The sequence below is a fragment of the Callorhinchus milii genome, unplaced genomic scaffold (assembly GCF_018977255.1).
Source record: "Callorhinchus milii isolate IMCB2004 unplaced genomic scaffold, IMCB_Cmil_1.0 Scaffold5, whole genome shotgun sequence".
NCBI classification, from domain to species: Eukaryota; Metazoa; Chordata; class Chondrichthyes; order Chimaeriformes; family Callorhinchidae; genus Callorhinchus; species Callorhinchus milii.
The window spans coordinates 63,480,294-63,552,382 of record NW_024704746.1 but is presented as its reverse complement, the minus strand read 5'-3'; the positions used below and the strand labels follow the sequence as shown (position 1 = coordinate 63,552,382).

The following is a 72,089-nucleotide window of genomic DNA, read 5'->3' as shown; positions in this document are numbered from 1 at the left end:
CACTCAGGAGCCCAGGGTGGTTACTTTTGATTGAAAACAGGGTCATGACACCTGAAAAACAACCATAGACATCAATAAAACAAACGCAGGAAAGCCTGGGTCTATCATACAGTGAATCCAGAGAGACCTTGGAATACAGTACAGAACTAGCAATTCCATTCAAAGTGGTCATAATGATATTGGCGGTGGGGGGGGGGGGGGGGGGGGGCGGCTATATTCCACTTCCTTTCAAATTTAATGTGGCAAAATACTCCCCCACTCCTCCCATTCATTCAGTCACTCCATACTTCAGAGACTGTGGCTAAGGCACATTAGTTCAGACGGGGTCTAAAACATGATTTTTCCAAACTGGATTTATTGCATTAATTAATTGCAACTGCAGGTTTGCAAATACAGGGATGAAAAATTTGTGACAGATAAATTGAAAACCTGAAGCTGGAAGAGTCTGAGCAAAATCGCTCAGGGTTTAATATTAATAAGGGTTTAATATGCAATATTACTCAAGTGTGTGATATTGAAGCTTACAACAATATTCTAAGTATACAATACATATCACTGCATGTGATACCGATAGATACAGTGCCTAATTCTCTATCTTATTCCAACAACAACAAATTGCATTTATATAGCGCCTTTCACGTCTGGACTACGACCCAAGACTCAAGCAATGATGTGTTTCCACCCAAGCTGCGAGTTGGGATCAGAGAGGGGTGGAGGGTAATGGGAGTGGTGGAGGAATGAAGATGACCGAAGGCACAGTCGAAAAGGTCATGAGATGGGCCTTAAGGGAGACAAGGGGACAAGCGGAAGGTCTCCGGGATGGAGTTCAAGAGGGTGGGGTTCAAAAAGAGTGAAGGTCCGAGCATCGATAGTGGAGCGGGCTGGGCAGGGGACGTAGAGCAGGCCAGTGCCTGCCGAGCAGAGGAAGCGGACAGTTTAGTGATGCCAGCACATGAAGTGCATATATCTGTGGCTGTGACAGCAACACATTCAGTGCATTCGTCTCAGTCTGTTACTGACTTGCGCTGTGCTTTGTATGGAGTAGATGTCAATGTTCCCATACCTCTGATAAGGAAATAGCCACCAACCACCAGCACCAATCCAATGGGAGCTAGGACAAATCCCGCTCGGAAGTGATAATTTTTATACCCAACAAAGCATATCCCACTCACAGAGTCTCCATCCACCTAGAGAACAAAACCAAGAGGGGAAAGCATTAACAATAATCTTTGCATTTGATATAGCGCCTTATCACATCGTTGAGACGTCTCAAAGAGCTTCACTGTAAAGTGAATTGATTCTATATTTTGTGGGAGAAACGTGGCAGCCAATGGCATACAGCAGTGTCCCACAAACAGTCGTGATCAAATTATTATTTTTTTTGCAGGAAAAGCGATCCGCCAATCGACCAACAACCGGATTGCTACTTTACGGCTAGGCAAACAGGTGTGGGGAACAAGGAAACTTGCCTAAGGTCTCGCCTTGTCCGGGAATCGAAATCAGATCCTCTTGCTTGCGAGGCGAGTGCTCTAACCAATACGCTACAGAGCTCCATTTAAGATGGCTAGAGAATCTAGGAGCTTTCATTTGTTAACCACAATCCCTGATCTGACAGTACCCTCCCAGCCTGAACCACCCCAAATGTGCACAGTTGATATGGACCACCCCAGAATCTACAGGTTACCTGAGCCAAAGCCAGGATGGTGACGGTGAGAATGAATGGGATGGACCAGGTGACCAAGTGGAAGTAGGACGTTTTTCCAGACAGGGGTTGGTAGGTGGTGCCGAGAGCCTTGAATGACATGTGCCAAGCGTAGGTCAGCATCACAAACCAGATCACCCCAGACATCAGCGAGTAGTAGACGATGACAAATATTATCACGCAGGAGAGAGTTTCATTGGACCTGTTGGAGAGAGCAGAGTGACAGTGTAATGCCAACTTGGTGGCATTTGGGGATGCAGACACAGCACATGTAAGCTGGGAACCTGCAGATACTAGTTACCCCACTGACTTATACTACATTTATGTCTCCCTTGACGAGCAGGAAGATCGGGGCGGTGGGTGATATTATTTCACAGATGCTCAGGTATCTGATCCAAGTTACTACTGCTCAAGTGTAAACCTGGCTATAACTGATGATGAGCAATAATAAATACATTTATTGTATATATATATAATCCTTGCATTTGATTTAGCGCCTGATATCTTCGAGGCATCTCAAAGCGCTTCACAGGATATACTGTAAAGTGTAGTGACTGTGTGTTTTGTGGGTGAAACACGGCAATTCAACCAATGGGAGGGGAGGGGGAATGTATCTAGCACAGCTGAGCCTGATCATGTCTTCTACTTTAAAAGTGAATTTAAAAAGGAGACAGATACTCGAGAAATAAGGATATTAAGGCATATGCTGACAAAACAGGGAAATAAGATTAAAAGATAATAATAAGCAATAATCCTTGCATTTGATATAGCGCCTTATTATGTCGTTGAGACATCTCAAAGTGCTTTACAGGATATACTGTAAAGTGGATTGACTGAGCATTTTATGGGTGAAATACGGCAGCCAATTTGCATACAGCAAGGTCACACAAACAGCCATGGAGTGAGTGAGTGAGTGACCAATTTTGGGGAAGGATTGTTGGCAAGGACACTGGGAGAAACTGCCTACTCTTTCGAAATAGTGGCACGGGATCTTTAACGTCCACATGAACAAGCAGACGGGAGCTCAGTCTAACATCTCATCCGAAGGACGGCATCTCCAACAACGCCACACCCACACAGCGCTGCATTGGAGTGTCAGCTTAGACGATATGATTCCAAGTCCCGACGTGGGGCTTGAACCCACAACCTTCTGACTCAAAGGCGAGAGCGCTACCACTGAACCAGCTTGCCACTGTCTAACAAAACAGCAGTTTTTTTCAAATCAACAAAACAATGCAAGCTTACGTTGGCTCCCCGAGTCGCATTGTCCCGTCCGCTTTGCACACAATCTCCTTCCTTGCCCCGTCCATGAACTGCGCGAGCCAGCCAATGCTTCCAATGAAGAAACAGGCGTTAACGTAGAACAAGATGACGGCTGGGTAGCGGTTAGAATTCTTCCAGTCAGCGACAAACGTGGCCTAAAAATCAACCGGGTACAGAAACACACAAATGGGGAAATCAATTATAAACTGTAGAAATCTGGGCCAAGAGCAGGAAGCTACATACAACAAGAGTATCAGATTCGTGAATATTTAATTGCCACCTGGTAACCAACTATGCATTTTGTTTATCTACAAGAACTGCGCTCCAACATGCCTGGAATGAGATCCCGTTGATCCCATCAGGAACGACTTCCTGATCAGCGGGCAGCACATCCAGTTACTAACAGGATTCAATGTTTACAAAATTCTGTTGCAAGAACTGCAATGTTGGACCCCAAAGTGCATCACAATGCAATGCAACCAGGACATGCAAAAGCACATGGTACAATATATATGAGAAGGCAGTGCCAAGTAACACAATGCAATCCAACAATACAAAAAATCAGTGCAGCCATCCAACCCAGTGGCCTCCAGCGTGCTTTGTATATAAGTCTAGGAAGGACAGAAGTACTGCTAAAAAAATTATACTCTCAGTTTTAACTGACGGAAATTCAGTGCAATTTTGCCCACAAAATATACAGTCAATTCACTTTACAGTATATTCAGGGAAGCGCTTTTGGTTAAGGTTAATGATAATAATCCTTGCATTTGATATAGTCCCTTAGCTAACAGTGTGATAAGGCACTATATAAAATTCAAGGATTGTTATCAATATTATTATTTCGGGATACTTTTATGCTTTGAGAAAAGCAAGAACATCATTGAGCTCTCCCACGTCAGGCAAATACAGAGGAAAACTCTCTTTAAACACTTAACTCCTAGTTTCAGTAAAGCATCCTCTGTGGCAGCAATGTGACTTAGTAATGTAGAGGTACAAATGGATAATGGCTAATGTAGGATGTAATGTGCTAATTATCACTGGTGATAATTATCATATCACATAACATTTTCCGTGTCTGGCACTGAGAATGCCCCAATCCCTTCCCGCTGTCTGCATTACAACAGAGGGACTCAAGACAACAGCCTCTAGACTTAGCAGTTTGCATTGCATTGCAGTGCTGGTTCAACGGTTATTGGATAGCGAGAAAAAATAAGCTAGGGTTAAGTCAGTATTTCACTAAGCAGGATTCCAAGGCTGAGAACGACAACAACACATTACATTTGTATATCGCCTTTCATGTTGGGAGGACGTCCGAAGATGGTGGACCCAAGCTGGGGGTTGGGATAAGAAGGGGTGGAGGGCAGGGACGATAGGGGTTGGAGGATGACCGAAGGCGTGATCGAAAAGGAAGGTCTGGAGATACACCTTGAAGGAGGCAAGGGAAGGGTGCGAGACAAAGGGACTGTGAAATGGAGTTCCAAAGGGTGGGGGCCGAGAGGCTGAAGGCTTGACTGCCGATGCTGGGGTGGGCCGGACGAGGGACATAAAGTAGACTGGAGCCCGTTGAGGGGAGGAAGCAGACAGGTCTATGTGGGGTTAGCAGGTCACAGAGGTGGGGAGGAGCAAGACCATGGAGAGACATCAAGGTCCCTGAAAGCAAACTACAGATTGGCAAGTCCAATGGTCACCATAAGCCATTTCATGGTGTGTATGGCTCAGCTAACACACTGAGCTATCAGAAGAGACAAGCAAGAAGGACTAGTGGATAGTTTTATCTCTCCGCTTCCCACAAGAAGTTACCAGAGTTCTGAATGTCTCAAAATGTAGAATTGTGCAGAAATTGGATAAATTCTTAAATTCAATCCTAATTTTTTTTTTACGAACTGCAGAAAAACAGTTTCCAACTGAAGAGTTGGAATCCCAAATCCACAATTCTGCATGATTTTATATTTGAAAGCAGTGGTCTTAAGCCTGAGACAATGAGAAATTTCAGGGACCTTGATGTCTCGCTAAGGCTGCTTCTAGCAATATCTCTCTATCCACTGGGGCCGGTTTCTGATTTGTCCCAGTCAGTGCAGAAGTGGGACTAGTTGGCCGCTCTTTCAAAGAGCCGGGACAAACATGCTGGTCCGAAGGGCCATCTTCTATGATTGAATCGGACGAACACTCACCAGTGTGAAGAAGGTACAGAATATAGTGATGGAGCCAAAGATGGCGATGTAGACGTGCATGGCGTCGTGTTCGTCGTCAGTGAAGAGCGGATTCTGACACTGGATCCCGCAGCCCTCCACGTCCTCGTACCAGCTCTTCGGATTCTCCGTTCTCACCAGAGGTGACTCGCAACGACCAGAGCTGTTGAACTTGATATTCTGGACTTCGTTCTGAAGGGGAAGACAGAGAATTTGGAAATATTCGTTAGTTCCTTTTGGAGGTTTGTATCTCCCCCCCACCACCCCCCCCCCCCCCCCCCAACACCCACAAGCTCAAGATACCACAACAGCAACTACAACAACAATTTACATTTGTATTGAGCCTTTCGCATCGGGAGGATGTCCCAAGTTCCTGGACAGTCAGGGATTTGACACGAGCAGAGGTTTGGGATCAGAGACGTGGAAGGCAGAGAGTGTAGGGGTAGGAGAGTGACCGAAGGCGCGGTTGAAGAGGAGGGTCTTGAGACGCGTCTTGAAGGAGGCGAGGGAAGGAGCGAAGTGAAAGGACTGTGGGATGGAGTTCCAATATACTGTAAAGTGATTTGATTGTATACTTGTGGGCGAAACGTGGCAGCCAATTGCGCGCAGCAGTATCCAACAAACAATCGTGGATTGAAGTGACCAATTTTTTATTGTTGTCTTTTTTTCTTGAGGGATTATTAAGGAAACTTGCCCAAGGTTTCGCCCGGCCGGGAATCAAACCCAGGTCTCTCGCTTGCAAGGCGAGTGCTCTAGCCACTGAGCTAGACGACTCCTACACAACATGGATTATAACAATATAACATGGATGTCTGATCCCAATGATGACTCTCTAAAACAAAATTCTCGATCTCATGACAGGCCAATAAGCTTAGGAGAGCCACCATCGTTCAGGTGAGACGTTAAACCAAGGTCCTATTTCTGTCTATTCAGATGGACATTAAAGATCCCATGGCACTGTAGAGTCAATACTCTTTTGCCAATGCACTGGAGAGCCAAGTTTCCGTGGTCAATGAATTGGAGAGCCACGTCATTGAAGTAGTGGGTTACGCTGTTAATTCCCTGCACAAGTTTTATGATTGATCAGTAATGAAAGGGCCACATTTCACGTCTGCTTCCTGACGTGGTTAAAACATGCCTGAAAACTACCAACACAATCTATTACATTGATTTATATTCCTTGCTGATATTTTCCCACTTTCACCCACTTACCAAGCATCCTTCAGGAAAGCGATCAGCCGTACATTTCAGGAAGTCTGGCCACCCTCTCTCTCTCTGCACGATGGCACAGGGTCTGCGGGTGATCTGACACAGCACCTGACCGGGCAGGTCCACTTTGCCATTTTCACACTTTGGCATATAGATGGCACACAGCAGCGGCTGAATGACATTCCAGCAGCCGGGAGCATTCCTCAGCCCTGGAAGAAAGCAGCAAGATTGAGTCCAGCATGAATGACACCATCCAAAGTAACACTTCACAGCAAGACAAAAGCAGCACTGGCACCCTTGCTTTCGACTTCAAGATCCTCACACTCGTCTTTAAATCCCTTCGAGCCCTGGCACCTCCCTACCTCTCCGACCTGCTTACTCCTCGATCCACTACTCGTTGCCTCCGCTCGACTGGCTCTAGCCACCCTGCTTGTCCCTCGTGCCCTCTGCTCCACCATCGGTGGCCGCGCTTTCAGCCACTACGACCCGAAACTCTGGAACATTCTCCCTCAATTCCTCTGCCCTGCCCCCTCCTTCCCCACCTTCAGGTCGTCTGAAGACCTTCCTCTTTGACCGTGTTTATGATTACCTCCCCCCAGCTCGTGTCGTGCTCTGCCACTGTCAAGCGCTCTGGGACGCTACCCTGTGTGGGGCGCTATAGAAATGCAGGTTGTTGTTGCTGCTTACCTAGTGCATTAGTAGCAAAATACAGAAAAGTAATTTTTCAGTGTCGCATCAAAGCACATCTTGTGTAATACTCATAATTCACCACCTTAAACCTGTTCTATCAGACTCAACAGGAGATATGCTTCTTCCATCAATTGTAATGAGTGTTTTACAGCTCAAAACATTGTAGACTTGTAATTTTTTGCAGTCAATTAAATGTTACCATATTTGTACAGACGACGGCAAGTATAAATTTCTCTTGCAAATGTTTAGATTTTTCAGAAAAGAGAAGGGAGTTTCTCTCGGTGTCCTGGCCAACGTTTCCGCAGATACAATTGGTCACCCTCCATCACCCCAGTCCTTACATGGCTCCACAGGCTACATGTCGCAGAATTTCTAAATTCTGATACTCCAAAATTACTTCAAGCCCTGGCACCTCTTTACCACACTGACCTCCTCACGCCATACTCCTCTACCTGCCCTTTTGCTTAGCTAGCTCAGGCTTTCCGCACGTCCCTAGACTCCTCCATCTCACCATCGGCGGCTATGCTTTCAGCCACCATGACCAACCCCTCTGCAACACCCTGCCCTAATCCCTCCACCTCCTCTTTGCCTGTCTTCAGATCACATTCGAAGACTTTCCTCTGTGACCGTACCTACAATCACCGCCCTTTCTCCCCGGCTCAACTTCAAACCCCGCCATTGTTAAGCACCTGACGTGGTTAAATATAATCACGACATGTTAACCACTCTTGTTATAAACGCAAGTTATCGTTGCTGTCACTCACTTCATTTGGGTCATTGCTGCTACGTTTAACTACAATTTGCAGTAAAATCCTCGTGAAGCCCTTTGAGTATTGTGGAGGGAGAATTCTCTCGAGGGAGACCTTGACAGGCCACTGGGTCTTTCTTCACTCCTTCCTGTCTCTGCAAATCTATATGAATATGCAAGTCCAAGTTCCCTACCGAACTATAGCAGACTATAGTACAATGCACCCTCCACTCTCCTCACTATCCCACCACGTGACTGAAATCAAGAATGACCTTTGTGGACAAACATAAGTCTAGTTGTACCTCTCCATAGCGTATCCATTTTGTTTTGATCAGCCGGGTGTCTGACGCATGCGGAAACCCATCACCGTGCTTAAGAGGATCGAAACCAAGCTGAGGTTTCCATGCATCCCACCTACACATGGAAATTCCAGATAGGTTGTTGGAATGCGCACTCTCTCCCTGGAGGGGTGCATCCTGCTGACCTAATTCCGGAGAGTAATAGGTGGAGGTTGGCAAGAGTCAAGGCTTGGCTCCTTAGCACAGAGGGGAAGTGTGCTAGCTAGGAAAGATTTGAGTCAAGCATATTGGCCATTGGCAAACTAGTGGATCCGATGTGAAAGGCACTATACAACTGTAATTTTGTATTGTATTATTATTGTCAAGCAATGAAAGACCAGGAGTTGGTCCCACTCACTGCCAACAGGAGTGCAGCAAACCATTCCAATTCCCATCAATGAGAGTAAATCTTCTAGTATAAGACTGGCTTTTTAGCACAAAGCCCACAGAAATGGAATTGGAATTAAATGATCTGCCATAATCTAATAAAATGGCAAAACAGAGAACAATAATAATCCTTGCATTTGGTGTAGCGCCTTTTCAAGTCGGAAGGACATCTCAAAGCATTTCTCAGGATTTGTGAAACTGAGTGACTGTTTTTGTAGGCAAACATGGCAGCACAATTGCGCACAGCAAAGTCCCACAAACAGCCATGAAACAAATGAACAATTTTATTTGGGGGATTGTTAGCCAGGACACCAAGAGAACTCTCTTCTCTGTTCGAACGTCCACCTGAACAAGCAGACAGGACCTCCGTTTAACATCTCGTCCGAATCTGCACAAAAGTGACTAGTATTGTCACAGCCCCAACACAGGGGTCAACTTGAATGACTTCAAAATGCCCGAATCCAATATTTCCTTTTCCATTGCTGTTTCCTTTTCGGTTGCACAGAGAAGCCACGTGATCTGGTTTACTTTACTTGTTCACAATGCCAATGCTCTCGCCTCACATTGGGATCAATTTAACTGTCCATTCCATGATGTGATAAGGTGCTCTATCCAATGTAAGGATCATTCATTTATATATCTTTCCTATAAGCCTCTTTTACCTAATTTTTACTAACAATGGGCTGTTCAATAAGCATTCTGAGACCTGCTCCATATGAAGGACACTATATAAATGCAAGTTGTTGTTGTTCAACAGAAACTTGAAACTTATGCTGCATTCGCTAATCAAGCTGATTTCTTTTTCTTTTTCTTTTGTTGGTCAGCCGGGTGTCTGACACATATGGAAACCCATCAAGCATGCTTAAGAGTATCTAAGTCAAACTAAGAATATCTTTCTTAAGATTCATAATGACCGATGACCACAGGGGTTATATTCGATCCAACTCATATCCTCTAATTCTGAATGAGGGAATAAAATTAATTTGATGCAATTTTACGTTCAAAGCCTCGCTCCTGACTCCCACTGTGACCTGCTAACTCCATATAGGCTTGTCTTCTCCCTTCGCTCAGCAGGCTCCGGCCTGCTCCATATCCCCCGCCTCGGCCCACCCCACCATCGGCAGTTGGGCCTTTCGTCTCTCTGCCTTTGGAACTCCATCCCACAGTCCCTTCGCCTCACTCCCCCACTTGCCTCTTTCAAGGCTCGTCTCAAGACCCTCCTCTTCAACCGTGTCTTCAGTCACCCACCTACCCCTACCTTCCGCAAATCCTGATCCCAACTTCCAACTCAGGTCCAAATCCCTGACTGTCCAGCGCCTTGGGACGTCCTCCCAACGTGAAAGGCGCTATACAAATGTAATTTGTTGTTGTTCCATTTCCTTTGCAGATTATTGCTATAAAAATGCATCCACATTCCAACTAGGACTGTTACATCTCGCTGCCCTTTGCCAGCTAACTTGGGAATCCATTGACTGTGCCAAGGCTTTAGTTTAGCTCCTCAACAACCCGAGATCTCATCAAAACTGGGCCATTTTCACTCACCCCAACGAAGCAAACCATTTCAGCTCTCTCCACCCGATAAAGATCATTGATTTAAACCGCTTTTCGGGGAGAGAGAGAAATAAAGAAAACTTATTGCAATCTGCCTTGGCTGTTTGACCCAATTTTTTTTGGTGTGTGTTAGTTAGTTAGTTAGTCAGTTAGTTAGTTAGTTAGTTAGTTAGGTAGTTAGTTAGTTAGGTAGTTAGTTAGGTAGTTAGGTAGTTAGTTAGTTAGGTAGTTAGTTAGGTAGTTATTTTCTTAAAAAATGCATTCACCTTTTCTTTTTTTAAGGGAAAAAAACCCCACACAGTAAAGTGCCTACTTAAACCCAACAAACCAACCCAACCCCCCCACACCCCTAAAAAAAATAACATTTAGATTTAGATTGAAGCAAATCTATTGAGAAATATAGTTAGCAAAAAACGGGCTGGGTGACATATATATATATATATACCTGACATATATATGGACAATATATTGTGGAGTCCTGTAGCTCAGTGGTTAGAGCACTCGCTTTGCAAGTGAGAGACCTGAGTTCAATTCCAGGCAGAGGGCGAAACCTTGGGCAAGTTTCCTTACTCCACACAGAGCCTAATAATAATCCCTCCAAAAAACAAAAACAATAATAAATTGGTCATTTTCAATCCACGACTATTTGTGGGACATTGCTGTGCGCAATTGGCTGCCGCGTTCGCCCACAAAATATACAGTCAATTCACTTTACGGTATATTCCGTGAAGCGCCTTGGAACGTCTCGAAGACGTGAAAAGCGCTATAACAAATGCAAGGGTTATTGTTATTGTTATATATATATCTATATTATATACATTACCTGACCACAGCACGAGTTTATTGTGAGCCTCCTCTTGTGTGCTGGAGTCCTCAGCCAGGCTGATGGAGGTGTGGGTGTAAGGCAGGGCAGAGCCCAGACATGTGTTGTATTTCAAAGGCTGGCATTCCGATGCTCTCTTGCATGGATCAGACGCGTCGCTCTGGTTGCTCTCAGCCTCTCCACACTGCGCCATGAATTCCCACAGCGAGAACAGGCAGACGGCTGCTCTAACAAAGGAATTTCTTGGAGTAGTAGACATCTTGAAATCTCAGGGACCTGTTTCTCCTCCCCCCCCACCACCCCCACTCTTCACCCACTCTTTCTCTCTCTCTCTCTCTATCTCTCTCTCAACGTCCCCAACCACCCAGCCCCTACCCCCCTTTCCACAGGCAATTCCCACCCCCCCACTACCCCAAGTCAAAAAGTTAAAAAGGCTCAACAACAACTCCCTCTCTCCCTCTCTCTTTCTCTTCTCCCTCACTCTCTCTTTCCCCTTTCTCTTTTCTCCCCTTTTCCCCCTGCTGCTGCTGCTGCCTTTTCTTCTTTTTTCTCTTTCTCTTCTCCTCCTTCTTCTCCTCCTTCTCCTTCTCCTCCTCCTGCTGCTGCCCCACTCTCTGACTCCAACGCAGAGGAAATCTTAGTGGCCAAACTTCCCGAAACTTCATCCGACGGTCCGCCCGGGGTTTGGTGGGTGAGAAGCGATGGGTCAGTGTCCGAAGTTGCGACAAATTCCATCTCGAGTCAATGTCACTGCATCTTCAGGCTCTGCATCCACTCTCCCACCCTCTCCCCAACTTGAACTCACCAGCAACATACACACATATATATATCTCTCTCTCTCTCTCTCTCTATATATATATATATATCTTTCTCTATATATATCTATTTATATATTTCGCAATCTCTTGTTTTTCCTTTAAAACATCCTGAATAATCAAATGCAAGGATTATAATACACCTATATTTCCTTCTCTCTCTCTCCCAACCTCCTCCCGCCACCCCCCCACCTCCTCCCCCCAAAAAATGCAATATGTATTTTTCCTCCTCTCTCTCTCTCTCTCTCTCACTCACTCTCACACTCTCTCTCTTTCTCAGCCACCACGCCAACGTACTCCCACTCCTTTCTCCCTATATACACACACACACACTCCACAAGAGAGAGGGAGAGAAAAAGCAAGAGAAACTGACAGATAAAGAATGTAATTCGAAACCAAGTCGAGATTTTTTCCCCCCCTCCACTCCTCCTCCTTCTCTCTCTCTCTCTCTTTTTTCTGGCTCACTCCCTTCTTGGAACTGTTCGCACGGTTGTGTTGACCACCAACTCCAGTCCGCAATAAGTTTGTTGCACTTTCACAAGTTAATGCAAACTTTTAGGGCACTATTATATTTCCCCCCCCCCCCACCACCACCGCCACCTCAACCACCCCCTTTTCCAACCCTCCAGTGCCTGGTCAACATTGGTTGCCTTTGTTCGTGGGATGTACTTGGTGAGAGAGAAAGAGAGAGAGAGAAGCAGATCGAAACCCCTCCCCCCCTCCTCAGCCAACTAACTCACACTCCAAAATAACACAGGCAAACCCATAGCCAGTGAGTGTGTGTTTGTGAGTGTGTGTGCCCCCCTTTCAGGCCTCTGCATACATTTAGGAGGCAACCCCCCCCCCCCCCCCCCACTCCCACCGCCCCAGCACATATCACACACACACACACACCCAACAAAAACTTTTATAAACAGGTGATGAACTTTTCCTCGCGCAAATATCCAGCTCTCCGTAAAGTAAGATCTTTGACTTTCGTGCAAGAAATCGCTCAGATTAAATCATGTGTTGTTTAAACCCTCCCACTTTGCACACACACACACACACAAAATGTAGGGCATCTCAGCTGCAAAATACTCCTATCTGGAATGTCTACAGCCACTTAGAGTAATACAATATAAATTTATATATGTATATATATATATATTTGATCAACCGGGTGTCTTGACACATGCGGAAACCCATCAATATGCTTAAGAGTAATCACCTAATTCTGGAGAGTACTAGGCACAGGTCGGCAAGAGCCAAGGCTTGGAGATTACGTTGATATCGAACGTTTCACGTCAGGAGGATGTGCCGAGGTGCTTAACAATAATGGCTCGGCACCTGAGCTGGTGGGGGTGGGAGCAGAGTGGGTGGTGAGGAAGAAAATGACCAAAAACTTATCAAAGAGGAAGGGGTTATGAAGGACCTTGAACGGGTGAGGGAAGAGGGTGAGTTGGAGGGACTCCGGGATGGAGGCTCGGGGATTGGAGGCAGATGGTCTGAAAGCCTGTCTGCTGATGGTGAGGTGGGGAACAAAAATAAGTGTACATCTCACTTGTGAATGATAAGAATTTTCTTCCATTAGCAGGATAAATTAGGCTGCTGGCTCAGTATATCCTGTGAAGTGCTTTGAGTTACCTCAACGACATTATGAATCGTTATATCAAATGCAAGGATTATTATAATTATTGCATCCACCAGGATTGTTCTCAAGCCGCTATTTATTCAGTTCTCCTTCTAACGCGGTGATGGAAACTAAGCATCTGTTTATATTGTCGAGCAGGTCTCTCTCCATTCATTGCCCCAGAGTTACCATGGGATTAAATCTCACATTACCCAATTTTCAATAGTTCATAATCTGCAACTGTAAAGGTTTAGAGAAGTATCCGGTCACAAGCGAAATGTAGGGACTGAACTGTTTCAAAAATAGATTTCTGCAATAAGAAAGGGAGTGTTTTTTGGGGAAAGAAAAAGCTGTCCTGTTCCGCAAAGTGTTTAAAAAACAGAACCATTAGAAGGCAAGTCGGTGAGCGGGATTAGATGAGGTTATAATAATAATTATGATAATAATCCTTGCATTTTAATATAGTGCCTCATCACGTTGTCGAGACGTCTCAAAGTGCTTCACTGTCCTCGTGTAGAAAAAGAAACCAAAAGTAGACTTAATGGGCTGAATGATCCGTTTTTTTTGCTGTAACAGTCTCCCGTTCTATGGAGGAACTGATTTATGCTGAGGATCTTGGTGCCATTCTTCAGTTGTGAGGTGAGACAGTTGGCAGGTAAATTGACTGCAGAGGACATTTCAAGTGCTCTGGGTCGCTACCCTGCTTGAGGAGCGCTATATAAATGCAAGTAGTTGGTGTTGTCATCACAGGTGAGCAACACCCAGGAAAGGTGGGTGGCGGAGATCACTAATTAACAATCAGGAACGCAAGCTAATTTTTCCCCTTCCTAGGTCACTGCCCGCCACTTCTCACCCAAGCTGAGGTCAGCTAACACAGCACAGAACATGGACTGAGCCTGGGGCCATCCTGGTCCGTGTGGGTCAGTATCACTGCATATGGTGCAAAGCTTTATATTTTCACAGCAAAGAAAATTGTAGCCCAAACCGAAGACTCGCACATTAAAACCTAATAATGCTTGCATTTGGACGTTTTCCCAATGTGAAAGGTGGTTTACAATGTAATTTTGTTGTTGTTATTGCATTTGACATAACACCTTATCACGTCTTCAAGACGTCTCAAAGCGCTTCACAGAATATACTGCAAAGTGAATTGACTGTATATTTTGTGGGCGAAAAGCGGCAGCCAATTGCACACAGCAGCGTCCCACAAACAGCCGTGGATTGAAGTGACCAAATTATTTTTATTTATTTTGAAGGGATTGTTAACCTCCAGTAAAGCGATCCACCAATCGACTAATAATCGGGTTCCTACTTACTGCGAGGTACACAGAGGCGTGTGGAGTAACAAAACTTGCACGATCGAAGAGGAAGGTTTTCAAACCGGACTTGAAGGAGGCAAGAGAGGGGCTGAGGCAGAGGGATTGCGAGTTCCTGAGTGTGGGGGCAGAGATACTGAATGCCCAATTGCCAATGGTAGGCCGGGAAGTGCAGGGGACTTGAAAGTAGATGGGGGCCTCCGAGAGGAGGGAGCGGACAGGCTGATATGGGGTTATGAGGTCGGAGAGGTGGGGGGAGCAAGATCATGGAGGGCCTTGAAGGTAAGAACGAGGGTTTTGTTCTCGATTCTCTGAGGAATGGGGAGCCAGTGAGGCCGGGCAAGAACAGGGGTGAGAGGTTCCCAGAGCCTGGTGCGGGAGAGGACACGAGCTGCAGTGTTCTGAATAATCTGCGGCTTGTGGAGGGAAGAGTTGGGAAGTCCAGTGAGCAGGCAGTTGGCGTAGTCAAGCCGGGACATGATGAAAGCGTGGATCGGGGTCTCGGTGGCTTGCGGTGAGAGGCAGTGGCGGAGAAGGGGAAATATTGCGGAGGTGTGGAAATGCGGAACGGGACAAGGCACGAACGTAGTCTTTGAAGGATAGCTGAGGCGAGTGCTCTAACCAAAACACTGCAGGACTTCGGATTGCTTTTACTTATTAAGTCATTGAGGGAAATCAAAACGATTACAGATTTTTTGATGCCAGTCTGTGGAAGCATTGAAAGGCCCCTTGAATCAAAATCGTTTTGTGATGAAAAGAGAGAGAAAAATTAAAAAAAATAAGTCATTTTAAGACAAAAGAAAACAATTGCAAGGTCCCGACTGATGAAATAATAAATAATCGTTGCATTTGATACAGCGCCTTATCACGTCGTTGAGACATCTCACAGCGCTTCACAGAATATACTATAAAGTGGGTTGACTGAATCTTGTGGGTGAAACATGACAGCCAATTGCACACAGCAGTGTCTCACAAACAGTCGTGGATTGAGTGACCACATTTGTTTTTGGAGGGGCGGGGGGGCGGAGGAGTAGGAGGATTATTAACCCCAGAACGCGATCCGCCAATCGACCCACAACAGGTTCTTACTTGCTGCTAGGTAAACAGAGCGGTGCGGAGTAAGGAAACTTGTCCAAGGCTTGGCCACGACCGGGAATCGGATCTGGGTCCTTCACCCTGCGAGGTGAGCGCACTAACCACTACGCTACTTAATGCCGTTATTTCAAACTGAGCGACCAGCCCCGTGCTCTGAAATAATTGAAAGCGGCATCACTGCTCTTTAACATTCAGAGCCACCAGTCCCTGCTAAGTGGGATGAATATATTAGCAGGTTCTCCTCAGCAGGTTCACCATAAATAGGAGCTGTAGCCTCATCCGTTATTTACATACTTCCTACCACCCACTTCCACTTAAACGGGAATTAGCTCCCGTTGGGAGTCAAACGCACTTCTAAAAATAACATGGCGATTCATTACTGAAATGAATTTCAGTTGGGCTCGTTGCGTTAAAGGGGAATGCTGTCGATGGTTTGGTGGAAACATAGGAGTGCGCGAGGACTGGAAAAGATCATTGCAATCCATCAGGCCGGTCGGAAACAAAGCCAGAGCTTTGAAGTTCTTTCCCAGGGCAGACTCGGGGTGGGGGGGTGGAACATCTGGCCGCAACAACAAATCCTGCCATTTGGCTGTTGGGAAGGTCAGAGCGTAACTATCAATGTTTTGCAAAGCATTTTCTTTTGTTGAGAGAAGAGAAGAAATTATCATCAGCTCTGCCACATGCAATAAATTTGATTACATCACAAAGTCACAGATTCAAACGCTGGGTTGCGTCTGAAGGCCATTTGACTATTAATGAAAGAGATTATTCCAACTTTGTTATTACCAACAACTTGCAATTTATAAAAAGCCTTTCATACAGGGCAGCATCTCAGAGCACTGAAAATAGATAGATTAGTGTGTACGGTTTCGAGCACTCAACCTTCAAAAGTATATAGTATCAGGACTCGCAGGACAACTGATGCTGGTTCAGATAACTTCTTCAGAAAGGAGCTGAAGAAGTGGGAATGGGATAGAAGTGATGGGCGTCAACAAAGAGCAAATACTCCATGAAAAACAAAATGGGGCTGATGGTGGTGGACAACAGCAAACCAGACTGTGATGGAGATGAATATTCCAGTGAAGTGACACGGTTACCTTTGGATATCATTCACTCACACAACGCACAGTCACTACACGTCACAGTAGGGTGACCATACGTGCCTGATTTCTGGGGATAGCCCCCGGATGAGGTATTGTGTCCCCGGGGCCAAATTTGTCCGCCTTTTGAGTTCGGCAACAAACTGAGCGAGAACAAGAGCAGACACACACATCAGAGAAACACAAGCCATGAATCCAACAAGTTTCCCCGGTACCTCCGGCTTCAGCAATTGTAGTCAGTTCAATTTTTTAAAAGAAAAACATGTCCCTGGATTTGGTTTACAAAACATGGTCACCCTGTGTTACAGTATACCCTGTGACAAATATATATCCTTACAGTATATCCTTAACTCGCAGCAAGTAGGAACCCGGTTGTTAGTTGATCGCAGATTGCTTTCCGGGAGTAATAATCCCTCTCCGCCCGCCCCCCACCCGCCCCCCACCTCCAAAAAAATCATTTCAATCCACGACTGTTTGTGGGAAACTGCTGTGCGCAATCAACTGCCGCGTTTCGCTCGCAGAATATACACTCCATTCACTTGACGGTATATTCCGGGAAGCGCTTTGAGACGTCGCGAAGACGTGATGCAAGGATTATTATTATTTCATACCGTAGCCAGAGTTTGTCTCGAACAAAAGATCCGGTTCAAAATGACATTGAAAATGTTAATGTGTCTTGGGGTTAGTGTAAAAAAAACACGTTGGGGTTAAAAAAAATAAGCAGTCAAACAGGGTCTTGCTACTGTAACCGAATGAACTGCGATGGGATTCTATGGATACCTTGGAGCGACGAGTTATCGGGAGCTTACAGTACAGGAAGAAGGGAAGGGTCGGCAATTGGTTCAAGCGCTCTGAGACGCTAGCCTGCGTGGAGGGCGCTATACAAGTGCAAGTTGTTGGTGTTGGTTGCGATGCCCTCCAGAGCAAACTCTCCTGTTGCCTCTCTCTGTGTCTCGGCTCACACGTCGGAGTGGGTACGTGAGTGAAAGGTGAAGTCAAATATCTAAGACCAATACATAGATAATAGATAATAAATTAGTCACTCAATTCACGACTGTTTGTGGGACACTGCTGTGTGCAATTGGCGGCCGAATTTTGCCCACAAACTATACAGTCAATCCACTTTTCAGCATATCCTGTGAAGCGCTTTGAGACGTCTCAACGACGTGATAAGGCGCTATATCAAATGCAAGAATTATTATTATTAAGTACTTTGAGACGTCCTCTTTATGTGAAAGGCGTTGTAGCAAATGTAAGGATTATTTTTATTACATCGAGGATGTCTTATGAGGAGCTTTCCTCTGGAGCTCACTTAATAATATTATCGTGGCGCGTGTCACATAGAATTAGATATGGCGCCTCATCGTGTCGTCGAGACGTCTCAAAGCCTTCGCGGGGTATACTATGAAGTGGAGTGACTGTGTATTTTTTGTGGGCGAAGAGCAGGTAGAGTCTCTCCATTTTAAAGACAAACCAGCCCTGCTCACGAGGCATGATAAGCTTTGGCCGTACAGTGTGTTTTGCAGGCAGACTCGCACAGGAAGCTGACGTGAATGCAGCCAGTCTGACTGGCCTCTCGCCAAGCTGGGAGGCACAGTGATTGTGGGATTGGCTCTGATTGCCAAGATCCCGGGACCACACACACACATACACACACACACACACATATATATATACACGCACGCACGCACGCACAGGCTGATTCCTGCCTTCAGTCACATCAGATGCTTCTCTTTTGCCTTCCTCTCCCAGCAATCTCCACCCGAGAGCGAGAGCGAGAGAGAGAGGGAGAGTGGCCTGTCAACCTGTAGACAAAGTTACAGGCTTGGCTGGACTTAGTTTCATTCACACGCACGGCCCCCTTCCCTGTTTCGTGGTCAGGTACCCTTCCTCGGAGTTCAATTCTGCTACGGGTTCAAATATAAGAAAATAACCCTCCCCCCCCCCCCCCCACCCTCACACACACAATATACAGTCAATTCACTTTACAGTATATGCTGTGAAGCGCTTCGAGACGTCTCAAGGTCTATAAATCATAAATCGTTTAACCGTGAGCTGACAGAGATGACAGGGGTTACGGACTAATCCCAGATTCTCACTTCTTTAAGCCCCTGTGAACCATCACTGAACGGCCTCCGGCAGAAACAGGAGCTTCCCATCCCACTCCCACATCCTCGATCGTCCAAAGTGGTGGACGATCAAGGATGTGCACTCGAGCCGGGGGTTGGGATCAGGAGGGATGGAGGGCAGAGAGGGTGGGGGTAGGAGGGTGAGCGAAGGCGCAGTCGAAGGGGAAGGTCTTGAAGCAAGCAGTAACCTCACAGTCGAGACTGATGGGTCTCTGGAAAGCAATCAGGGAGGGAACACTCTGACTGAGTCAAATTTCTACTTTACAATCTATTCTGTGAAGCGCTTTGAGATAGATAGCAGACTTAGCATTTTCCACGGCGTGTATGAGAGATTATCATGGCTGTCGTGCGGGATTGGACACTGAGTTAAGTGCCAAATGGGAATGATACGTGGTGTTTTGGATACTCAAGCGAACAGCATAACCACAACAACTTGCACTTAATATAGCGCCCTCCACGCAGGGTAGAATCTCAGAGCTCTTAACAGTGGCGGAGCCCGACTCCGAGCCGGAGGGGGTGGGGAGGTGACCGCAAGCACGGTCGAAAAGGAAAGTTTTCAGGCGGGACTTGAAAGAGAGGAGGGGGGCAAGGCGGACGGATTGAGGGAAAGTGTTCCAGAGTTTTGGGCTGTAGTGGCTGAAAGCACAACCTCCGATGGTGGGACGTAGGGTGCGAGGGCCGAGCAGGAGGCCGGTGCCAGTCGAGTGGAGGCGCCGGATGGTGGATTGGGGAGTGAGGAGGTCGGAGAGGTAGGGAGGTGCCAGAGAGCGAAGGGATTTGAACACGAGTGTGAGGATCTTGAAGTCGATCCGTTCGGTGATGGGGAGCCAGTGGAGCCTGGGCCAGGACTGGTGAGATGTGGGTAAGGAGTTTGGTCAGTATGAAGTGTGGGGGTTCGTTTCCCAGTCTCCCCCAGTTAATCCCCCCCCCACCCACATGTGTTTGTTCAATGGACTCTTAGTTACCATATAGAGTTGCCATTGGGATTTCTTAATTAAGAAATTATGACACACACCCAAACAGCCCCTGTGCCCCCTCCCAAAACCGTCCTCCTCACTAAAAAAAAATCAAGATTAGACAACAGTCACGATGAACATTACATTTATTAAAAAAATAAAACTATAGTTGACACAGTGGAAAAATTAATATCTATCTGTCTGGCAGTGAGTTAAACAAGTAATTGAATGGTGGTTGGGTGGGTGGGTGGGTGAGGGGGGGAAAGAGTAAAAGGAGAACAATTTAAAACTAATGATTTCCTTGTCTCGGCCTCGTTCTTTGGAAGAGGGGATGAGTTGATTGAGAGGGTAAATATTTATCGCTTGCCCTCATCACTCCAGCTCTCGCTATGCACCCAGCATTTGGAGGGGGGCAGGGGGTAGATTTGCAATGGGCGGGTACTGATTTTCTCAAGATACAGACACCGAAATTGGTCACGTTGAAATCGAGAGAAAATAAAAGACTGTGAAATCCAGAGGAAAAAAAAATCCAATCGGTCTGGTCCCCCAAGGAAATACAGTGGAAAAAGAATAATTCAGCGGGGTGGGGGCGGAAAAAGGAATAATAAAAACATTAAAATTGGCTTGGCCGACATTTGGGTGTGACACAGACCTAGGGCAGCAGAGGGCAAGTAACTCACACACAAGTTTCGATGGAATGTAGGCATTGGCGTCACTCGCTGAACAGAAACAAAACTAAGTGAGATCAGAAGAGGCAACTATTCCTCCCCCCTCCACCCCTCACACACACACACACACACACACACACACACACACAACCCGCCCCCCTCAAACATCGGTCACAAAGCCACGTTTGGCTTTGACATCAATATCTCCGCCCAACCCGTCCCCAAGTCAGCCGGTGTTTCTAATGGGAAAGTTCAACCCAAAATCTCATGTGCGCACACTCACGCTCCTCACCCTACTGCTGGCACACCCAGACACCCAGACAGACAGGTAGACACAACCATGTCAAAACTATCACACTTCTACTGTCACACCCAACCATGTCCAAATTGTCACACCTAAACAGACACACCAACACACCCAGACAGACCCCCCAACACACACAGATGTACCCAGACACACCAACACACACAGATAGACACAGACAAACACACCAACATACACAGACGTACCCAGAAACAGACACGCCCGACAGACACGCCCACACACACCAACACACACAGACAGCCACACCCACACAGACAGACACATCCACACACAGACACACCCATACAGACAGACACACCCACACACACCAACACACACAGACAGACGCACCCACACAGACAGACACACCAACACAGACGCACCCGTACAGACAGACACACCAACAAACACAGACAGACGCACCCACACACAGACAGACAGATGCACCCACACACACACACAGACAGACGCACCCACACACACAGAGACAGACGCACCCACACACACACAGACAGACGCACCCACACACACACAGAGACAGACGCACCCACACACACACACAGACAGACGCACCCATACACACACAGACAGACGCACCCACACAGACAGACAGAGAGAGACAGACAGACAAACCCATCCACACTCCTGGCCCAATCCACCGCAGATTGTCGACCCATCTTCTCTTTCCTCCTCTCTCCTCCTCCCCATCACAAGCCAGGCCTGGAAGGTTCCAGAGCTGCGAGCGCTCGGAAGTTCTTCTTTCAAAACACGGTAATTAAATCACACGTCGATAGAGAGCAGAGGTGCAGCAGCGGAGTCGGTAAAAATGCTTCGAAGGAACAACGGATGTGTCAAAGTACACGACTTTAAAAAATAATTTATATATCTTTTGCTTTAAAAAAAAAACTATAAATTTATTTCGAATGGAAGGGAAGGACCACATAACACATCTGCTTTGAGGTGAAATAAACGGCGCCTCTGAGGCCCAGGAAAGAAATCAGTGCGCCCAGGGAGGAAGCATCCAGCCTAGCCCAGGGTGGGCTGAGAGACTGAGCGGAGACACCAGCCCATGGTGGGCTGAGCGCTGGGTAATGGGAGATGTTTTTGCCTTTGTTATCAACCCCGACAGCTCAATCCCAACGAGTCCTGAGTCCAAAAGAACGATTCCAACCACAGCGCTCTCTCTCTCTCTCTCTCTCTCCCTCTCTGCGTGCGAAAGTGAACAGAGGTCCAAACACTTGATAAATAAAAGCCACCATGGACACACGCACGCACACGCGCGCACGCACGCACACACACACACACACACACGCACACGTCAAGGTCAGGCGAGGCCAGGCTGGTCTTTTGTTACAGCGACTGGGGCCGGCTCCAGAGGATGGGGTCAGTACCAGGGATCCGCTCGGTGCTGACTGTTGTACTTTTGCAGTTCCACCTGGTCTTTGATCTGATTGATGAGGATCTGGGAGAGAAGGATCCCAACCAACTGCGTGTCGCCACAGAGAGAGAGAGAGAGAGAGAGAGAGAGAGAGAGAAAATGACAATGATGATTTTTGTATTTTGATTTCGTGCCAACAAAAATACACGGTCGCTCCACTTGACAGTACGTCCCGCGAAGCGCTTTGAGACGTCTCGACGACGCGATAAGGCGCTGTATCAAATGCAAGGATCATTATTATATTTTGGGTGAGGGGAGCTCCAACAGCTCCCGTGCAAAACACGCGGATATCGGAAAGCAGGAAAACAAGAAGGAAACTGGGCCGAACGTTTCTTCCGTCCTTGGCTCAGGACACTGACCGGCGCTGCGACACATTTTGTAGACGCTGATAACGATAACAGCAGCTTGTGGTTGGATCGCGTCCTTCACGTGGATGGGGCAGCATCTCAGGGCTCAAGTGGCCACTCTCCTTGTGGTGAGTGGAACGCTCTCCCTCAACCCCCCTCCGCCTTGCCCCCTTCTCTCCCCCCTTTCAAGCCCTGCCTGAAAAACCTTCCTTTTCGAACGTGTTTACGGGCCACCTCCCTCCCTCTCTCCCCCACCCCCCCCCCCCCGAGTCAGGCTCCACCATCATTAAGCACTCTGAGACGCCGCCCTGCATGGAGGGCGCTATATAAGTGCAAGTTGTTGTTTTGAACCACGGAGTTGGCTAATCAAGCCCAGGGGGAGGAGGAAGATGTCGCAGCCAAAACGACCTCCTCCAAACGCAGCACACGTCTGGTGTGGACGACGACAACAACAACAGCTTGGGTTTATATAGCGCCCTCCACGCGTCCCAGAGCGCTGCACAGTAACAGATCCCAGGGCTGAGCCAGTGGGAGGGCCAGGAAGGTGACCAAAGGCGCGGTCGAAAAGAAAGGTCTTCAGCAGAGACCTCAAAATAGGAAGAGAGGGGACGAGGCGAAGGGAGTGAGGAAGAGAGTTCCAGAGCCTCGGGGCATAGTGGCTGAAGGCACGGCCCCCGAGGGTGGAGCGGAGGACTCAGGGGACGAGGAGGAGGCCAGACCCGGTGGAACGAAGGCAACGGGTACTGTTTTGAGGAGAGAGGTCAGAGAGATCGGGGGGGGGGGGTGCAGAGGAGTGGAGGGATTTGAAGACAAGGGTAGACATTCGTTCAGGACAAGCATCGGGTTCCTCCTCGGTTTGATATCTTGCCGACACGCACTGTCCTGAGGGTAGGGTCACCCGCAGCTCATGGCGAGAGACTAGAGAGCAGCCAATGCGAAGGGGGAGAAGAGAGAGAGTGTCGGAGGGGATATGAAGTGAGAAGCACTGACCTGGGGAATTGCGAGCCCGAGGGCCACCCCTCCCAGCAGGAAGAGGTTACTGTGGATCCAGTTGACCAGCTTGTCGATGCAGCCGTTGGTGTAGATGAATTTCTCAGCTGACAGATAGTCCAGGCTCTGCATCCCCTGCCCACACATCGTGTTGATCACTTTCTGCACCAGAGCCACAAAGAGAATTAAGTCAGCGCGAGAGACAGTAGTCCACAGATTGGTGTTACGCACGCACGCACGCTCGTAAACACGCGCGCTCACGCACACACACGACACGGCCTGCGATTGAAGGGAAGATGACTTCGATACAATTTACGGGGAACCACTATTTCAGGGAGCGGAGCAAGTGGTAAACGTACGGAACAGGCTCCACACAGGGAGACGGTGGAAGCAGAAAGGGTCGATTCTTTCAAAAGCAAATCAAAGACAGATTTCTTTTACGACAACTTGCATTTGCATAGCGCCTTTCACGCGAGGTAGCCCCCGGGAGCGCTTGACGGTGATGGAGTCTGATCCCGAGCTGGGGGGGAGAGGGGTGGGGAGGGGGAATAATACCTTGGGATTACAGTGTATAGTTTGGGACACGACATGCACAAGCTGATGGAAGGCGAACTGGATGGACCTTTCTTGGTCTTGTTGCGTGTAGCAAACTCATACGACAATCTCCCTTCAGATACACACACACACACAGGACACACACACACACACACGACACACAGGACGCACACACACAGACACAGAGCCAACCCTCCTGTGGCAAGTCAAGGGGCGCTGCAGCACCCTCCACGTCAGAAACTTTCCTCACCTCCTCTTTGGAGTGGAGGCAGCAAGAGTAAGGGACTGAGCAGCGTTCCCGGCTGGGATTCTCCATGGTGCAGTTGAAGTACATGTTGCGGGTCCAATCCTGGTACGAGGTCCCACCACAGCAGCCGAACTGAGAGTACAGGAGCGTTACAAGTCAGGCGGGTGGGGGTGGGGGGTGAGGGGGTGGGGGGGGTGGGGGTGGTGGTAAAAGCCACGCTGTTTCAGATTTACTGATTATTGATTAGCGAACAGTATTATTGTATTGCATTGACGGTTCGATATTATTACGGTGATTATAAATGGGGACGTCTGTACCACGCAATGGCTGCCACTGGGGGGCAGCGGTACACCACCGGCGGCAAATGACGGGGCCAAGACCGGGGGGGGGGGGGGGGGGGGGGGGGACAAGTGCACAGACATCACTGGGAGCGAATTAAATCACCGTCGCCGGGAAGCGTTTATACCGTGTTATTCCCCAGTGGTGAAAGGCCAAGGCCCCACACTGAGGGGGTGACCGAATAATTCTGCGGCGAGTTACGGACAATAACGCCACGATACAAATAATAAAGCGCCCGGTGGAGCCGCTGCTTGGGGGCGTCAGTCAACGGCGGAGGTTAAAGATCGCGGCACCTGCTTCTGTCCGTAGTCGATCAGGTTCTGCAAATCCAGGTCGTCGCGGTAGTGGATTATCGCATTGTTGATGATCTCGCTGACTTTGGCTCGGGCCTGCGTTTAAAGACAAATCCCCCACACGCGCGCGCGCGCGAACGGGAGAGTTAGAGGCAACGTCAATCCCTGCATCTATTTCATCGCCTGAATGTCATCTGCTTTTCACAAGAATTATTTTCCTCCCGCGAGTCCTCTCCGCGCTCTCGCCCGAGGGCGGGCGTTCAGCGCCTCTTATTTTCCTCCCGCTGGGCTGCGTACGGTCAACCCGGGGGCTGACCTCGCCCCCGAGTCACCATTATTCGCCTGCGAGTCTCGGCAATGTATCTCAACGGCCCTTGCATTTGACACAGCGCCATTATCACTTCGAGGAGACGTCGCAAAGCCCTTCACAGGATTTTTCCAACATACACAGCAAAATACACAATACGCAGTCGCTCCACTTTGCAGTGTATCCCGTGAAGCGCTTTGAGACGTCTCGAAGACGGGATAAGGCGCTATGGCAAATGCAAGGATAATCATTATTATTATTATTATTATTACTACTACTGTGAAGTGTAGGTGAAACACGGCAACCGATTGATACACAAGAACTGTTGACCAGGAGAAACCCCTTTCTCTTTCCAATTAGTCACGAACAGGTAGAAGGAGCTGCGGTAGCCACCGCCCTCGCAGCGACGTCTCACAAACTGCCCTGATTTTATTGGTGTGGGGGGGGGTGGGGGGTTGGCCAGGACACCGGGTAAAACTCCCTTGTCTTTTTGAACAGGACTAACGGGATCTTTTAACGTCCGTTCTGCAAATACACAGTGGCCGCACCACACGGTACAATCCCGTTCGAGCGTTTTGTGAAGTCTGGTTTATGTGACGAGGCGCAATATCAAAAGGCGAGGATTATTATTGCGTTATTGTTATTGACCTTATCTGAGAAGACGAAGCCCAGGACCCCGGCCACCAGCTGTAGCAGGAAGATGAGGGTCAGGCAGACCGAGAACTGCAAACAGAGGGAAAAAACTGGCGTCAGGACCTCAGGGAAAAGTCAGTCGCTCTTCCAACAACAACAACAACAAGATTCCATTTATAAAGCGCCTTTCACGTCAGGAGGACGTCCCAAGGCGCTGCACAGTTGGGTCATGACCCGAGCAGGGGGGAAATGGTCAGGGTGAGGGGAGGGAAGGGAGGGAGCGAGGAGGGGGGAAATGGTCAGGGTGAGGGGAGGGAAGGGAGGGAGCGAGGAGGAGGAAGAGAGTCGAGAGGGGAGCTGAAGGCTCGGTCAAAGAGAAAGGTTTTGAGGCCGGCTTTGAAGCGGCGAAGGCACTGGGGGATAGAGTTCCAGAGCCTCGGGGCTGAGAGGCTGAAGGCCCGACCACCGATGGTAGGGCGGTTGGGGCGGGGGACATGGAGCAGAACGGAGGGTACGGGCAGGTAGGTAGGGGGATAGTAGGTTGGAGAGGTAGGAGGGAGCGAGGCCGTGAATGGCCTTGTAGCTGAGGATGAGGATCTTGAAATCAATCCTCTGGGGGATGGGGAGCCAGTGGAGGTGAGCGAGGGTGGGAGTGATGTGGTCCCGAAGCCTGGTGCGGGACAGTACACGCGCTGCAGAGTTCTGAATGACAAAACCACTCCCAACCATCTGCTCGGACCGCAGACCAAGCGCCCCCTCGCACGCGCGCACTCACTCTCGCGCGCGCACTCTCTCACGCAAGCACTCTCTCACTCACGCACACACGCTCACGCACGCTCATGCACGCACTCACACGCACTCACACTCACTCACACACTCGCTCACACTCACTCACGCACTCACACTCACTCACGCACTCACACTCACTCACGCACTCACACTCACGCACTCTCACTCACGCACTCACACTCACTCACGCACTCACACTCACGCACTCACACTCACACTCACTCACGCACTCACGGTTTGCAGGAGGCAGATGTTCTCTCGTAGGGAGCCAACACAGCCACAGAATGTGATAAGGAACATGAGGCTGCCCACAACGATCAGCAGGATAGCGGGGTCTACAGCGAGACAAGCCATCGCAGCCTCTGTAACACAGATACAGTCAGCAAACCAACCGCCCCTCACCCGACAAGGCTCAGGGCAGCGACTCTTCCCCTCAACGCCCCCCAACCCGCGCACAACACACATGCACAAACCGCCGCGTGCATTTATACTCACAACTCCAGAAAGTTAACAACAAAGCACCGATACAGCGCCCCTTCACACAGGGTAGCGTCGCAGAGCGCGTAACAGTGGCAAGAAGGAAGGGGACCAGGCGGAGGGATAGAGGGAGGGGGTTCCAGAGTTTCGGGGCGTAGTGGCCGAAGCGCAGCCACTGACGGAGGAACGGAGGCCACGAGGGACAAGCAGGAGGCCGGAGCTGGTTGAGCGAAGGCAGCGGGTAGTGGAGTGGGGAGTAAGGAGATCGGAGAGGTTTTTTTAAAAAAAAAACAGCCGTCGAGATCACTGACCTGCATGTTTCATGAGTCTGGCGTACACTCCAATAGCAATCATCACCATGGAAATGGTCTAGAAAAGGTCAGATTTAAGTTAAATTACAGCAGGTCTAGAAGCGTTACCATTTGTACAAACACTCAGCTCGGCTGTGAATCTTAATCGTCCGCGTTCTGACTCAGGAGCAATTTAATCTGTTTTCAGGAAAGAGTTTCGCTCACAAAATAGACAGTCACTGCACTTTACAGTAACATTTTGTCAAGCGCTTTGAGATGTCTCGAATACGTGATAAGGTGCCATATCAAAAGCAAGGATTGTTATTATCAATAATTAAGGATTATTATTACGATTATCAAAAATATCAAATGCAAATTTTATTCTTATCAATAATAATTATTGTTGGAGTGAGATTGACTCCAATTCTCTACCCAACTAACTCCAGGTAACATTGATGAGGTTCCCCACTGCCTGAAATTTAATCATTGTCCTGACTGTGACGTCCTCCCGACGTCTTAAAAAAAATGGAAGATGGTGCAGAGCTTTGGGGAAAAAATTCTGTCTCATTTTGAATGATGTTTTCGAAAAGAATGGCAGGAAACTGGCCTCCAAATTAAGATCAATTGTCAGAATTTTCCAAAATTCTGTACAGGTTTAAATTTCAAGTCAATGGCCTTAGGCCTAAGAACTGATAGAATTTCAGGTCTCCGATTACCATCGCCTCTCCCTTTCCCCCCCCCCCATCTCCCGCTCCCCCCACACTGAAAGCTGGTTGTTGGGCAAGAGAGGGCAAAAACTTGGCTTCACTTATTTGTCTAATTGCCATTGAGAAGCTGTTACGATTGAGCTTCAACCTCTGTGTTTGGTCAGGCGTTTCCATGTCCTAATGACCTTGTGTGTACAAGATTTTTATCCACGCCCTACGTGGTTTTTTTTTTACGAGACTGAACAGCATTATGAGAAAGACTGAGAGTCTTTTACTGTCCATGTGACTGAATAGTCATAACACCAATCCTTACATTTAGGTGTGGCACCTTTGACATCAGGAGGAAGTCCCAAAGCGCTTCACACGATACACTGAAGGGTGTTTATGGTGACTGTGTGCTTTGTGGGCGAACCCAGCAGCCAGTTTTGCACACAGCAACATCCCACAAACAGTCATGAAGTTAGTGAACAATTCTATCTCGGGACTGTTGACTGAGATACCAGGAAAAACTCAGCCATGACCCAATAGAATGGCGGGACAGGCTCGAGGGGCTGAATGGCCTGAACAGTTCTGTTCCTATGTTCCTTTCTGTGATATTAATATATATATATTTTATATCCTTGCATTTGATATAGCGCCTTATCACGTCTTTGAGACGGCTCAAAGCGCTTCACAGAATAGACCGTAAAGTGAATTGACTGTACATTTTTGGGGCAAATAATTAACAACAAATTACATTTGTATGGCGCCTTTAACGTCGGGAGGACGACTCAAGACACTGGACAGTCAAGGATTTGGACCCGAGCTGGGGGTTGGGATCAGGAGGGTTTGGGGCCAGGGAGGATAAGGGGGGGTGACCAAAGGAGCGGTCGAAGTGGAGGGTCTTGAGACGGGCCTTGAAGGAGACGAGGGAGGGAGCGAGGCGAACGAGAATTAAGCACGAGATCCTGTTACGGCAACCAATTGACTGAGACCTGCTGAGCATAAAGGAGAACAGGACGTCTTAACCCAGAGTTTGAGAGAGAAATGATTCCAGATTAACATCAGGAGTTAGCAGCAGGTGAGCAGGATGAAGGGTTGACGCTTGGCTGGAGGTGGGCTTTATTGGGGCAGGGCCTGCTGCTGGCGGGGAACACGTGCCAGGCATCCAGATGTGCAGCTCACTCTTCAACACACCTCATTGTTGACTTCAACAGCCTCGCCACATCTGGACCACAGCTGCACATCACAACACATGTGCCTACACAACCTACCTCTCGCTCTTCATATTTTTAGAATCCTTCTTTAATTGCCTTGTAAAAGCCATTAGAATTCTGCGACAACCTCTCTGTTTTTTCATGAGGTTGTGCACCAACAACATTCTAGATTAATAATAATAATAATAATCCTTGCATTTGATGTAGCGCCTCAGCAAATCGGAGACGTCTAAAAGCGCTACACAGCGCTACTGTAAAGTGAATTGACTGTATAGTTTGTCGGCAAAACGCGGCAGCCAATTGCGCACAACAGCGTCCCACAAACAGTCGTGGATTGAGTGTTTTATTTTGATTGAATTATTTATTTTGATTATTATTTTCTTTTTGGAGGGATTATTAACCCTGGAAAGCGATCCGGCAATCAACTGACAACCGGATTACTGCTGGGTGACCAGAGGAATGTGGAGTAAGGAAACTTGCCTAAGGTTTCGTCCTGCCTGAGAATCGAACCCGGGTCAGCTCCAAGAAACCTTGGTCGCCTCCCCCCGCACCCCTCCCCACCCTCCGCCATTCATAGCAGAAACGTTTCCCCCACTTCCTTCCCCCCATTCTCTACACAACACCTCATTAAGACCGCAATAGTTCGTCTGGGCAGGGGTTGTGAGGCTTTGATGCTGGTTTGCTGTGGATCACTGCGAGTTATCAGGCATAACCTGCTGGAAACTCAGGCCGGAACAATTTATTTTATTTTAAATTTTAATTAAATTTTATATAAAAGTTGCTTTGTTTGAAACCTTTCATGTCTTGTAAGTTGCTTAAACTTTCTAACAGCTGAGTGCAGTTTCCAGACTTCCAGTCGTATAACTCCTGTTGGATCCTTGCAAGGATTATTATTATTATTATTATTATTTGACATTGCACCTTATCACGTCGTCGAGACGTCTCAAATTATAATTCAAAGCATCACAGAATATATTGTAAAGTGATTGGATAGTTTGCTGGCGGCAGCCAATTGCACACATCAGGGTCCCGCAAACAGTCGTGGATTGAATGACCAAATTATTATCATTTCTTTTATTTTTTTGGAGGGATTATTATCCCCTGGAAAGCAATCTGCCAATGGGCTAACAACCAGGTTCCTACTTACTGCTGGGGAAACAGAGGCGTATGCAGTATGGAAACTTGCCGAGGGTTTCACCCTGCCCGGGGATCGGACCCAGGACCTCTCGCTTGCGAGGCGAGTGCTCTCACCAATATGCTACAGGACTCCACAGTAATCTGTGCACTGGCGTCCAGCTGTACCAATATTCATCTTCAGGTTTCCTCCCCCTCCCTCCACCCCCGAAATGAACATCTCGCTTTGCATTTCACTGCACCACAGTTCTACTGAGCTTCAACACTTTGCCCCAAGTGGTCATTAAATCAGTGGCTCAAGGCCAAGCACAATCCTTCCCTTACCCACATCTCAGGAAGAATCGCTGGAAAGGAACTAACCCTAACCGAACCATCCCCCCTCTCCCTCCCTCCCTCCCTCCCTAACAAATCCCCGGTGAGAAACACCAGTACCATCTGTGCATTTTGTTTTGCCCGCAAAAGCACCTTGAGACATCTCAAGGACGTGATAAGGTGCCGTATCAAATGCAAGGATTATTATTATTATCTCCTGTTAATTCATTGATTTGGAAAAGTAGATGGCAACGGCTCAAACAGGACGGGTCATAAGAGCCCCCTCGTGTGTAGAAAATGTCTATATTCCTGTATTTGATCTCGTCATCTCCACACTCACTTATTTGTTCCCCAGAACACTGCTATGATGTGCACATTTTTTTTAATGGGGGAGGAGTGGGTGGGAGGGGGGGGGGTGCAGAAAAAAAGAGAAACGGAGAGAAAACAAAACAGGGTCTCTCCCCCACTCCGTGCTTTGAATCTGGTTAAATGCGGTGCCCGTAATGCGCTGAACAAAATGCTGTTTGCTATTCGTTGCACATCTCTGGACTCTGCCCAATCCTAGTCTCCAATTAATTAACTCAATAGGGCTTCCTGTAATCTCCTAATGGGGCAGATTCCCAAATCAAATTACACATCCTCGGACAATGAGCGCCGTTCATTTCACTTGCAGCTTGATGAACATCCGTGAGAGTGCCTGAAAGGATGGGGGGGGATGGGAGAGAAAGAGTAGTTGTTAAGCAACTCTGCAGCCCAACCCCCCCAAAAAAAAATTACTCGCTCTCTCTCTCACCGCTCTCCTTCTCGGTGCCACTTTTCCAACCTCACGTTGTCTCCAATAATCTATTATTGTCTGCACTAAGGCGGTTTTCGCCCACAAAATACAGCCACTACACTTTACAGTGTATTCCGTGAGGCGCTTCGAGGTGTCTCGAAGACGTGACAAGGCGTTATATCAAATGCAAGGATTATTATTTATTATTCCGTGGTTCGTTGCGAGACAAGTGCATGACTACGGCAAATACTATTTCAGTGAGCGACGAGTGAACCTGCGGAACAGGCTCCCCGGGGAGACGGTTGAAGCAGGAAGGGTTGATCCTTTCAAACACAGATTAGATAGTTTTCTTTTAGGAAATAATATTATGGGTTATATGTGCAAGCGACCGCCCGGAAGGTGGAAGGCGAACTAGATGGACCTTGTCCTTTTCCATCTAGCGTTTCTTATGACCTTACGTTCTTTAAATTCGTTTCATGCGCTGTCTGTGGGACACTGCTGTGCGCAAATTGGCAGCCGTGTTGCTTGCGTGTTCGTTCTACTTTAACGAGAGGGACATTAAACCTGACGTCCCAAAGCACGATCGGAAAAGAGAGAAGCAAGTTTCTGCCCTGCTTCGTGGCCAGGACGCCCGCACTTGAAATTAGTCGGTTGTGGGACATTATCGGGTGCAAAAGTTGGCCTACAAAATACGCAATCACTGCACTTTACGGTAAATCCTGTCAAGATCTGCGAGACGTCCTCCCAACCTGAAAGGCGCTGCATCAAATGCAAGGACTATTACATTATTATTATTATTACCACTGACCTAGACACTCAGAGGGCAGAGTTTGAGTGTTATTTCTCCGCATTGAATGAGCTAGGACAGTGTCCCATACCATTCCGAGACCAACAAATAATTTCCTTGAAACACACAGGGTGGCTTCTCTGTCCATCATGCCGACAAATTTAATTTACTGCCTTCGCACATGCCTCAGCAGCACACGCTACATAGGAGGCGAATATTATCCTTCAGATGAGACGTTCAACCCAGGTCCACCTGCCTGTTCAGATGGACGTTAGTTAAACATCCCATGACACTATTCGGTGTCTGGGCCAACACTCCCCCAAAATAAAATGGGTCACCCACTTCTTGGCTGTTTGCGAGACATTGCTGTGCACAAATTGGCCAGTTGCGCACAGCAACGTCCCACAAACAGTCAGTGACCAATTTTATTTGGGGGGATTGTTGGCCAGGACACCGGGAGAGAGAAACTCGCTTCTCTTTTCGAACAGTGCGACGGAACACAACACAGTCCCAGCGCAGCATTGGGAGTGTGAGCTCCAGGTAGCCCAACTCCCTCTATGTCCTTCATCCCTCCGCTGCCTGCTGTGTCCATGGCAGGAGAAGTGACTGACTGAGATATGGACAGGCTGAGGCCCGGATGGATTAGTCACAAGGCAGAGAGTCAGCCACTAATGGATGTTAGCGTACGATGACGAGGCCAAATGATGAGAGAATCCAGGGCCAGGAAGCTCATAACTGATCTGGAAAATGCCTTTGACCCCAGCCAGGTGCAGTTGGCAGTGTCTGCTCATGTCTCCCAATTTACTGGCCATACACGAAACCCAGGCATCCTGCGAATGGTTAGTGGGTCAATTAGTGCCGAGGCATTTGGCTGTGTTGCACCCACAAAATATACAGTCACTACACTGTATACAGTATATTTTGTGAAGCGCTTTGAGACGTCTCAAAGAATTGATCAGGCACTAAATCAAATGCAAGGCTTATTATTATCGTTGCAATTGCAGGTAAAATGGAAGGTGAGAGACAGACCAAGACAGAAAGAGGGGGTCGGGTCATTAGCAAGGAGGCACCTCAAAGCGTTTTCAGTAAAATGTTGGGAATGGGTGTTTCACTCACTTTGTGCTCATTTGTAAGATACTGCTGCGTGCCCGCAAACAGGCAGCTCCATTGCACTACAAATACAGTCACTACACTTCACAGTATATCGTGTTAATCACTTTGAGATGTCCTCGTGACAGGATGGGCCCTATACCAAATGCCAGGATTACTATTGGAATAATAGTGCCGCATTAGAGTATCAGCTTAAACTATGTGAGTTCAAGTCCAGACGTGGGATTTGAACCCACAAACTTTTGACTCAGAGGCACAGCTCCAAGATGACACTCCTATTGTGTGGAGCATTCGTTCACCTATATTCCCTACATCACCAATACTCTTATGTACGATTCTGTACAGCCCACCTGGACCGCTCTCAAATAGAGAGTTATCCAGATCCGTTCCAGGTATTAATTTGAGGCAGAATTGCCTGTTTTTACTGGGAGTCAGTTCCACTCTTTTTTAATATAAAAACCTTGTTCCTGCTCAACTTTCTCCTTCGTCCAATTTCAAATTGTTGCCCTCCAGATGCTGAAATAATAATCCCTTTTTAAAAAAAACACACATAATTTGGTCAGTCAGTCCATGACTGTTTGTAAGACACTGCTGTGCGCAATTGACTGCTGCGCTTTGCCCACAAAATATATAGTCAATTCACCTTACAGTACATTCTATGAAGTTCTTTGAGACGTCTCTGATAAGGCGCTATATCAAATGCAACGGTCATTATAATTATTAATAATAGCAGTTCAGCACAAAATAAGAAAGTGGCTCCTGTGTTTTACGACATCTTTAGTGCCTGAAACAGGCGGTGCTGAGTGGTTGGCCCACAAAATGAATGTTTCTTGATTGAATCTTTCTCGATTTATGGCATAAATCTACGCTGCTTTGTGATCTCCGAGATTATTTTGTTGCCCAACCTTTTTACTCTAAAACAACACGGAGCTTGTTCATTGATGCCTGGCAACAAAAGGCAGCTGAATCCAACCCAGGCCTTGGAAAGGGGCCACAATGAGGCCTTGGAAATACAGCACAGTCCTGCGGAACCGCCTTCAAACAGGTTTCGGATTACTATACAGGAGTATGTCCCTTTAACCAACAACAGATCCACCTGTTCAGTCAGTCAGTCAGTCAGTCAGTCAATCACCTGTTGGCTAAAGCGAGATCCCACTTTATGTTTGCTCACTCTCACCCCTTCCTCCACTTTTGTTCCCAAAAATTCATCCATGTTTTTTTCCACCTGACGAGAGATGATTTTCACCCACAAAATATACAGTCAATTCACTTAACAGTATATTCTGTGAAGCGCTTTGAGACGTCTCGAAGACCTGATAAGGCGCTACGTCAAATGCAAGGATTATTATTATTATGTTTTTTCCGATTCAAATCAGGCCGAACGCAAATATCTGTCAGAATTCTCTTTTCCCATTCCTGATTTTTATTCACCGACTCCTGCTGGAACCGTGACAAGACACTGTCTTTTTAAGGAGGCTTTGAGAATCCATCCGTGTGAAAATACAAAGCTCATGGAAGTCAACAAAAACAATCAAAGGCGCTTCACAACAACAAAACCGCACTGGACTGCTGCGTTACTGAGCTTTTCCGAAGGTTACCTTCCCATTCTGCGCGGAATCAGCTCTCTCAACCAGGATATAAACTGACAAAATTCCTGGTTCTGATTCCTTTCTATTAGCTTTGAATGCAGGCTTCACCTTGTTCCATGTCCATCCCTAACTGTCCAGCACCTTGAGATGTCCTCCCGATGTGAAAGGGGCTAAACAAATATAATTTGTAGTTGTTATTGATTGAGGTGTCTTAACGGCACGATGCGGTGCTTATATCAAATGCAAGGATTATTATTATTGTTATTATTAATATTATTATTGGACGTCCTGTTGGGAGAATGCGGGCCGATCGCTTTCACAGTTAAGTGGTTTGCTGTTATTTATGCGTAAGTCTGTGCCGTGAACAAGTACTGGGCAAAGTTCCACTCTCTGCCGCAGTCACAGCGGCTATCAGAGTTTGTATGTAAAGTCACGTAGTGGTGGTGTGAAGCGGAGGGGGGCGAGAGGCGGAAGATAAATATGAAGGGAAAGTTGTGTAAATAATTCCCCTGGTGTAATGCACTCTGGCTTCTGAAAGTCGGGTAATCCGGGGGAGTTCTCTTTCATTGAATGAGTTTCACTCACATTCACTCTGAAAATAACACCAAGGGTGATAGTTCATAGGTTACGTTGGGGGGGGGGGGGGGGGGGGTGGGGGAGGTGAAGGGATGTTACCCCGTGGCTTGAGGCAATCATTTACAGAGGGAGAAAGGGCAGCGAGGAGCTCAGACCAACAGAACCTGATATTCTTCACATCTCGATCGACAGGCTGTGGCACCCGGCTCTCGTTTCCCAATCCCCTCATGCCCCCGCACCTCCCTACCTCTCCAATCTGCTTACTCCCCACTCCACCACCCGCTGTCTCCGCCGTCTTGTTCGTCCCCTTCACTCCACCATCACTGGCCGTGCCTTCAGCCACTACACCCCGAAACTCTGGAGCTCTCTTTCTGGATCCCTCCGCCTTGCCCCTTCCCTCCCCATCTTCAAATCCCACCTAAAGACCTTCTTTTTTGATCGTGCTTACGGTGACCCTCTCCCCTTGGTTTGGGATCAGACTCCGCCACTGTCAGGCGCTCCGGGACACTAGCCCACGGGAAGGGCGCTATATAAATGCAAGTTGTTGTTGTTGGAATGAGGTTCCCAGAGAAAGGCAAAACAATCCTGTGAGCTCCTGGCATTTCTGAACCACAGTTACACAATAATAGTATTAATCCTTGGATTTGATATTGGGCCCTAACATGTCTTCTAGACGTCTCAAAGCGCTTCACAGAATACACTGTAAAGTGGATTGACTATATATTTTGTGGGCAAAAAGTGGCAATCAATTGGAGCCAAAGTGGAAGCTAAAGTGGCAGCGGTGTCCCACAAACAGTTGTGGATTGAAGTGACCAATTTTTTTTATTATTCTCTTCTTTCTTGAGGGATTATTATTAGCCGTGGCTGATCTGTACTAATCCGAGAATCTACATACCTCTCCGATCTGTTCACATCCCCCAGTTCTGAGAAGGAGCCTCTTTGTCCCATGGCTGACATAAAATGCAAATCAACAGCAAATCATTTGAATTCCTCCCTCTTGATTGAAGCATCCAATACCTCCTTTCAAACGTCATGTGTAAAACAGGGTGTAAAGAGCAGTGAGGGTTTAATTACAGGCCGCTTCCTGGCATTCGTGACTTTTATCACAGGTCATATTTCTGGAGGTAGAGTGTTTCCCCAAGGAGACCGACTGCTTTTTTGTCTGACCTGGGTCCAGTTCCCCAGGACACTTCTGCTACCTCGCTCCAGCGACCATTATTTGTGCTTCATTTGAGCACAAAACAATAATAATTTGGTCACTCAATCCACGACTGCTTGTGGGACGCTGCTGTGCGCAATTGGCTGCTGCATTTTGCCCACAAAATACAGTCAATCCGCTTGATAGTAATAATAATATTTACATTTGATACAGCTCCTTATATCTTCGAGACGTCTTAAAGCGCTTCACAGAATACACAGAGTCAGCAAACCCGCCTGGCTCTCCCTCCCTAAAATTTGTGGATTTGGCTAGTTATGATACCCAGGATTCTGAAAGTCAGGTAACCCAGGTGAGCAACTAGTTCAGCAGAGGCTTGGGATCAAATTTTTGGATCAATTGGCTGTCGCATTTCGCCCACAAAATATGCAGCCAATTTATCTTACAGTATATTCTGTGAAGCGCTTTGAGACGTCTCAACGACGTGATCAAGTGCTATGTAAAATACAAGGATTATTATTTATTATTATTCATCTTTATCCTTCTTGGGGTTTTTAATGTCCAGCTGAAAAAACAGGCGAATGTCACAAGTTCATACAAACTGATATTCAGTGACTATTTAATGCAGTAAATAACATTGGCTTAACATCTCGTTCCAAAGGATGTCACCTCCAACAGTGCCCTGAAGTGCATGCTTGACTATGAGCTTATAATTGAATCCACTATGATTCAGTAGCATGACAAGGCTTTGAATCTACATGCTCTAAGATGCTATCCTGTGTGAAGGGCGCAATATAAATCTAAATCCACATTTCTGTTTGTAGGCAAGAGCCCTACCAACTGAGCCAGGCAAAACCACAGGGAGAGGGGGGAGGGAAAATGGACGGGGAAATCTGCGACAAAAAAACAGATTTAATTATCACATTGCATCTCTTACGAAAGGTGGCAAATTTCATCCCAATGTTGTAGCCACCTATCCTTAGAAAATAACTTGTCGTTTAATTCCTTTTTACTTGAATAAACAGAAACCAAATATGTTTGTATGAACCTACGACATTCTTCTTAATCCGTGCTTACTCCCCCTTGTACTATCCCAGTTACTGCTGAAAGATACCGTATCCTGTAATTAAACCTCAGAGACAAGGTCTGAGCATTCAAGCTCTCGAATGGTCTCGGGGCCTGTGATTTTCCACATCACTTGCTTCCTGAAGCAGAACTGCTCCTGAGTATACATCTGTTGTACACTGACTCCCCAAGACTGAACACAAAGGCTGCAGCCAGAATCCTACTGAAGCATTTGCCCGTTGCTATAATAATCCTTGAGTTTGATTTAACGCCTTTCACGTCCTCCAGACGTCTCAAAGCGCGTCAGAGAACGTACCGTAAAGTGAATTGACTGTATATTTGTGGACAAAACACGGCAGCCAATTGCGCACAGCAGTGTCCCACGAACAGTGTTGGATTTATCAACTTCACTATTGTTTTTTTTCTTGAGGGATTATTATCAGGTCGTGTGGAATAAGGAAACTTGCCCAAGGTTCCGCCTGGCCGGGAATCAAACCCAGGTCTCTCGCTTGCGAGGCGAGTGCTCTAACCACTGAGCTACAGTACTCCTCAATTCTATAGGCTGTACGTAGGAGGGCAGAGGGCGAGGGTAGGGAAGAGAACCAGGTCTGCTGTTCCTTAGGTAGGGGAGCATGGGTGGGGGAGAGGGAGTCTAGTTATAATATAATAATTCTTGCATTTGATATAGCGCCTTATTCTTCAGACATCTCAAAGCGCTTCATAGAATATAACGTAAAGTGAAATGACTGTTTATTTTGTGGGTGAAACGCGGCAGCCAATTGCACACAGCAATGTCCTACAAACAGTCATGGGTGGAGTGTAATTAATAATTAATTGTATTTTTTGATTGCATTATTATCCCCAGAGAGCGATCCACCAAAAGACTAACAACCGGGTTCCTACCAACTACCAGGTAAACAGAGGCGGGTGGAGTAAGGAAACTTGCCTAAGGGTTCGCCCTGTCAGGGAAACAAAACTCGCTTGCGAGGCGAGTGCTCCAACCACTACACCACAAGACTCCTGGTCTTCTGTAGGTAGGAGAGTGGGGTCATGCAATAGGTATATAGTGTTTCGCCAAAAAGCAAAGATGCAGTCAAGTCACTTTACAGTATACTCTGTGAAGCGCTTTGTGACGTCTCGGAGACGTGATAAGGGGCTACGTCAAATGCAAGGACTATTTCTTATTATTTACCAATTTTATTTGCATTTGGTTTGCAGGAATCAATGACCCTGACACACGAACAGCTTTGCCGCACTACGCACTGGAAATCCCTTGCCCTCCCTCCCCCAAACTGAAATCAAAAGTCCCTGAAAGTTAATGGAGTGGAGCTGCAGGAAACAACAGCTGAGATCACCTCTCAAGGCACAAACGTTGCATGTTTCACTTCCTATCTAAAGAGGAATCCACAGAAATTTCCCATGTGAAGTTCCCAGCCCGCTATTAAATGTAAGTATTCACATGGGGTGGCGATGGGGGCAACAGTTCGTCTTTGCTGAGATCATCGGTGAATTCCTGAGAAATGATCAAACAGCTACCAGTATGCTTATGTGTACTTCCCCCCCCACCCCACCCCCAAGTAAAATTAATTGCTCACTCCACGGCTGTTTGGGGGACTTTGCTGGGCGCAAACTGTACTGCTGCACTTCACCCACAGAATAACAAGCACGCAAATCTTTTTTAATGGAGCCTTTCACGTCAGGAGGACGTTCCCAAAATACAGTCGATCTATTTTATGCTATAATAATAATAATAATCCTTGCATTTGACATAGCGCCTTATCACGTCTTCGATACGTCTCAAAACGCTTCACAGAATCTACTGTAAAGTGAATTAACTACGAAACGCAGCAGGCAACTCCACACAGCAGTTGTATCCTGTGAAGCGCTTTGAGACGTCTCAATGACGTGATAAGGTGCTATATCAAATGCGAGGATTATTATTACTTTTCTGACTCATTAAATTCCTGCTCTCCTGATGCAACTGGCTGGTGATACAATAGCTATCCTTCAAGCACAAGTCCACACAGTGAGCGTTGCCTGAGGAACATTTGTAGACTAGCCCTATCCTGCCCTTGCCCACACACACATTCTTTCCAAAGGGCCTTAACTGGATAACAATGTGAGGCCCGAAATCTCTCATGGGTTTAACCTTAAGGCTGTCGTCTTAAAATGTAAGATGTGCAATTGTGCAACTCTCTAACCCAAGGTTGAACTTAAGCATTTTTCCAAATTCCACAATCTTCCAATTTTGAGATAATGATCATAAGGCCAGAATCATTAGGAATTTCAGGCCAAAAGAGAGAGATGAAATCATAGATAGTGGGTGGGTACTTGCATGCATGTATTTTAGTAGCCTGAGGGTAAGATTAAGGGAGAGAATGAGTGCGGTCTTTCAAGGAAAGCAAGGTGATGAGTTTTACTTGGAAGAACATGTAGGGCATCATATTTCGAGCTTGAGAGGAACAGGAGGAGAGTTCAGATCAGGAATGTTGACAGCAGCATTGCTGATACAGAGACAGATAACTGTGGCATTTGACTAGCAATATATTGACTTATCACAGCCAAGTTGAAGAAGAAATGTTCTTTTTTGGGGCGAAATAATGAACATAGTATCAACTGCATTTTTCCCCACTGATAATCATAACAATCCTTGCTTTTAGTACAGTGCCTTTCAGATCAAAAGGACATCTCAAAACGCTTCACACGAAATACTGTGAAGTGCGGTGACTATACTTATAGGTGAACACAGCAATATCCCACAAACAGCCTCGAAGTGAATGAAGAATTTTTATTGAGGGGGAGGGAATTGTTGGTCTGGATCCTGACACCTGTGGAAACCCCAACCCCCATATTGTGCTTTAAGGGTTTCCAATTTCCAATTCCAGCCACTCACAATTCTGACATGTGCAACACCTCCAGGAAGGTGTGTGTGCGTGGGGGAGGAATGAGGAAGAAAAAGAGAGCAATAATTTCTCTTGCATAGGTGAAGAAAACGTGACACGATTTGACTAAAGCATTAGGTTGTCCCTGAAGTCTAGGACCAGATAAAACCACACAAATTTATACACTGACCAATCATATTGCGGGAGAACCATTCAAATCAACAACAACGACTTGCAAAATAGATAGTTCGCTTTACGGTATGTTATGTGAAGCGCTTTGAGGTGTCTCACCGACGTTTAAGGTGCTCTATCAAATGCGAGGATTATTATTATTACTATTATTATCATGTTTTTCATGTCGGGAGGACATCCCAAGGTGTTGAAATCAAGCAACCAAAGATGGAACGGTTCACTGGAAGGGCATTGCCCCTTTAAAGCGTTTACAGAAGCAATTCTGCTCCACAAGAAGGTAGGACAGAGTGCCTGACACCAGCAGTGAAGTGGGATTTTTCACTGAGGATTAAACTGGGAGGGGGAAAAAAAGTTAGTGTCTAACTGTTTGCTGCGCAAAAATATGAATAAAAAAATTAAGCCGGGGTCAGTATGTTCTGCGAGCGAGAGAGAGAGAGAGAGAGAGAGCTCTAGGGGATTTACACGGGATGTTTTGTTGTTTAAAAATAGGAATGAAACCCTTGTTGCTTTAAGGATTCTGTTCATGGTTTGAGGGATATTGTTTGGAAGAATCGGGCTGAATTTTAATTGAAGTGGTCCTTTTCTTTGAACGGCTCAGAGGCTCTGAATGGCTGGGATTGTCCGTGTCTGCCCGCTTTGCTTCGCGCCCACGAAACACACAGTCCAGCAATCCGCTTTACAATCAACGTATTCTGGGAAGCGCTTGGAGACGTCTCAACGACGTGACTGGGCGCTATGTCGAAAGCAAGTATCATTATTATTATTCACTTGTCCATAAAGCATGCTCGGACTGAGAAAAATAAAGGGACAGGTTGCTATGCAGCTATTTTTAAAAAAATCTAACAACCCTCGCATTCGATATCGCGCCTTATCACATCTCCCAGACGTCTCGAAGGCGCTTTCACGTAACGTCCTGCAAATCGGATGGACTTGTGTGTTTTTGAGGGCGAAACTCTGGATGAAAACACAAACACGCGCGCGCGCGCCCACATAACACAGCGCAAGAACAAGGTCGAGGCCAACCCATCTAATGGACCAGTAGGGACACTCCGCCAATATCCGACGCGGCTGATAAATAACTAATAACAATAATTAATAATAATAATAACAATATTTAATTCACAACGCGCAGAAGAGAAGGAGAAATCGCTTACCCAGAAGAGCATGTTGAAGAAAAACAATAAATATTTCACCAAGGGGTTGACGAAGGTAAAATCATCGCCTTGAGAGCGAACCCGAGCCATGGTTATGGTTTGGTGGGGTGGGTGGGTGGGTGGGGGGTGAATCACCTGCAGAGATTTGCCCTTTTCCTCTCTTGCTGCCCCACCAATATATATATATTATATATTATATATATATAAAAGTGCAATGCAACAGAACAAAAGGGCTATGAAATGGCCAGAAACACACACACACACAATGCAATGCACACAAATTGCTGGGGTTTGTCACAGCAACATCTTTCGTCTTTGTTTTCAATGCAATTCAATGCAGAAGCAAAAAAAAAAAAATACGACCCCCCCCACACACACACACTCACACACACCCACACACACACCCACACACAGGGGCTGTGACTGTCAGCACCTGGTGAGCCTCAGCCGCGTCTGTATCTGCCACCAGACAACCTGGTGCACTGCCGAGCAACCCAGACTGCTGGCCTCGGCCCCGCCCCCCCACCCGCTCCCCCACTCTGATTGGATCGGCCTCGGCCATCCGCGCTCCTCATTCGCTGACGCCTCAGTCGCGTCAACAATGGGCGGCGGGGCTTCGAGGTTAGGTTGCGCTCGGCTCTTACCTGTCCAGGAGAGGCGATTGGGCAATGGACCCGGACCGGGACTGGGACTGGGACCCGGACTGGGACTGGGACTGGGACCCGGACTGGGACTGGGACCCGGGCTGGGACTGGGACCCGGGCTGGGACCCGGACTGGGACTGGGACCCGGACTGGGACCCGGACTGGGACTGGGACCCGGACTGGGACTGGGACTGGGACCCGGACTGGGACTGGGACCCGGGCTGGGACTGGGACCCGGGCTGGGACCCGGACTGGGACTGGGACCGGGACTGGGACTGGGACCCGGACTGGGACCCGGACTGGGACCGGGACTGGGACTGGGACCCGGGCTGGGACCCGGACTGGGACTGGGACTGGGATCCGGGCTGGGACTGGGACCCGGGCTGGGACTGGGACCCGGGCTGGGACCCGGACTGGGACCTGGACTGGGACTGGGACCCGGGCTGGGACCTGGACTGGGACTGGGACCCGGGCTGGGACCTGGACTGGGACTGGGACCCGGGCTGGGACCTGGACTGGGACTGGGACCCGGGCTGGGACTGGGACTGGGACCCGGGCTGGGACCGGGGCTGGGACCCGGGCTGGGACTGAGACCCGGACTGGGACTCGGACTGGGGCTGGGACCCGGACTGGGGCTGGGACCCGGACTGGGACCCGGGCTGGGACCCGGGCTGGGACCCGGGCTGGGACTGGGACCCGGGCTGGGGCTGGGACTGGGACCCGGGCTGGGACCCGGGCTGGGACTGGGACCCGGGCTGGGACTGGGACCCGGGCTGGGACCGGGCTGGGACCCGGGCTGGGACTGGGACCCGGGCTGGGACCGGGACCCGGGCTGGGACTGGAACCCGGACTGGGACCGGGACCCGGACCGGGACCGGGACCTGGACTGGGACTGGGACCTTTGACTGGGACCTGGGCTTGGACTGGGACCTGGGCTTGGACTGGGACCTGGGCTTGGACTGGGACCTGAACTAGACTGGGCTTGGACCTGGACTGGCCAAGGGACCTGGGACTGGGCTGGTTTTGGACTGGGACCTGGACTGGGCTGGCTCAGTGTCAGGGGGGAAAAGAGGAAGGAAACTAGAGACAGACAGAGAGGCCAAGTTGTCTTGACTCGCTCCAATCCCTTTCGTCAAATACGGATGCAGCCACCGCCTTCAACCATAATAAGCGGAGTCCTGGCGCTCGGTCATTAAAGCACTCGCCTCACAGTGAGAGACCTGGGTTTTATCTATTCCCGGGCAGGGCGTAATGTTGGGCGAGTTTCCCTACTCCACACACACCTCTTTACCCAGCAGTAAGTTGGAACTCCGTTGTTAGTCAATTGGCGGATGGCTTTTCCGGGGATAATAATCCTTCTTAAAAAAAAAACTACAGCCTTAAACACAATAATGAACAATGATCCTTTAAAAAATAATTATAATGATAATTTGGCCACTCAATCGGTTGCCGCGTTACGCCTACAAAATATACAGTCAATTCACTTTAAAGTATATTCCGCAAAGCGCTTTGAGACGGCCAGAAGATGTGAAAAGCGCTATATCAAATGCAAGGATTGTTTTTATTACTACACGTGGACATGGTGGTGGTGATGGTGTTGGGGGAAGGAATCAAGTTGGTTGTACCTACACTCATTTCTTTCCTCTTTCTCTTCCCCCTTGTACTTTATTCTTACTCATCTTTGCTCGTAAACTCAGACACGGGAAGAGAGAGAGAGAGAGTCACACATAGAGAGAAGGGTTGGAAATATCTTCAGGTGAGTCACATCCTGTTCAGATAGGCTACAGCTGGTCCAGCATTTCAGATAACGGGGCAGGTGTTCAGCGGTCCTGGTGTAGGAGGAATGGTTTGGCAGCGTCAAACAGGACACATTTAAATAGCCGGTATTCCTGGTGCCATCTACTGGAGCCAATCACATATACAGGAGAAAATGTTCGGCCAGAGTGTGGGACAGATTTCACAAGGAAATATCTATTTCATAACTTATTTAGCAAGAAGATACAGTTATACCCAGCTCAGGGTTTTGCATCTAGCGTTCAAATGTGTACTGCAGCGCTGGGCACGCAGAGAACAACTTCATATTTAGAAAATTTTCACACACGTTTCGATCAAAGGAACATCAGCTTCAAGGAATGAACAGTTCCTGTTGACCTTTTCTTCATCAGTCTTTCATCCTTGCAGAATACCCTCCTTCCCATTACATCATGCTGTTTATTAAATGTGCCAGCCTCCAGCAGGTTCCCTTAGAACTTTTTTTTATTTGCCTCTGTGCAAAGATAACCTCTTCCAGACGTCAATTAAACACAAAGTGTTTGGTTTGTGAGCCTGGGGACTGAGCGAGAACTGTACTTTCACGTTTTCCAACCTGTCCGTTCCCCCCTACCCCCCCCACCGCTCAGCAGGCTGTGCCCCGCTCCACCATCGGCAGCCAGACCTTCAGCATTTCTGCCCCCAACCTATGGAACTCCATCCCGCTTTCCCTTTGCCCGATTCAAGGTGCGTCTCAAAACCACTCCTCTTCGACCGCGCCTTCGGCCGCCCTCCCCGCCTTCCACCCTCCCCGATCCCGACCCCCAGCTCGGGTCCAAATCCCCGACTGTCCAGCGACTTGGGACGTCCTCTCGCTGTGAAAGGCGCTGTACGAATGTAATTTTGGTATTGTTATTTTTCAGATGCTCTTCATAATCTACAGGGTGTCCACAAAGTCCTCTTACCCCCATAGTTAGGGGGTGCAATTAAGTACTTCTACACCCAATTATCGTCATTCTTCCACGTGTTTCAGTTGTTGGGCAGTGCGCTGGAGAAAGAAAACATGGGGGGGTTACAGGACTTTGGGGTCACCCTGTACACTTCAAGAGCTCAGCCAACAGCAGTGTTACATTTAAGAGCACCGCATATAAGGTGCTCCCCCTGATGGATACATATGGAATTACATTGTGTACCTCACTTGCATTTAGAGATAATAATAATCCTCGCATTTTATATAGCGCCTTATCACGTTGTCGAGTCAGATACTCTATCTTACACAGAAGCAATGTTTGGAAGCACTTTTCCACCAAACAAAGGCAGAGGAAGAGAGGCAATTATCGGCACAGTCAAACATGTAGGTTTTCAGGAGTTTTTTGACGACAGAGGAATGTGTGTCGGGTGTGTGTCCGCATGCGGTGTGTGTGATCATATTGCTAAAACGTTGGGTTACATTTTAGTCGTATGATTGGGATCCAGCGTTCACAGAATACACTGTATTGTGAAGTGGACTGAATGTATTTTGTGGGTGAAAGGAAGTCTGAGGTGCAAGACAAGGACATGAAATCAGTCCATAATACTATCCAGTGACCCCTGCAGAATAGTACAGGATATTAGATGAGGATAGGATTGGGTTTAGTTTACAGTCAAGCACCCTGTTTCTATTCAATCCAAGCTCAAATATGAAAAATTTACAATTAGGTATGGCAGACAGCACTCATTGAATTATATCAGCTTGAATGAGCAAATTGGAGGTGGGGGTGTGCTCACAAATTGTTTCACTTGAGTGGAATAAGATTTTACTCCTGAATTCCACTCCAAGTAAGGCACAATGGCAGGGTTGCTACTGGAAGATTTAACAGGTAAGTAGATGAAACATTTTCACACAGAAGGTTGTTAAAACATGGTATGGTTTCATTTAACAGGGAAGTGGATAAACGTTTGAGAAGGAACAATAGAAAGGGAATGAGCAGGAATTCGGGGGTTCGTAGTAGCTCCGGTGGTGATCTAGCTCCACTTCAGATTTAGGTCATACCTGAAGACCATTCTACTTGACTGTGCCTATGGTCACCTTCCCCACCGTCTAGCGCTTTGGACCACTACTCTGCGTGAGGGGTGCTATATAAATGCAAGTTATTATTTGTGAAGTGGATTGACTGTATTTTGACTGCTCCCGCCTGGTCAGCTGCAGGGTACCCCAGGGCTCCATCCTTGACCCTATTTTCCTTATCTATATGCTCCCTCTGGGCGATGTCATCCGCAGACACGGGGTAAACTTCCACATGTATGCGGATGACACAAATCGACTTTGACTCCTCCAGCATCGACTCCAGGTTCTCCGATGTTCTATCAGCTTGTCTGGGAGACATCAGGGCCTGATGAGTGCAAAATTCCTGCAGCTGAATATGGACAAGACGGAAGCCATACTCCTTGGAGCCTGTCAAAATCTTCACTCCTGCAGATCTAAACTCATCAACGTCCCTGGGCTCTCCCTCAGCCTCACTGAACCACACTCTAGCATCTCTCTACCTCTCCGACTCCTCACTTCTCCAATCCACCACTTGGCCCCTCCGCTCAACTGGTACTGGCCTCCTGCTCGTCCCTCGCACCCTCCGCACCACCATTGGAGGTCGTGCTTTCAGCCATTATGGCCTGAATCTCTGGAACACTCTCCCTCAATGCGTCTGCCTTGCCCCCTCTCCCCCTTTTTCAAGTCCTGCCTGAAAACATTCCTCTTCACCCATGGTTACGGCCACCTCCCTCCAACTTGGGAGTCTGGCTCCGCCACTGTTAAACTGAGACACTACACTGCATAGAGGGTGCTATAGAAGTGGAAGTTGTTGGATGGTCTGAATGTGGTGCATTTTGTTGGATCGTATGATTGGAATTTGATTCTGAATCATGAAGTTAGAGTGTGTAAAACCAAAGTCTCAGCGTTATTCTTTCAGATAGAGAACCATCTTGTTAAAAATTCAACCAAGTCCCAATATTAGTGGAAAAGCAACAACTGGTTGCCAGGGTTATATTTGTTTCCTTATGCCCTTGAGGAACTCTCACAATGACATCTGTTTTCCAAAGTCATACTTCCTTGCACTAAGCCGAGAATTGAACAGGAAAAATCATTAATCATCTTCTGCACTCAACAGGAGAATATTTCCATCAACTGGCTTACCAAGGGTCACTGGTTTTAAATGGGGATTGTTGAGATGTCACTCCCAGCTTCGTGTTTAAATGCGTTTGCAATCTGTGTCCCTGGATTATAAACCCCAACTTCAAACATGAGCCTGCAATTGCCAACCTCATCTGTTTTACAGAAAACAAGGAGCGAGTTACAATAATCCTTGTATTTAATATAAACACCTCATTACTTCATTGAAGTCAATGTGCTTCAGATTTTCTGTAATGTTTATGACTGTAGACAAATGCAGCAGCCGATTTTCATACAAAAACTGTTCAACAAACAGCCAGGAAATTAATGAATGAGCAATTTGATTTGGGAGAAATTCCCATCTCTTTCCAAATGGTGCCATGGGATTTTTAATGCAGTTTGTCTCATCCGAAAGATAGATATCCAAAACATCTGAGAAGGCAGCACTCTTCCAGCACTGCATTGGAGCATCAGCCTAGACTATGAGCTCCAAGTCCTGATGTGGGCCTTGAACCCACAACATTCTGACTCGGAAGCAAGAATCCTACCAAATGATCCAGGCTTACACCTGTAAACTAATAAAATATCAAAGCAGATTCCAGGTTCAAAGGATCGAACAACCTCCTCCACTGCAGTTAAACGACTGAATTTGGGCAACAGTACACAGTAAGTAATCCTTTTGATTCATAGGAATCTACCAACAGGGGGTTGTAATTTGGCCCTTTTAACCCAGTGAACACAGTCTATTCTAAGTCACTTATGTTACTATCTTTCCTAAGTTAATAGCTTTCCTGTAGCTTAGTTGTTAGAGCACTTGCCTTGCAAGCAAAAGGACCAGGGTTCGATTCCCGGCAGGGCAAAATGTTGGCTAAGTATCATTACTCCACACATCTGTTTACCTAGCGGTGAGTAGGAACCCGGTTGTTAGTCATTGATGGATTGCTTTTCCGGGAGTAATAATCCTTTCAAAATAAATAAAAATTATTTGGTCACTCAATCCATGACTGTTTGTGTGACACTCCTGGGCACAATCAGCCCAGGATGGCTTTTCACCCATAAAATATAGTCAATGCACTTTATAGTATATTCTGTGAAGCATTTGAGACATCTCAAAAGATGTGATAAGGTGCTATATCAAACGCAAACTTTATTATGATTCTGACACTTAAAAGCCAGTCCAACAGCTCAACACAACCTTGGTCTGTTCCAAACCAAACTAAGTCCAGCTGACAAAATTCAGGCGTTATCAGCTTGCAAACCAAAAACCTCAGTCAGCCTGAAGTCCATCTCCCGTTTAAACCCAAGTGGGTGCTCACTTACCTCTCCTTTTAGCCAGGTTATCCTACCCTTGGATGAAATCCATACATTTTCTTATGAACCTTACACCAGCAATGGGACTCAATAAGAGGACACCTTTAGCTTTATTCCAAACTTTAATAGATTTTAAAAATATATAAAATACCAAATCAGCAGAAGGATGAACAGAGAATTTAAATATTCCTTACATTTCATATCACCTTTCATGTCAGGAAGACATTCACAATCAGGATTTAGGGTAAAGTGCAGCGACTATTTTGTAGGCCAATGCATTTGAGAAAGAATCCTGGATTACGAGTTAGTGAAACCTACAATAATTCCCATCTGTAGTGGGATCCAGGGCAGAAATGCGGCATAGTCAGTAGTAGACCTAAAAGGAATCTTAGGAGAAACTTCTTTACAGTGGGTGGAGAAAGTTTGGCACTCACTGCTGGCAGGTGCAACTGAAACAGAAAGCATCAATATATTTAAGAGGAAACAATGCATCCTTACGTATGAAATTGGGTTGGGTTGAATGGCCTGTTATTGTGCTGCAGTGTTCCATGTAAACCTATGAGGTTTTAGGCTCATATCACAAGTTGAAAGGACAAAGCATCAATGTAGAGAGTGAAAGGGGCATTTTCTATAAGTGGTTTTGACAATTCTTTTCCTTTTTAATAAGTAGAACAATGCAAGTTTTGTGAAATACATTATCATAACAATACTTGCATTTGATTATAGTGCCTTATTACATCCTTGACTCCTCTGCTGCATTTGATACTATCGACCATTCTATCCTCCTCCACTAACCTCACCTCTCACCTCAATCTTCACAGTCCTGTACTTGACTGATTCAGATCAACCTTTCACACCGTCTACATAAACAGCTTCTCCAGCCCCCGCACCGTCAAATGCAGTGTTCCTCAGGGCTCTGTCCTTGGTCCCCTCCTTTTCAACGTTTACGTGCTCCCTCTTGGTGATATCACCCACAGACATGGGATTAATGCAGATGTATGCAGATAACACCCAACTCCATCTCTCTGCCTCCACCTTCAACTCCAGGACCACTGGTGTCCTGACAGTATGTCTGTCAGACATCCAAGTCCTGGATGAGAGCTAAATTTCTCCAGTTGAATGTCAACAAGTCTGTCCTGATTGGCTCCCATCAGCACATCTACACCTCAGGCACTAACAGCATCACCATCCAAGGATGGAAACTCCACCTCACCCAGTTCAGAACCTTGGTGTCTTGTTTGACCCTCATCTGCCATCTCTACCCCACATCCATGCCATGACCCACTCTGCCATCCACCATCTCCGCAACATCGCCAGGCTCCACCATTGCCTCTACCCTCAGGCTGCCGAAACCCTCATTCATGCATTCATCGCATCTGGACTTGGCTACGCCAACTCCCTGCTTCCCAATTCTTCTCTCCACAAGCTTTAGAACATTCAGAACTCTGCAGCTCATGTCCTGACCCACACCAGGCTCCATGACCCTATCACCCCCACCCAGCTCCACTGGTTCCCCATCCCCCCGGAGATCAAAATTCTCGTCCTCACCTTCAAAATCCTCCACAGCCTTACTCCTTTATACCTCTGTGATCTGCTAACATCGTATCAACCTGTTCTGCTCACTCGGCTCAGCAGGCTACGGCCTGCTCCATATCCCCCGCCTGGCCTGCCCCACCATTGACGGTTGGGCCTTCAGCCTCTCTGCCCCTACCCTTTGGAACTCCATCCCAAAGTCCCTTTGCTTTGCTCCCTCCCTTACCTTCCTCAAAGCACATCTCAAGACCCTACTCTTGGACCACGCCTTCGGCCACCCTTCTACCCCAACAACCCCTACCCTCCCCTCCTGATCCCAAACCCCTGCTCAGGTGGAAATCCTTGACTGTCCAGTGTCTTGGGATGTCCTCTCGATGTGAAAAGCCACTATACAAATGCAATTTGTTCTTGTTATGTCTCAAAGCACTTCACAGAATATATTTAGATAAAGTCTACTTGCCTCGTTGAAGCCTGGAGGCCAGTTTCTCCAGGCAATTAAATCAACCCATCAGCATTCGTCATACCTGGCTACCTCAAGACACTCCCTGTCGCCCTTCAACAAGCGGATAAGGTTAATTTTTTTTAAATGAATGAAACCCAGATAGTCCAGCCGAATATTGCATTCTGGACTAAGTCGAGAAAAGATACAGGAATTAAGTGATTGGTGAGGGGGAGAAAAACAACAACTTGCATTTATATAGCAGCCTTCATGGGGGCAGCATCTCAGAAAAGGGTAAAACATGCTTTGGTTTTAACATCCTGTGCAAGTTTAAGATGGAAGCCCTGAATTGTAATGGCCTGTTATGAATCTATGTGAGTTATAATCACCAGTTATGCTATTAAATGTGCATCTGGCATTTATCATCGGCAGAGCAAGCAGTAGAATGCAATTGTACAATAATACAATAAAGGTCTCCCTGCAAATTACCAGCAGTACAACAAATCAAACAGAGATGTCCTGAGTAAAGAGGTTTAAATTTGCATCGCTGCAGCCACAACAAATTACCATAAAATGAGAGAATAATTTGAGGAGTAAAGAAGTGGCAGCCAGTTGTTTGCATGACCAGGGATCATCTTCCAAAATATCAAGTCTTCAGCTTCTGGCTTACTCGATCGATCGCTTCCTTTATTCTGTTCAAAAATAAAAGGAACATCATTACAATATAATAATAATCATCGCATTTGATATACTGTAAAGTGAATTGACTATATTTTATGGGCAAAATGCAGCAGCCAATTGCGCACAGCAATGAGCCACAAACAGTCATGGATTGAAGTGAACAAATTATATTTATTTATTTTGAAGGAATTATTAACCTCGGAAAGGCAATTTGCCAATCGACTAACAACCAGGTACTACTTACTGCTAAGTAAACAGAGGCGTGTGGAGTAAGAAAACTTTCCTAACGATGCCCTGCCAGGGAATCAAACCCAGGGAATATACACCTTACAATGGATAAATGCCAACAACTAGCCTTTTTATTTTGTGGAGTCCTGTAGCTCAGTGGTTAGAGCACTTGCCTCGCAAGCGAGAGACCTGGATTCAATTCCTGGCAGGGTGAAACCCTTGGGCAAGTTTCCTTACTCCACACGCTTGATAATCCCTCAAGAAAAAAATAATAAATTGGCCATGTCAATCTACAACTGTTTGTGGGACACTGCTATGTGCACTTGGTTGCTGCGTTTCACCCTGAAAACAGTAGGGAAAAGTATTTGAAGCCACTTGCACTGTTACTTCAAGCTGCAAGATCCAGCTTAAAGGAACCTATATATTCCACAGAACACAGAAACCAGCCATTGGAACAACTACTCTGCACCAGTGTTTATGCTTCACATGAGCCCCCACCCCTCACACGTGCATCAAATGTCATCTTACTCTGATGTTTTTGGACACATTTTGAACAATGGAATCAGACTATGTATTCAGGTTTTTTTTGGTACCAAAGTTATTTAAGGTCATTTTTAAGTCATGTAAGATAATTGGCAAAAAAAACAGAGGGGGGCGCGGGGGAGGAAGAGAATTTCCTTTTTTTTTTAAAATAAACGCAGAGAGTTGTCACGATCTGGAATGCACTGCCTGATATGGTGGTGGAAGCTGATTTGCAAATAACTTACAAAAGAGAATTGGATAGATATTTGCAATTTTTTTTATTTTTAAGGCTATGGAAAAAGAGCGGGACTAATTGGAAAGCTCTGTTGAAGACCTTTCTTTTCAACTGCGCCTTTGGTCAGCTGCCTCCCCCTCCCCTTGGCTCGGCGCCAGGATCCGTTACCGTAAAGCGCTCTGAGATGCTGTCTGGCGTGGAGGGCGCTATATAAATCCAAGTTGTTGTTGCTCTTCCGAGCCTGTGGACCATCAATCCGTCATTAACTTCATGACAAGAAGTCACTCACCAGCAAGACCGATTTAAACCTGGTCTAATTGGGCAAGGGCAATGCAGCAAGAAAATGACCTTTTTTTAAAAAAAATAATAATTTGGTCACACAAGCCACGACTATTTATGAACAATTGGCTGCTGCGTTTCACCCACAAAATCCACAGTCAATCCACTTTACCTTATATTCTGTGAAGCACTTTGAGATGTCTCAACGACGTGATCAGGCGCTATATCAAATGCAAGGATTCTTATAATAAATTGAGTTGACCAACGTATATTCGCCTCATGACCATATTCAGAGACAATCGACAAATGGAGGGAGGCGAAACTCACATGCCTGTACCTGAGGGAGATTGTTGAGCTCTTCCTGCAATTTCACAGGATGGGTTCCTTCTTCAGGGTCCTCTGGCAGCTTTGATTCTTTGTTGAAGGATGGTGACAGGCACATTGCATTGAGGTACCAGGTCCATTCTAGTGGTTCCTAGTTTTTTTTTTAAAAATTAACTACAGGAACAAGTATAACATGAGAACTAGCTAGACCCAAGCTCCCTCCCCCCACACCAACAAAAAACAAGAGCAGGCCATGCAATACACACACTATGGCAAGAAGCCAATACAGGAACATTTTTAGCACAGCTTCCCTTAATGTCTAGTAGATAAAAGCATCATCCGAAGTGCTCATCATTCAAAACAGAAAAGGAGATGTGGTGGTGATGTGGGTGTAAAGTGGAAGTAGAGTTGGTGCTCAATTGTTTCCCCACAGAAGCCCTGACTAGAATTGATGCCGTATCCTGTGGATTTTTTTTCAACTTTAGTTTTAATATCTGACTTCCCTTTTTTTTTGAAAATAAACACCGATGTTCACGCAATTGATTCCAAAACACAGTGCCACCCTATAACCTGGGCTCATGCAGTCATCCCCACCCCCAAAAAAGAGTGATTCAAATAAATAGTTCTAAAGGTACAATGCTTACCACATGCAGGTGTAGAAAGATCTAGGACTTGGGTGACAAAGTAGTCAATGGAATCCAATTCCCACATTGAGAAACCTTGTACTGTACATTGTGGTTGGTGAAGATTGGCTTAGTTGATGTACCATCCACTTCAGGCAGGGAGAGCAGATAAAGTTACCCATTTCCAGGCACGCTCAATCCTTCAGCCCGATCAATAGTAGTCTGGCTATGAGGTCCTGGCTCCTGGATTACTCAGTTAGCAAGTAGGTAGAGATCAGCAGCAAGAAAAAAATCTGTCCAGAATCTTAGTGGCACACTCGAGTAATATCATGGACATTCCACTTGGGAGTTGTAGGTTACCTATGCCTATGTATTAGGCAAGACAATTAATGGGTTGAGAGGATTTCCAGAGCCAATCTCTTCAGAGAATTCATGGTAGAAACAATCTTCGGAGTTCAATGGGTGGGCACAACAGACATATTTGAGGCACAATCATTCTGGTATCATATATACTGACCGGTGTGTGTATGAAACAGAAACTTGCAGTATTAGATGGAGAATATCAACGAGTTAAGTTTTTTTTCAATATATAAAGTGCTGCCAAGCTACCAAACCATCTCTGAAAAAAAGTACTAGATTTTTCATTTCACTATTAAATGTTAAGACCAATTTTCCATAGTCTTAAAGTTTCATAGTGCCAAAATGGGGAAGATAAGAAATTATGGGTGATTTGATGATTTTTAAAAATTCTGCACGATCTGAAAAAAAATCAAAGGCAGTAAACAAATTCGCATCTCAATTGGAGGAGAGAGAGATCACTTTGAGGATTGGTACAAAACTGACTGAAACTTCCCACTTAGGAGCACTATATGATACGCAGAAGTCGCTATTTGTGCTCCGAGGAAATGGGATGATAGGTGCAGAATGACTACCATCCCAGAACGTTTAAGAGGATCTCCTTTCAAATGTCATGTGTGAAACAGGGTGTAAAGAGGAGCGAGGATTTAATTACAGGCAGCTTTCTGACTTTGGTGACTTTTATCACAGGTCATATTTCTGGACTTAAGAGACAGACTCCTTTTTCATTTGACCCGGGTCGAGCTCTCCCAGGAAACCTCTGCTACATTATTTTATGCTACATTTGTGCACAAAATAATAATCACTTGGTCACTCAACCTGTGACTGTTTGTAGGGCGCTGCTGTGCCCGATTGGCTGCCGCGTTTTGCCCACAAAATAGTCAATTCACTTTACAGTACATCTCTTCGAGACGTCTCAACGACGTGATAAGGCGCTATATCAAATGCAAAGATGATGGTGATTATTATGATTATTATTAAGAGCTAGTATCAGTTTTTTTTGTGTGGGGGCATGGGGAAGAGGACCATTCCATTTGACAGGAGAGAAACCCTTACCCTCTGAGGCAACTAAACAAATGGAGACAATGTGACAAAGGCAGGTCAAGATAAGAGAAGAAATGATTCTTCTAACCTGTTCAACCTCACTTCTTGGCCTGGGGCAAACAGGAAGCACATTGTGGTGAGGTCAGTGCGTATGTGACAAGCGTGTTACACACAAGATGCCCCATGACGACTATAACAATGATGATTTGGGGGCACGAGGACAGAGGAGCAAACTACAAGCAACAAGACACATCAGTCAAAGGATTACTGCAAGCAAGCCGACATAAATCAATGTTTGTCAACAAAGTTGATAACTCCGACTCTCAGGACTCGGCTTGATCACCCGACAATCCCGAATTGTAGTCAGTTTGTAAGCATAGATAACCTTTAAGCTGTGGGGAGGACAAGTTTGCAGGGCTTTGGGGAGAGACCAGGAGAGTAGTCGCTTTTTCAAAGAGCCAGCGCAGACACAATGGGCCAAATTGTCTCTTTCTATGCTGTATAATTCTAGGATTCTACATTGCTGATTCTGGTTAACTAATAAAATTTGAGCTCGATTGCAACGTTCGTGGTCTATACTGTTGGGATGTAAATGAATGAATGAAATCTGCTGTCTGGAAAGAAGGATAGACAATGGGCCAAGGTGACCAACCAACTTGAAAAACAATATTTGACATTACAGGTCTGAGAACATTTCTGACTGAAACAAAGGGAAACAAGAAGTGCCTGGAGACACGGATTGCATTCACCCTCTGAAAACCAGGATAATGGTATTAACACCCCTGGGAAATAAGAACACAATTGATAAGTTTAAGTGGGGTATAAAAGTTTGGGGAGTTCTTAGGTAAATTATTAGTAAATTGGATTATTGGCTGACAAGAACATTCAGTATCTCCCGGCCAGCTCTCAGAGCCGGCGAGTATTTTGTTATTATTTGTTGTCCTGCTTTATTAATATACTGAAACTACTGTATTAAGTTTCTCCTGTGTAAAATCATATCAGGTCTAAGTAAAACCCCATGGATGCGACATAGTTTGGTCTTGTAATACTATTAGAGAACTCAGCAATACTTTACATCTCAACAACAACAACAAGATTGCATTTAAAGAGCACCTTTCACGTCGCGAGGACATCCTAACGTGAAAGGCGCAGGGTTAAACTATAAATGAAGATTAACAGTAACTCTTCTCTTACAAATTGGCCCCTGAACAGGGACCTTGATGACTTAAAGATAGAGAAATACTAAAAACGTAACTAGACTTAATCACAGAAAGTTAGGAGTACTGTATAAGAGTTCACTAATCCATACAGACAGCTGTCCGGCCATAAATAGTTGGGACGAATCAGTAATAGTACAATCTGAGGTGACAATGGAAAAATTAAGAAACTCTCAAACCATGTTAAAGTGGCCTTGGATAGTACAACTTCACTAGAGACGTGTAGCAGAGTATTTCGAGTCAAAACAGAAGAAAGAAAATTAAGTCAAGGTGACGTAAAGCAGTTTGGTTTAAGGCACTGCTGATACAGAATGCCCAGGTAAAGTCCGACAGGGTTGGGCAAAAAGGAGACTGTTGAGATTTCCGGGTGAGACAGCAATTTACATGTACTTCTACCAACCTAATAAACTGTATTCCGCTGCTCACAATGTGATCTCCTCTGCACTGGGGAGACCAAATGCAGATTGGGTGATTGCTTTCCCGAACATCTCCAAGCCACTTTAATTCTCCTTCCCATTCTGACCATGGCCTCCTACAAATAATAATAATCCTTGCATTTGATATAGCGCTTTTCATGTCGACAGGACGTCCCAAAGCGCTTCACAGAACACACTGTAAAGTGAATTGACTGTATATTTGTGGGCAAACGCAGCAGCCAATTGCGCACAACAATGTCCCACAAACAATACACTGTTCTAATGAAGCACAATACAAGCTCGAGGAACAGCACCTCATCTACCTCCTAGACACCTTACAGCCCTCAGGCCTTAACAGTGATTTTAACCACTTCAGACCTTAAACACAGTTCCCATCTTCTCTCAGCCTTGCTCGCCTCCTTCCCCGGCTTCCATATGACCATTCATGCATCCTCTGGGTCTCAAAGACATCTTTCCATTCTATAATCTACCACTATTGCCTTTTATCTTGCACCATCAGCACCACTGATCTCATTATCTCCTGTCCTCTGTGGAAAGCGAATGCAGCATTTTAGCAAATTGTGCAAGTTAGCAATTAAGCAGGCCATATGCATGGAAGGCCAAAAGGAGCAAGTAAGGTCAAGCATGTTATTGTAAAGTTTTGCAACAACCTATTGAAGGATAAGGTGATCATCTCATGTTGTCCTAAAACAGATTAATACCCTTGTGATGTTTCTCAAGAGCTCTTGCGAGACAGGACGTTGTAATGTAATCAATTTAGAATGTCTCCTCAGAACTGTTGAATGACTCATGGTACAATGAGATCTGTATAAAGGTGAGATGTTTTCACCTATTTGGGGTGCAGAGTAGGGAGCAACACTAGAAGAAAGTCGTTGCTACTGCCCTGCACCTCATATATATATATATATGAAATAAAGCTTGCTAAGTAAATGCCGCACTGACTCCGTGTTGAGCTTCAGGTCATCAAGAGCAATCGCACATCACAACTGGGGTTCGACACCTCCACCTAATTATTTTCCTTTTGTCTTTCCCTCCCAACCCCCTTCTCCATTTGTCCTCATAAACTGCCCCCTTCCAACGCCCCTCAGTTGCGACGAAAGGTCATTGACCTGAAACGTTAACCCACTTTCCTCCTCTCTATAGATACTGCCTGACCTGTTGAATGTTCCCAGCGACTTCTGTGTTTATATTTGAGACAGAATACAATTGCCTCAAGTGAACAGCATTTAGTGCAATGTTTCACGTCAACACTAGATGGCGTGAAAGGGCTTTGGGGCACATTTATCGTTGGTTACTTTTAACGGGAATTAGAAAAGTACTTCACACTTGTTTTGGGGGAATTAAAGTACAGGTGCTTTGCAATAAATCGAGGTTCGAAGTGGAAAGAAACAATAATGTTTACCAGCGGCAAGCGAGCGGACGTAACTTAAGGAAGAGGATTTCTATATGAAAAACCTAATACTTTTTGAAGGTCTTCAAAAGGTTATTATATAATATGGACAGGACAGCCTTTATTAATATAGGGTGTAGCAACAGGCACACCAGAAGAAAGCTTGAGGTGTGCATACGTAGATAAGGAGGTTCATAGGAGAGACCTACATCTCTCCTATGAGGAGGCAATGAAACTGAAAGAGATCGTCCTCCAGAAAAAACGGAGAGGAAGCCCTGTATCCCTACAAGGCCTTTTTTCACAAGAGGATTAAACGGGAGAGGACACAAGTTAGTCATCTACACAAGGATGAGCAACCCTCAAGTGCTGAAGGCTGCCATGACATCCTCACCTTTTGGAGCCACACTGTGATGTTCCCATCATCCCAGGAGGGAGATAATGGGCAAGTGCGGGATCTGGATATCCGAGTGATTGGAGTCCAGGTACAGATGAGCCACAATCTAATAGAATGGAGGAACAAGCTCGAGGGGTTGAATTGAATGGCCTACTCCTGTTCCTACGTGTGGGATAATGGGCGAGTGTGGGATTTTGATGTCCGAGTGGGAGGTGCAGCTGAAACTGCACTGGGAAGGCAAGGGGAATGTCATTCATATCTCCACATGATTAGGCATTGGGATGTACAGGGGGACCCTGGATTGTCCAGGATAGCCCTGAGAGCAAGCCTGAGGTGCAGGCAGTGGGTGGGGGGGGGGAACACTGCGTTGCAACCTGTCAAAAAACGTGTGCTGGAACTGCAAAAGCTCTGGGCATGATTGTTGCAAATGACTGCCCTTCGGCCGAGCCAAGTGTGACCCGTGAGGGGAAGCGGGCCACCTCTATGGCAACAAATCTGCAAAGTCAAAACTACTAAAAAAAAGCCACAAAAAAAAACATGTGGAACTGGCTCCACAAGGTGTGTAAGAGATTTGGATGGAGACGACCGATAGGGTTGTGTAATAATTCAAGGGGATTATCACTTTAAGTAATACAAATAGCTTAATTTATTCTTTAAACTGAAACCATAGATATAATAAAATCCGTATGATTTCAGTGGGAAGTGCACTGACCCTCTACGACAACTCCAACTATTCCAAAGTTACATCTTTCTTTCGTCTCCAACTCCACCTTCCCCTTGCCACAGAGATAGCCCCCATCCTTGACAGGCTGCTAGCAATCCTGAGCAGACTCTTTTTGCATGGGAAAATAACTGATGAGGAGCAAGAGATATGGGCAGCTAATTGGGAGGATTCTGCCATCTCCTTGTTTCTTAGTCTTGTGATAAGCAGATGTCCACAAGTGTGCTTCACATCTATGCTCAAGGATAACGATTACTCAAGTCTCAGATGGGAGGATGAAGTGGGACCCAGGCACCGAACAAGGGCAAGTTATCAGAACCAGACCTCAGCTGGGGTCAAGCCAATATATCTTTAACTTTGCCAACGCTAATTGGCACATGTGCGCTCTCAGGAGCCCTAAGTTAGTCATCAAAAACACACAGACTTGTCCATGCCCCAATAACTAAGGAATACTATACCAAAGATTATAAGTGTTTAGTATATTTTTTTTAATATATAACCAATTCAAAACCTTAAAAACAGTAAGCATCACAAATACAATCTTATGAGACGGTGGAAGCAGAAAGTGTTGATTCTTTCGAGAACAAATTGGATAGAACTGTTAGGAATCTATTTTCTGTTTTCCCCCATCCGTCACCTCCTCTGTGCACTCGCTCAAGCTCTCTATCCTCACATCAAACGCCAAGTGTGAAGAAGTCCCAGACTTCTTCGCCTCAAAAATCATCCGCTTGGCTGCCCTGCCCTCCCCATCCCCTTCCACCCCATCCAGACTATCCACACCGCCTTCTCCCTCCACCATGGCTCCTGCCACTCCTTACACTCCCTTGCCCCCATTTCTTGCTCCTCCCTTTTAACCGCCATCACTTGGATGAAGTTCACCACCTGTTGCCTCGACACCCTCCCCACCCAGCTGCTGGTCACTCAACTCCCCCTTCTGGCCAGCACGGTCAACCAGTCTCTCTGCTCAGGCTCTGTCCATTCCCCTTGAAAACCGCTGTTATCACAACGCTCCTCAAAAAACCCACCCTCGATGCCTCTAATTTCTAACACTACCATCCCATCTCCAACCTATCCTTTTGCTAAAGTCCTGGAGCGCATTGTTGCAGGTCAACTTCGGTCACATCTCTCCCTCCATGAGCCCCTGCAGTCTGGTTTTTGCCCTGACTGCCCACAGCACAGAGACTTCTCAAAGTCACAAATGACATTCTCTGTATGACCAGGGCTCCTTTTGCCTTCTCGTCCTCCTGGATCTCTGCCACATTCAATAGTTGACTACGCCTTTCTCCTCCACAGCCTCTCCTCTCTTATCTACCTCATTGCATTGTTTTGAGTCCTACTTAACCAACCGCCTGTATTTCATCTCCGCAAAGGGTTTCTCCTCTATCCCCAACCTAGTCACCACCCGGGTACCCCAGGGCTCTATCCTTGGCCCTCTTCTTTTCCTTATCTATATGCTCCCTCTGGACAATGTCATCTGCAGACATGGGGTAAACTTCCACATGTATGTGGATGACACACAAATCTACTTTGTTTCCTCCAGTACCAACTCCAGGCCCCCCAATATTTTATCAGCTTGTCTGGGCTCTTCCTTGGACTCAACGAACCAGTGTGCAACCTAGGGATCTGGTTCAACTCCCAGCTGTCCTTCCTTCTCCACATCAGGTCCCTGCCCAGACCACCTTCTTCAACCTTCACCACATTGCCCACCTCTGACTGTACCTTACACCAAATGAAGCCAAAACCTTGTACATGCAATTTGTCACTTTCCGCTTGGATTACTCAAATGCACTCCTCGCCGGTCTCCCCAGCTCCACTATTCAAAAAATCCAGTTCATTCAAATCTCTGCCACCCACATACTGACCCGGACCAAACTCCATAACCACATCACATCAGTTCTGGCCCAGGCTCCACATCACCGAACAGATAGACTTCAAGATCCTCACACTCATGTTCAAATCCCTTCACTCTCTGGCACCTCCCTACCTCTCTGACCTCACTCCACCACCTGTAACCTCAGTTCAACTCGCACCCACCACCCCACGATCGGAGGTCGCCCTTTCAGTCACTACACCCCGAAACTCTGGAACACTCTCCCTCAATCCCTCCGCCTCGCCCTCTCTCCCCTTTTTCAAGTCCCACCTTAAAACCTTCCTTTTTGACTGTGCTTATGGCCACCTCACTCACCCCACCGGCTCGGAGACAGGCTCCGCCATTGTTAAGCACTCTGGGATGCTGCCCTGCATGGATGCAAGAGGGAGATAAACGAGCTAGGGATCTGGAGATCCGAGTCGGAAATGTGGCTGAAACTGCACCAGAAAGTGCAAGAATAGGTGGAGAAAGGCCAAGCCTAAGAACAATAGCATGAGATAAGGCAATGTTGACATAACTGCTATGCTTTGTGCATTAAAAGCTTATGCTTTACAAATGTAATTTTGTTGTAGGATGCAAGAAAATAGTGCTTTCATCCTTCCCACGAAAGGATTAAGAGAGACACGAAGTGAGACGTCTGTGTGATCGAGGGGCCTTGGATTCCCGGATCCAATTGAGGTGGTGAGGGCGTCAAGTAGTCACTGTTTGCATTAACGGAGGCCTTGAACAGCAGACGATTACTGACACTGCGTCCATTGCCACTATCATACATTCCTCCGAGCCCATTGCTCGAGTAAAGGGGGCTTCCTCCCTTAACTCCCAGTCATCCTGCTGATGCTTTTAATGCCAGATCTTGTATATTCGGGTTTGACGCCGTGTCAATGGACATGTCTAATAAAATGGGATTATTAGGATCGGATACGTTAAATGCGTTTGGCACGTGTATCGATTATACATCCTGGTAAGCGCGGCGCTCAATACCCGGTAATTTACCGATGCTCATTTTGTGTACGCAGTTAAACATCCAGAGTCGGATGGGAAGGTCCTCACTATGTGATGAACCAGATGTTCAGACTGTAGTACAAGATTACTCAGCCGCTTCTGCCACCCACGAACACAATTGTGGTTGTGTGAAGGGTGCGGAATATGTCAATGGCCCCTCTCAGAAGCAATATCCTATCCCAGCAGAAAGTAAGTCATTTGTGAATGATACTGTACAATAGGTCCGGTCTGGGAAGGAGAACAATGAGCTGATATGATCAACTAATCACTTGGTGTGGGCGTGATTAACAGTGAGAAACGGAGCGTATAAAAGGGCTGGAAAGTCCATGGCTGAGCTGAATTTGCTGACATGAAAAAAAGTCTCCACCAGTTCCTGGGCCAGGCCTGCATTTGATTTTTTTTGTACCGTGAACAACAACAATATAATGATTGCATTAAGTTTCTCCCGTTTTGAAGCATCATCAGGTCTTAACTCTATTGGACACATCATCATCTCCTAATTATCTGAGAACCCAACAATATTCCTGAATATGGAAGACAGAATACAATAGTCATCAACGCAAGCATTTATGTAGCACCCTTCCACATGGGGTAGCGTGCCAGAACACTTGACAGAATGAGACTGACACCAAGCCAAGGGGAGAGGTGATCATAAGCACGATCAAAAAGGAAGGTCTTCAGGTGGGAACTCAAGGGAAGGAGGGAGTTCCAGAGCCCTGACTGGAAGTACAGCCACTGATGGTGATGATGTTGTGTGTAGTTGGGTGATATTAAACCTTGGTTAGGCCACAGAGTACCGTGACCAATTCTGGTCGCTACACTACAGAGAGGATATAGTACTGACAGCAAGAGTACAAATTAGGTTTACTAGGATGATACCAGGGGTGACAGGTTACTGCTATCAGAATAGGTTTAGCTTCTTTTTCCAGAGATGTTTAAAAGGGCACCAATAGAAGTGCTCAAAGTCATAAAGGGGTTTAATGGGTTTTGGCATAAATAGGCTGTTCTCACCTCACAAGATTGTTTTGGATTCAGCCCATTTGATCTCATCCTTCCAGAATATCCATCCTACCAACTTCCAGTTGTAGGAACTGGGATCCTTCACGCTGTTGGACATCCACGTTGCTTGATGTGGTGCAAAAAAATGGACTAATTTGCAACTGAGAAGGAAAAAGTAAGTACTGACAAGAACAGACCTATGCCCTCTGACCTGATTAGAGAGCCCAACACAGAGTTGGGAACAGAACGAGGCCTCTACAACAGGAATTGTGGTGAGAGTGGAAAAGAGTGCAGTATAGATACCTTGCATATCAGAGAGGACATCCCAAATGCTTCACATGCAATCAACTACCTCTCAAACAAAGCTGTTGTGATCCTGCTTCATAACTGAAATTAAGAAACATTAACCCATGTAGTTGAAAGTACAATTTCAATTAATTTAGTTAAAAATGCTGGCGTAGACTAGAAAAATATCAAGATGGCTTTTCTATTACAGCTGAAGTTTGTTGAAGATGTTTCTCATAACAAATTCATGTTTGTGTTAAAGATGTTCTCTATAACAAATCAAGTTCAACAATTCTGCAGATTATAGCCTGAGGAAGACATTCTTCTATAATAACATTAACAATACTGCAGGTGTGAGATGATTGCTTCAAGGACATAATGGAAAGATTTTGCATTCTCATCCTGACTGCAGAAAAAACAATTTATGAAAGGTGTATGGTTGAACTAATAATTTGCTCAGCCTAGAACAGAGCATATCGGGTGCCATCTACACAAGAGCCATTGCTCATGTGACGATATGAAGTGGTGAAGCACAAATGTGTTTGTCGTCAGGGTTAAAATCCATCAGACTTGAACTGTTTCCAGCGTTCCATCAACTTTCCTGTAACTCCAGCAATTTCAGAAAGAAAGAAATTGCAGAGATTCCAGAATGTCTGAAATCAATTGAAAGGTAATGGGATGAAAAGAATGAACAATGTATAACTTGAGAAGTACAACATACTACTGTTGAATAAAGTGCACAGCTCAGTTGTCCATCATCAACTTTGAGATCAATTATACCCACACAAGAGGTTTCAGGTCTGAAGCAAAAGACTTTTGCCTGCTGGTTGTGAATTTACCAACTGACTTTGATACAGATATTTGTTTGCCATTGACCCATCTGTGTGTTGCGATATTGGAGCTAAAACTTTGCATTTCACATTAAGTCAAGAATTTTTCAAATATACATTACTGAGTATCTTTGGTCCCTCTGTTTTGGGGTCCTTACTTAAAGGAAGGCTATAAAGAATAAGCTGGTCTTATTTTGCTCATTACCCACAACTGTTGTGGTGGTAGAGTGGCCCTCGTCTGCCAAACCTTCATTGGTCTATCCCACTACTCCTTCAGCTGTTTCTCCTCATTTGAACACCTCACTCTCCTCCATCCCCCCTCTCTCCTTCAAAATTCTCCTAGTCTACCACCCCTCCCCAAAACCTCCTGGCTCCTTCCTCAAGAGCATCTCATCCCTGTCCCTCTGCACTGAACGCCTGTTCATCATGGGCAATTTCAAACTTCACCTCAACACTTCCTAACCCATCGCCTCTGCCTTCACTGCCCTCCACCCCCCTAAACCTCACCCTCCATATAAATTACCCAACCCACAACCATGGCCACCACCTTGACCTCAAAAAAAAAAAAGGTCTCCAGGACTCTACCCTACACGAAGGGCACTGTATAAATGCAAGTTGTTGTGACAGGAGAGAAAACAATGGTGATTGAAGGTAAGTAGCTTAAACCTTCAGTTGACAAGACTGGCATTGCTTCAGAGAAACTGGCATTGATGAGATCAGACTGGTAAAGAAGTATAACAGTGAAGTGAGTTTTGCCAAGAAGTCAGGAGAGCAAGAAAGACAATCAGCAACATGAAAATCGTTAGGGGAGGAACAAGATGGTGACAGTCAGGAGGCTGGGTTCACGAGGCGCTCCTGAACCTTGAGGCGCATGGGACCAGCTGTGGGTCGTCCAGATTCGAACTGGAGCATCGGGAACCCTGGGGCTCGAGGTCTCCCACGGCCAGGGAGTCTGGAGTGCAGGCGGAGGTGACCTAGCCAGGATCGGGGACCAAGGCGCCCAGAGCGAGGCTGGGACTCAGTCCCTCGGGCGAGACCTGCAGCTCAACATCCAGTGGAACCTGGGATGCGGTCAGAGCCAGCGTCTGGAGCGGCGAGTGGGACCCGTGCCAAAGCTGACTCAAGGACTGAGGTTTTCCCCGGTGAGGAGTTTGACGCCCTGAACGGCAACCAGACCCAGTGCAGGGCCCTGAGGCCACCTAGTGCGGAGGGACTCACCGCCTCGGCCGGCCCACACTAACAGCACCCGCGCCATCATCAGTGCCCACGCCACCATCCAGGACTCTGAGGGCTCAGCCAATCAACTGGCTGCAGCGTGAACTCATCCCGCCCGCCTCATTTGAATCTCAAGGCCAGGACTCACTGGGGAGACATTACCTTCCCTGTCTCCTCACTGAGCCTCACCAGCCCAGCTAACCATGCACACTCCTGTCCGCTCCGAGTCTCAGTGTGCGCATATTGGCTGCTGCAATTGACCCGAGCCGTTTCCCCAAGATGTTCCCGACCCCATCCCTCCACTACTTCCGCTCAACCCTCCGCCTCCCCCAACTCCTATCCCTCCTCGACCTCCTCCACGGGCTCCCTCTGCTCCTCCCTTCACATCAGCGCCTTGGGACGTCCTCCTACGGTGAAAGGTGCTATCCAAATGTAATCTTGTTGTTGCATTCTATTAAGCTGATAACTTGGACTCTTCCAGAACTCAGACTTGATCAACCAACAGTACTGAATTGCCCTCAGTTATAAGCATGCTTATAAATTGTATATACATACACACATACACCTCGTTGATTTTGATTAACTAAATAAAGATTATTTGATTGCAACAATTTGCATCCGAGTCTCTACCTGATCTTCACCAATGGGGTCTAAAACACAAGTTCTGAAGCATAAATACCCTGTAGTAAAAAAAAGCAGCAAGCAGTTTTAAGATGAGGCCAGGGTCGTGTCCACAGCCACCCTTCAGTTAATTACCCTCTGAGTAAAGAAATACTTTCTGGTGTCTTTAAAAGTGCCCTTCGGAACTCTAGGAACAGGAGTAGACCATTCAGTCTCTCAAGCCTGTTCTACCATTCTGTTCAATCAAGACAAATCTGTACCTCAGCTCCTATTCCAACTTGTCCTCTTGCACCAAGACAGGAGAACATCTTAAAACATAGTTTGGATACTTGAAAAGGAAACATTTGCAGGCATATGGGGGAAAAAAGCAGGGGAGTGGGACTGATTGGGTAGCTCATCTAAAGAGCTGGCACTGGTACGATGGGCCTAATGGTCTCCTTCTGTGCTGTAACATTCTATGACTCCATCCCCCAGTCTCATTTGACTGGTTATACAGATACATCTGTAAGATCCCTTCTGAGTCATCTCCTTTCAAGTCTGAAGAGCCCCAGCTTACCTAATCAATGCTCATCCCATCAATACTGGGTGCCAACCCAGTTGGTCTCGCTGCAATCATTATACAGTCAAAGATAGGTTAGTTTGTTCCTCTGACCAGAACGTTGACACAAGATAACGACAATGTGGGTGGTGGGGAGAAAGGGGGAAAAAATCTAAAAGAGAATTCAGGAACTACTTCAGAGGGCAGTGAGAATATGGAATTGGCTGCTTGAAGCAATGGTTCAATCGGATTGTAGAGATGCAGTTAAGAAGAATGCTAGATGTACACATGAGTGAGAATGGAACAGAAGTGTGGGAGAGAGCAAGGGTGCATGGAGACTCATGCAAAGTATAAACACCAGCATGGATCAGTTGAGCCAAATGGACCAATTCTGTACTGTATTAGCAAGAGCAAATGGTTCTCTAGATTGGCCATTTTACCTTGCTGTCCTGCACAATGATAGAAAAAATGTATCCAAATGTATAAACCTGGTTATTGAAGGACAACAGTTTCTGTGACCTTAATTATCTCCATGTTTGAAATCACCTTACCATTTTGTTGAGATGTCTTAAAGTGCTTCACAGAATTTACTGTCAAGTGGATCAACTGGGCAAAACAAGGCAGCCAACTGCGCACAGCAGTGTCCCACAAACAGTCGTGGACTGAGTGTCCAAAATTCATTTATTTTTGAAAGGGATTATACCCTGGAAAGCAATCAGCTAATCGACTAACAGGTTCCTACTTACTGGTAGGTAAACAGGCGTGTGGAGTAAGGAAACCTGTGGATACTAACCCATACAAAACTTGAACTCCCATCACACCAGTACTTGCCAGTCCCAATTACCAAATAGATAGACTTCAAGATCCTCAATCATTTTCAAATCCCTTCATGCCCTCACATCTCCCTACCTATCCATTCGACTTGCTCACCCCTCATTCTACCACCTGCTGCCTCTGCTCAGCCAGCTCCAATCTCCTGATCGTCCCTCACCCTCTCATCATCAGTGGCCATGCTTTCAGCCACTACGCCCCGAAGCTCTGGAACTCCCTCCCTCAATCCCTCTGCCTTGACAATAGAGGCCCACTACAAGGAAGCGGATACTATGTGCAATGGATTTGAACTAGTTGTGTTTTTTTGTTAGTGGTGTATGTTTTGTGGAAGGTATTGTTTATATAATAATCTATATATTTGCTTGGGAAATAAGGAGGGCCATTGTGAATTGCAACAGGAGTGAAGAAGTATTTGCAAAAAATTCTTTTTTCTGTTCTTTTTCTTGAGGAAAGTATAATTTTTTCCACATAAGTATTTATGGGGAGGGAAGGTTACACCTACAGTTCAATGTAAACCAACAATGCAAGGAACAGTCAAGGCTATAGAGCAGAGTAGCAACTTGGGAGATAAAGAACAGAGTGTGTCAAGTAGGGACAAAAACCTCAAAGGAAATAGGGCATTAATGATTAAGGGAAATAGCAAGAAGTCAAAATTAAAGGCACTATATCTGAATGCATGAAGTATTTGTAACAAGATAGATAAATTAAGTGCACAAATAGAAATAAATGGGTACGATCTAGTGGCTATTACTCAGCACGGTTACAGAGAGACCAAGGGTGGGAGCTAAACATTCCAGCGTATTCGACGTATAAGATAGGCAATATGAAAAATGAGGTGGGGGGGGGGGGGGAGTCCTGCTAATAAAGGATGAAATAAAAACAGTAGAGAAGAAGGATTTTAAATCAGAAAATCAGGATGTAGAGTCAGTAAGGGTGGAGGTAAGAAACAACAAGGGGCAGAAAACACTAGTGGGAGTAGTTTATAGACCGCCAAACAGCAGTTATAGTATTGGGCAGGGTATTAATCAGGAAATTAGAGTGTGTAGCAAGGGTAATACACTAATAGTGGGCGATTTCAATCTTCATATAGACTGGAAAACCAAATTGGCAAAAGTAAATTAGAGGGTGAATTTATGAATGCATTAGAGAGAGCTTTCTAGAACATGCTGAGGAACCAACCAGGGAACAGGTTATCCTAGATCTTGTTTTGTGTAATGAAATAGAGCTAATCAGCAATTTGGAAGTCAAGGCTGCTCTAAAACAGAGCGACCATAACATGATAGAATTTAACATCAAGTTAGAGTGGTATAGTTGAATCCAAAGCAAGGGTCTTAGATTTAAATAAAGCCAACTTTACAGGTACAAGAGAAGATTTGGCTAAAATAGACTGGGAAATTACATTAAAAAATGATAGTAGACCAGCAATGGCAAACATTTAAATATATAATACATAATTCCCAGCAATCACATTCCCTTGGAAAATAAAAATACCACAGGAAAAGGGCTTGGCTAACTAGAGAAGTTAAGGAAAGTATAAAATTAAAAGAGGCCTGTAATATTGCCCAAAAGAGCAGTAAACCTGAGGATTCTGAGGGCTTTAGAGATCAAAGGAAAACCAAGAACCTGATTAAGAGGGAGAAAATGGAATATGAGGGTAAACTAGCTAGGAACATAGACAGACTAAGAATTCTTACAAGTACATAAAGAGGAAGAGACTATCAAAAGTGAATGTGGGTCCATTGTAGGCAGAGACAGGAGAAATTATAACAGGGAATAAGGAAATGGCAGAGTCAAATATTTTGCTTCTGTCTTCACATTAGAAGACACTGAAAACTTACCAAAAATAGAGGGGAACCTGGAGGCTAATGTCTGAGGAACTTAGAGAAATGATCAGTAAAGCAATAGTACTAGAGAAATTGATGGGATTAAAAACTGATAAATCCCCTGGACCTGATGGCCTGCATCCTAGGGTTTTAAAAGAGGTGGCGGCAGAGATAGTGGATGCTTTGTTTTTGTTCTTTCAAAATTCCCTGGATTCTGGAATGGTTCCCATTGATTGTAAGGTTGCAAATGTAACACCACTATTTAAGAAGGGTGGAAGACCAAAAAATGGGGAACTATAGACCAGTTAGACTGACATCAGTGGTAGAGAAAATTCGGGAGTCCTTAATTAGGGACGTCATTGTGGGGTACTCAGAAAATCATAACATGATTAGGTAGAGTCAACGTGGATTTACAAAAGGGAAATCATGTTTAACAAATCTTTTAAAAGTTTTTTTGAGGATGTAACTAACAGGTTAGATGGGGGGGGAACCAGTGGATGTGGTGTATTTGGATTTCCAGAAGGCATTCGACATGGTGCCACGTAAAAGGCTGTCGCATAAGATTAGAGCCCATGGAATTGAAGGTAATGTATTAGCCTGGATTGGAGAGTGGCTAACAGGAAGAAACCAGTAGGGATAAACAGGTCCTTCTCAGATTGGTGGGATGTGACTAGTGGAGTGCCTCAAGGATCAGTGCTTGGGCCTCAATTATTTACAGTCTATATCGATGATTTAGTTGAGAAAATCGAACTAAACATATCTAAATTTGCGGATGATACAAAGCTTGGTGGGAGAGTAAGCTGTGAGGATGTCACAAGAATGCAATGGGAAATAGACAGGCTGGGTGAGTGAGCAAGAAGGTGGCAGATGGAGTGTAATGTATAATCACATGGGAGGTAGTGGCAGGAGAGCACAGGGAGGAGCCTGGGCCTACCTTCAGGTAGCACAAAGCTCGAGGCAGCAGGGAGTTCAGCTCGGGGTGGGGGGGAGGGCAGAGCGGGGGAACCGCTGACGTCATAGTCTAGATTCAGGAGTGTGCGCAAGCAAAAAAAAACCTCTGCGCCCACCCTAGGGCTCGCATGTTCCTGTTGGGTTGGCTGCCCCAGCCCATGGGCTAATGTCATCCACCTGACCGCTCGTTCCCAGTTCCTGCGTGCACATTATGGCTGCTGCTCTGACCCGAGCCCCCTCACCCCCTCTGCATCTCTCCCACTCTGTCCTCCTCTCTCTCCGTCCCCCTCGCCTTCTATCCCCACTTGACCTCCCACAACCTCCCTCTGTTCCAGCCTGGGAATCCTCCGCCGGGCTTACCACGGCACTCGGTGTTGGCTGTCCAGCAGCAGCCACACCGACTGCCCCATTCCCCACCACACTCGCCAGCCACCCTGGACAGACCCGGGGAGCTAACCTCGCCTCCCTCATCCCCATCCCCCCACCCCTGCCTCACAACCTGGACCTCCCTCCATACCCTTCTATCAACCTCTTCCTCCACATCGGACTACAAAACGTCCGCTCCCTCTGTAATAAGGCCCTGGTCATTAACGATCGCATCCTTGATGAGCATTGACATCATGGCCTTAACTGAAACCTGGCTCACCCCAAGCAACACCTTCCCCCTCACGGAGGCCACACCACCCGGCTACACCTCCCACAACATCCCCCGCCCCAACCGCTCTGGCGGTGGTGTAGCCCTCATCTCAAGGACACCACTTGCCCTATCCTCCTACTCCTCTGGCTCTTTCCCCTCTTTGGAGCACCTCACCCTCACCTCCCATCTCTCACTCAAAATCCTCCTCCTCTACCGGTCCCCGAAAACCTCTCCCACCTTCATCTCCAACATTTCTACCCTCCTAACATCACTCTGCCTCTGCTCTGATCGCCTCATCACTCTGGGCGACTTCAACCTGCACTTCACCCCCACCTGCTCCGCCTCTTCGGACTTCTCCTCCCTCAACTTTTCCCTCCACATCAACTACACCACTCACGTTCACAGCCACCCACTCGATTTAGTGATCACCCAGGGCCTCAGTGTCTCAGATGTCACCATTACCAATAAGACTGTCTACGATCACCACTTCATCTCCTTCACCACCACCACTCCCCTCCCTACCTCCACCAGACCCATCACCATCTTCTACCGCCCCTGGAAGAAGTCACCCCCACAATCTCTAACTGCTGCCTTGGAGTCCTCTGAACTCCTCTCCCTCTGGCCTTCATCCCTCACTGAACCTCTTCTTCTCTCACCCTCCTCCACAACACCCTCTCCTCCACACTCAACACTCTTGCCCCCATCACCTCCCATACTGTCTCTTACTCTCACTCCTCCCCCTGGATCACCACCCACCTCTGCTCACTGAAGAGCCAGGCGCAGGCCCCTGAACGCACGTGCCTCAAATCTGGCCTAACGGTCCACCGGCAAATCTGGCTGGACCTCAAAACCTACTGCTCCACTCTAACCTCAGCCAAGTCATCCTACTCCAGGATTATCCTGGAGGCGAAGAACAACCCCAGGCTTCTGTTCATCACATCCCGACTCCTCCATCCTCCCCGTCACCCCACACAGGTCATCT

General features: G+C 46.6%; 2 protein-coding genes across 2 annotated transcripts in view; both read right to left on the bottom strand.

Annotated features, from left to right (window-relative positions):
• The window catches only part of smo (smoothened, frizzled class receptor), a 20,676-nt gene extending 9,389 nt beyond the window's left edge, over window positions 1–11,287 (bottom strand). Inside the window, exons 1-7 of the mRNA XM_007890863.2 lie at window positions 10,901–11,287; window positions 6,367–6,572; window positions 5,137–5,346; window positions 2,948–3,120; window positions 1,685–1,904; window positions 1,064–1,187; window positions 1–51 (exon numbers count right to left, since the gene is read on the bottom strand). The exon at window positions 1–51 is cut by the window's left edge and continues 42 nt beyond it. Coding sequence (XP_007889054.1) covers window positions 1–51; window positions 1,064–1,187; window positions 1,685–1,904; window positions 2,948–3,120; window positions 5,137–5,346; window positions 6,367–6,572; window positions 10,901–11,159 — 1,243 coding nt within the window. The 5' untranslated portion in view covers window positions 11,160–11,287. The remainder of the gene's footprint in view (window positions 52–1,063; window positions 1,188–1,684; window positions 1,905–2,947; window positions 3,121–5,136; window positions 5,347–6,366; window positions 6,573–10,900) is intronic.
• Window positions 11,288–21,474: 10,187 nt separating this feature from the next.
• Window positions 21,475–42,322, bottom strand: tspan33a (tetraspanin 33a). The gene is made up of 8 exons (XM_007890864.2): window positions 42,233–42,322; window positions 27,619–27,676; window positions 27,065–27,192; window positions 26,057–26,131; window positions 25,102–25,197; window positions 24,473–24,601; window positions 23,668–23,829; window positions 21,475–22,378 (listed from the first exon to the last, which is right to left on the bottom strand). Exons 1-8 carry the CDS (start codon window positions 42,320–42,322, stop codon window positions 22,277–22,279), a joined length of 840 nt encoding a protein of 279 aa, XP_007889055.1. The 3' UTR covers window positions 21,475–22,276.
• Between the last annotated feature and the right edge of the window lie 29,767 nt (window positions 42,323–72,089).

Coding starts and splice junctions, on each gene's coding strand:
- tspan33a (XM_007890864.2), bottom strand. CDS start 42,322: ATGGCTCGGGTTCGCTCTCAAGGCGATGATTTTACCTTCGTCAACCCC. Junction 27,193..27,618: donor CAGACTCATGAAACATGCAG/GTCAGTGATCTC, acceptor TCTGTGTTACAG/AGGCTGCGATGGCTTGTCTC. Junction 23,830..24,472: donor GCCTCCACTCCAAAGAGGAG/GTGAGGAAAGTT, acceptor GCTCTGGTGCAG/AAAGTGATCAACACGATGTG.